Source organism: Papaver somniferum, unplaced genomic scaffold (genome assembly GCF_003573695.1).
Source record: "Papaver somniferum cultivar HN1 unplaced genomic scaffold, ASM357369v1 unplaced-scaffold_123, whole genome shotgun sequence".
Classification (NCBI taxonomy): Eukaryota; Viridiplantae; Streptophyta; class Magnoliopsida; order Ranunculales; family Papaveraceae; genus Papaver; species Papaver somniferum.
The window spans coordinates 4180202-4252290 of record NW_020621381.1 but is presented as its reverse complement, the minus strand read 5'-3'; the positions used below and the strand labels follow the sequence as shown (position 1 = coordinate 4252290).

The window sequence follows — 72089 nt, the reverse complement described above, 5'->3', positions numbered from 1 at the left end:
CTTTCAAGGCTGGTGCACGAAGCGCCTTTACAAAGATTCTCCTTTTAAGTTCCTTACATCTAACCTCATCATGAAATAGAAAAAAAGATCTTAGTACATGTATGATATGGTAGCATAGGATAAACAGCAGTCATAACAAAAGTTTTTCCATATGTGTTGAAGACAACTTTCTTGGTCATGGGAGATTTCGAAGGCACCATGACTTTAGCTTCATAAAAATTACCTATCTGAGACTCAACTGCTACAACTCTCCCTAATTGCTCAAGAATCTCTCTAGATTTTCCTTATAAATAAGCACATGTGTAATGGTGATCTATACAGGCATTAAGGTTTTATCCCACACTAAATCAAACACAAATTCCAGATTACCCAATGGCTGAATAGCAAATAACTGACCAAAAAGCATACTGCTAAGTCTAAATTCACCTTTTTCTTGAACATAATCACAAAGATATTAAGATTCTCTACCATTCCTTGGATATAAGGTTTGTCTAGTTTGAAATCAGCAGAGGGGATAGTCCAAATCCTATTAAAATGATGTTTAACAGAGGTTTTATGATAATTCCTATAATCATCACATAATAACCCAACAAGCCTAAATGGAAATTCTTCAACAAATTCATCTAAGTCTAGAACTCTCACATGCTCAGCAGAGAAATCTATAGTAAAACATCAAGAAAGAAGTATGAAGAAAGGAAGAACTCAGATAGAATTGAGGCACTATCACATAAAAGAGAAAATATAATAACTGAAATAGCGGCTACAAAGAATAACTGATGAGACTATAAACAAGATTTTCTCTTAAACCAAGAATAAATCCAACTACATACTCAAACTGATAAAACTGACAAGGCACTAAACCACACTCAACAGACAGACATTTCATCAGTTATAGACTATGACTCCCCAGGCTTAATAGAAAAGAATGCCAAGTGTAGAAAAACATCCGAGGAAGTTCCACTAAATTATAAGATATTATAACTCAAAATATTAAAAAATTGCTGATTAACAAATCCATATAAATCTTCACAAGGAACAGAATAAATATAGTATCAATATCTCTCAAATTAGAACCAATGAATTATAATAATACCCAACTCTTAGAATTCTTCAACTAGGCTAAACAAAAACAGAGACAAATGTAAGTTCTAATCAATAAACCATCTCCAAATTAGAGAACCTTTAATATTTTCTTTAACATAACCCAATTCAACACTTAATCAAAAGAACCCAAATTAACACTTAAACATAAGAATCAAGATATATAATAGTTGTTAATAAATAAATCCAATCCCTACATTAGTAGAAGCTCATGATGCTAAGGTAGCATTCCCAAATATCAACTCCAGAAGAACACAACCAAGAGACAAGAGACCAATTAATTAATGAAATTGTACCCCAAAAAACACATAAAATCAATTGTACTCTTAAATCTAATCCTACAATCTCATGATGATAATAGATACTCAGACTCTATGTTGCTTCCTTCAGTTGCCCATGACCAAATCTGAAAAAACAAGGAGGGAAACAAATTAGAGAGATAAGATAGATAAAGAAAGAAAAATTACTTCAAGAAAGAACTCAGAAGGTGATTGTAATCATGACAAACACAGAATAATCGATTTCAGAGAAAACAAATTGAGAAACCCTAGAGCAGATTAGACCATTCAAAATTAGGTTTTTGCAAAATCAGGTTAAAAAACACAATCAAATAATAACATGAAAAACTAAAAAACCTAATTAAACTAGTGCTAGAAAATATTTAGAATAGAAAGAACATATTAAAAGTGTTATATATCAAGAAGAGAACACATGATTGGATCAAAGAAGTGGAAGAAAAAATTCAGCTTGACTAAGTCAACGTCGCCCGACTTATCTCCTTGACCTTCGTTCTCTAAAAAAATAGAACAACTTCACTTTTTCTAAATCAACAACTTAGCTATACATTATTCTGGTGATGAATCCAAAAATTATTAGAGCAAATTATATGTTATTTTTCTTTGATATTTTTGTAGTTTCACATAAAAAATAAAGCTGAAAAAATTATACATGGACTGATCAAAAAAATAAAATAAGTATTGCACATGGATGATTCTGTTACATGGTGGTACACAATAATTAATTATCTTATGTCTTTGAAATAGCTAAATGTGTTATTAATAGTTTCAAATCAACTTAACCAAAGGAAACCCATACATATGCAAAATCAATTCGAGCTGGAAACACTTTAACATTTCAGATTTATAAAAAATAAATAAAGACTAAAATGGCTTTTTTTCGTATCATTCTTATAACTCAAAATTTCCTGCAATCATCCGGACCTTAACTTGACTTTTTTCCCCATCATTCTATCTTAAGCTCAACCATCATTTGAGTGCTTATACTGTTGGGGTATATATTTAAAAACATAGTTTTGTAATAATATGCCAAAGTTAGAGAGATAGTATGGTGGCATTATTTTGAGCTCCCACACTATAGGCATGGGTTCAATTCCCACCCCACACAATTTCACTAGGGTATATACTATTTATACTATATATTATATTACATTAGTCCGGGAGCGGGGCCTTGGGGGTCTTGGGAGGTCTGCTGATCCAGAAACAATTTTTTTGCTGTTTTTAACTTAAATTTTCAAAACGTATTAAGATAATTATATCATGATTAATTACAGTTAATGTTGAAATTTTAATACGGCCGTTTTTTGCTGTTACAAAGAAATTTAATTGGCATTTAATCGAAGATTAATTTTCCATTAATTCCATTGATTCTTTTTGATTATAAAAAAAAAAAAAAAACTGGTTTCTGGAAGAGGAAATATAGAACGTTATTTTTATTTCGTCAAGTTTTCTGAGCAAGTGTTGTTGAAAGAGTTATTATTGATTCGATTTCTCAGTGCAGAGAAATCGAAAGAGATAAGTTGTTTTATCCCATAGGGTTTCGACAAAAAACTGACTGCTAGCACAATCAAGAGGCAGAGTCGCGAAACACCTTAAAGATAGCGACCTAGTACGCGACTCAGCGGTTTCTTTGTGTAATTTGATTATAGTGCTTTGTTTCCAACAATTTTAAGGTGTACGTTTCTGCTATGGAGAATGAAAAGAAGCGCGTTGATGATACCAACAAGCCTTTCAAATTTGAAGGGTTGCATTTCAGAAGATGGAAGCTGAAGATGTTCTTTTATCTCAAACTGATGAAGCTGCATATGATTGTGTCGAGTGTTCATCCTGGAACCCTGGAACCTGCTGCTGATAAGACTGCTGCTGTTGCTGCTGGCGGTGGTGCTGCTACAGATCCACCTCCTACCGGTGGTGTTGAAGAAGTTGTTTCTCAAACTCCCGAGGAAAAACAAAAGGCCATCGACAAATGGATCGATAATGACTTTGATTGCAAAAACTACATTCTTAATGCATTATCTGACGATTTATATGAGTATTATTCAACTTTTGAAACTGCTAAAGATGTATGGGATGCATTACAGAAAAAATATGACACCGAGGAAGCGGGTTCAAAGAAATATGCTGTGAGCCGGTATGTGAGATACCAAATGGTGGATGATAGATCAATTGTTGCACAGGCTCATGAACTTCAAAAAATTTACCACGAAATTGTGGCCGAAGGTATGAAAACTGATGAACAATTTCAAGTTTCTGTAATGATTGACAAGTTACCACCTAGCTGGAAAGATTTTCGTAATACTTTGCGTCACAAGACTAAAGAATTTTCTCTTGAAAGTTTGATTGTTAAGCTCAGGGTTGAGGAAGAAGCTCGGAAACAAGATAAGAAGGAAGAGATTCTCATTGTTTCTAACAATAAGACTCATCCGAATTTAAAACCTAAGAAAAGGGATATGAAACCTAACCCGAACCAGAAGAAAGGAGGAAGGCCTAATCAAAACAAGAACCAACACCCATCGAAAAATGGACAGAATTCCAATTCTGAATTTCTTTGTTATATCTGTAATAAACCAAACCACATGGCTAGGAATTGCAGATTTAACAAGGAAAAGAATAACGCACAAGCTAATGCTGTGGGTGACGTTATAATTGCCATGGTCTCTGATCCAGAGTTCTACATGGTTGGTGGATCTGATGGGTGGTGGATAGACAGTGGTGCTTCGCGTCATTGTTGTTTTGATAGGTCCATGTTTAAGACTTATGCTGAAACCAAGGACAAGAAAGTGTTATTGGGAGACTCCCACAGCACTATGGTGAAAGGTTCTGGTACGGTAGAGTTGAAGTTTACTTCTGGGAAGACACTCATGCTGAAAGATGTCCTTCACACTCCAGAAATGAGAAAGAACCTTGTTTCCGGCTATCTTCTCAACAAGGCTGGGTTGTATCAAACTATTGGGTCTGATATTTACACTATAACTAAGAATAAGAATTTTGTAGGAAAGGGTTATGCTACTGATGGAATGTTTAAGCTTAATGTTGATGCTATGAATAAAATTGATTCTTCTGCTTATATGGTTTGCAATTTTAATGTTTGGCATGGAAGGCTTTGTCATGTGGGTAAAAAGTTAGTAAATAACATGAGTAAGTTAGGTGTCCTCCCTGAATTTTCTGAAAATGATTTTGAAAAATGTGAATACTGTAGTCAAGCAAAAATAACCAAGACTTCACATAAATCTGTTGTAAGAGAATCGAAACCACTAGACTTAATACATTCTGATTTGTGTGAATATGAAGGTATCCTAACTAGAAATGGCAAGAGGTATATCATGACGTTCATTGATGATTGTTCTAATTATACTTATGTTTATTTGTTGAGCCATAAGAACGAAGCTATTGAAAAGTTTAAGATTTTTATTGCTGAAATTGAAAATCAATTTGGTAGGAAAATTAAGAGATTTCGTAGTGATAGAGGCACTGAATATGATTCTTCTCCTTTTACTGAAATTTATCAAACTAATGGCATTATACATGAAAGAACTGCACCATATAATCCTCAAATGAATGGGAAAGCTGAAAGAAAGAATCGTACTCTTACTGAATTGACTGTTGCTTGTTTGCTTAGCTCTGGTGCTGCTTCTCATTGGTGGGGTGAATGTTTGCTGACTGTTTGCCATGTTTTGAACCGCATTCCTAATAATAAAACCATGATATCTCCTTATGAACTTTGGAGAAATAGAAAACCTAATGTCTCTTATTTTAGAGTTTGGGGTTGCTTAGCTTTTGTTAGAAAACCTGATCCTAAAAGACATAAGTTAGAAAGTAGAGCTTATGAATGTGTTTTTATTGGTTATGCTCAAAACAGTAAAGCTTATAGGTTCTTTGATATTAATAATAAGGTTATTATTGAATCTATTGATGTTGATTTCTTTGAAGAGAGATTTCCTTTTAAATCTAGAAATAGTGGGGGTAATAGTGGGGGTTCTTTATCTAGTGTTTTACCTAGTGCTGATTCTGAACATAGATTAGAAGAACCTAGAAGTGCAGAAACTAGGATCACTGAAGTTGAACCTAGAAGAAGTAAAAGAGCTAGGACTGACACAAGAGATCCTGATTTTGAATTTTATGCCGTAGAGGAAGAACCTTCTAATTTACAAGAGGCGTTCAGTTCTGCAGAGTCTAGTTTCTGGCAAGAAGCTGTAGATAATGAATGGGATTCTCATATGTCTAATGGAACTTGGCGTATAGTAGATTTACCTCCTGGTTGTAAGCCTATAGGTTGTAAATGGGTTTTGAAAAGGAAACTAAAACCTGATGGAACAATAGAGAAGCACAAAGCTAGACTGGTTGCTAAAGGATTTAGGCAACGAGAGAACGTAGACTTCTTTGATACTTATTCTCCTGTTACTAGATTAACATCTATACGTGTTTTGATTGCTGTTGCCGCTGCTCATAATCTTGTTATTCACCAAATGGATGTTAAAACTGCCTTTTTGAATGGTGAACTAGAAGAGGAAATTTATATGGAACAACCTGAAGGTTTTGTAATTCCTGGACAAGAACAGAAAGTATGTAAGCTAGAAAAATCCCTTTATGGTTTAAAACAAGCTCCTAAACAGTGGCATGAGAAATTTGATAATTTAATGATTTCACATAACTTCAGAATAAACGAGGGTGACAAATGCATCTATTATAAATTTGAGAATGATGTGTGTGTGATTGTTTGCTTGTATGTGGATGATTTGCTGATATTTGGTTCCAATTTATCTGTTGTCAATGAAACTAAAGGTATGCTTAGTTCGAATTTTGACATGAAAGATTTGGGTGAAGCTAGTGTAATCTTGGGAATCAAAATAACTAGAACTAGTAGTGGTATTTGTTTGGATCAATCTCACTACATTGAAAAAATTCTGAGAAAGTATGAATATTTTGATTGTAAGCCTGCTTGTACTCCGTTTGATCCTAATGTGAAATTGTTTAAGAACACTGGAGAAAGTGTTAGACAATCTGAATATGCTAGTATAATTGGAAGTCTGCGTTATGCAACTGATTGTACAAGACCAGACATTGCATATGCAGTGGGAGTTCTGTGCAGGTTTACCAGTAATCCTAGTTTGGAACACTGGGATGCTATTGAGAGGGTTATGCGGTATCTGAAAAGAACCACAAACCTAGGATTACACTATAAGAGGCATCCCGCAGTCCTTGAAGGATTTAGCGATGCTAATTGGAATACTCTTTCAGATGATTCCAAGGCCACCAGTGGATATGTTTTTACTATTGCTGGGGGCGCTGTATCTTGGAGATCAAAGAAACAGACAATTATAGCCCAATCTACGATGGAGGCTGAATTGATGGCACTAGCAGCAGCTAGTGAAGAAGCAGGATGGCTGAAGAGTCTGTTATCAGACATTCCAGTATGGGAAAAACCGATACCAGCCACTTTGATCCACTGCGATAGTACCGCGGCTATCGGAGTAGTAGAGAATTGTTATAATAACAGTAAGAATCGACAGATACGTCGAAAGCACGACACAGTTAAAGAATTTCTCACAACTGGTGTTGTTAGAGTAGATCATGTAAGGTCTGAAGGAAATATAGCTGATACTTTGACGAAAGGATTAGCAAGAGAAAAGGTATGGAATATCTCTAAAAGTATGGGACTTTTGCCCGTGAGAAGTTGAGTCATTTGTAATGGATACCCAACCTAGAAATAGGTTCAAAGGGACTAGACGAAGTTACAAATAATATGATAGAGTCATGCATTCCCATAGCATGATATCCTGAAGTGGGAAACAGGTTGAGTGTTTAAACTCTTAATGATGTCTATAGCTCTTAAGTTAAGAGTGGGATATACAGGAGTATCCTTGATAGACTCACCTATACGAATGTGAAGGTGTGGCCGCCTTCTATGAGAACTTGGGCATTTCTCTAGATCGTTCGTTAAGAAAGGGATAAGCACATGGCCCTAATGTGCAAAATTAAGAACTTTACTCTAAGATATAGTTGTGTGTGTTGTATAATCTATTATCAGTTAGAGTTCAAGACGAGAGTCACTCTAGTTACCTGATACTTAGAAAGTTCAACACTATGTAGAGGTTCAAGTCGAAAGGCACCTTTGCTTATGCACAACTGTATAGCACTTGCTCAATGTTTTAAAATATAAGTGGGGGATTGTTGGGGTATATATTTAAAAACATAGTTTTGTAATAATATGCCAAAGTTAGAGAGATAGTATGGTGGCATTGTTTTGAGCTCCCACACTATAGGCATGGGTTCAATTCCCACCCCACACAATTTCACTAGGGTATATACTATTTATACTATATTATATACATTAGTCCGGGAGCGGGGCCTTGGGGGTCTTGGGAGGTCTGCTGATCCAGAAACAATTTTTTTTGCTGTTTTTAACTTAAATTTTCAAAACGTATTAAGATAATTATCATGATTAATTACAGTTAATGTTGAAATTTTAATACGGCCGTTTTTTGCTGTTACAAAGAAATTTAATTGGCATTTAATCGAAAATTAATTTTCCATTAATTCCATTGATTCTTTTTGATTATAAAAAAAAAAAAAAACTGGTTTCTGGAAGAGGAAATATAGAACGTTATTTTTATTTCGTCAAGTTTTCTGAGCAAGTGTTGTTGAAAGAGTTATTATTGATTCGATTTCTCAGTGCAGAGAAATCGAAAGAGATAAGCTGTTTTATCCCATAGGGTTTCGACAAAAAACTGACTGCTAGCACAATCAAGAGGCAGAGTCGCGAAACACCTTAAAGATAGCGACCTAGTACGCGACTCAGCGGTTTCTTTGTGTAATTTGATTATAGTGCTTTGTTTCCAACATATACTACCATCATATGTAACTCCATCGTAGTGGATGCAAGTTGTTGTGATGCTTGTCGGTGGTATTAGCTTCATGTTAAAAGGGTTCAAAGTGATTTGGTAGTTGACATACGTATGCAATATTTGTACCAACCCTTCAGTCGCGTTCGCCTGGTCTAGACTTCCTAAAAATGATCTCGTCCCTGCCTGGAAAAAAACATTTAAACTGTGAGAAATTATATAACTGATCAACATATATGTATACATATAAATACTCTCACCGGAAAAAGAGGAATCTACCAATATAAAGACGTGCATCAGAAAATCTATATTCTAACAGTGAGAATTTACATATCTGAACAACATATACACACACATAGTGATTTGAGTAAAAGATGAAGAGGTGTGAATATAGGGACGTTTATTAAAAAATATGCAACATATAGCTTTGGACAAAACTAATATTGCACCTACTTTATAGCAAATCTAGTTAGATACATTTGGCATTTGAATTTGCAGCAGCAATAATACATCAGAAATCTATAAAGGGGGAGTTACTGAAGAAAAAATAGTAGCTACTCCATAATCACGCAAAGCTAACATATAAATTAATCTACAAGGATAGTCCATTATAATTTAAGTACTTAATAATCATGGATGAAATGGTTTTGACCTGAACTCAAGGAACTGATACTAATACTTCACAAATTAAAAGTTGCATGAAAGAGCTTTACTTGTCACCCGTGTAAAGTCATTAAAGATCGAGAAGGAAAATGCGATATTCAAACACCAAAACAAAAGTAGACATTTGTTGATGGGGAAAAACGATTTGCTGGTTTTCTAGGGAACGAAGAGACGATCGAGAGATCGAAGACTCCTCAACCGAGAAAACTTCCTAACCTCAAACAGATACACTGCACGGGAGTGCTTTTAAGTTCGAGAGATCAATCTGTAAGACTCCGGCCTAAACCAAGTCAATGGTCATTCCAGAGTCAATTCGGTCACAAAGAGGGAAGAGGGTTGATCAGTAGGAGGGAAGCTATGAAGTGTGTGAGACTAATGGTAATCTTTGAATGTGTTGTGGGTTTCTGCAAATGATGAATAAGTTTGAGTTATTGAAATAGTGTTGGTCACATGATTCTTGGTTAGACGATGGATTGTTTGTTCAATATCTCGTAGATTTCCTGTGTGTTTTTCGTACTTGTTCAATCATGGACTCAGAGACTTATTTATATTGTCGGAAAGTGTAAACACATTGATCTCCAGTAAGTGTGACGGTTGCTCGAGTGAAAGAGTGGGAAAGTGGGAAATCGTGGTTTCACCAATTCCTCGTACGTGATAGGGTTGGTTAATTGTCCACCCACTACTTTGCTAACTCCCTCAACTTCTTGCACGACTTACTCACATTTCTCATCGTGGATGAACACACGTGTTGTAGGCCGCCATACCAAAACCCTAATGGATATCCCCCATGTAAAGTGATTGATGTCTCACGAATGTGGATTTGACTAGTCAGTCGTTTGATTTGATTAGATGATGGGTCTAAGTTTTGTTTAGTGGATCATGATAGTAGAATGCTCTATGACTCATGGATCGAGCGTCTGCTAGGTCGAACGAATGTGATAGTGTGAATAAATATTACACCAGCAATTGATCGATAAATTACTGAATATTAATATATGAATCGAGTGTCTGAGTAAGTATTGCTCACTTGATCAATTACTGAATATTGATAGCTGAATCAAGATTTGAGAAATTGAGCGAGTATTGCTCGTTCAGTGGATTACTGAATATTGATAGTTGGATCAATATTCATGCAATTGAGCAAGTATTGCTCATTCGATGGATTATTGGTAGTGTGACCAAAAAATAATTAATTAAAATATTGGCAGGGCCGAATATTATATAATTAATTTAGATGTTGATTGTTGGATCAATCATAAAATTATTAGTATTTGAACTGCTCAGAATTGTGATTCAGGGAGCGTTTGTTCGGAACCCTAATTTTTCGATCAATTGTTTGTCAATTTATGAATTACTGAAAATAGTCTATTGAGTAAAGAGGGACCGACCACATGGGATAATGGACGAGCATGTGGTTCCCAAGTGCTCGAGTGATCGTGCTCCGGGTCCTTCATTGACCGGCTGGTGAAAGAATGATCAAATGCTAGTGTTGATCATTTATTAGAATAGTGCTCGAGCGAGCGTTAGGAAGTAAAACCTAATTGTGTAGAGATGAGGGACTGACCAAGAGGGCATGGACCGGCCCTTGGTGGTCGTGGGACCAGTTGCCAGTCGTTTGAGCGAGTCCCAAGTTGGTTGGAGAGAGTTTGGACCCAATATGAGCTATTGCTAGCAAATTAGGTCAAAATTGTGAGAATGTGTGGGACCGGATCCTTGCAAGCTTAGGGCCGTCCTTGGTCGGTCAAGGAAGCATGCCCGTGTCACCATGGTGTCCGTGTCTCAGTCCTGAGAGTTTTGGTATTTTCTAGCGATTGTTCGAGAAATATTTTGAATATTCAGAAGAGTTTGATCTTGACTGAAACTCTCGATTTTGCTCGAATGAGCAAGAAGAACTTTGCTCATGCGACTGATGATTTGAGAATATTAAAATAATAATATTTTAATTTTAACGTGGGAAGCCTGTGGTCGGTCGACCATTTGACCTTTTGGCTTTTCCATGGTTTGAGCAATATTTGAGAAAATATTGAAAAACTAGGTTTTTCGGTCAAACGATGGAGTTCCATGAGATGATGTAAATAATAATATGAGAAAATAAGGAATTTTAAGGTGTGGGACCGTCCACGGCTAGGGAATGGCCGGCCGTGAGATGAAGGAATCTCTGTGAGATGAGAGAGGAAATAAAAAATATTAGTGAAAATAAAATAAGGGAGGGACCGGCCACGGCATGACCGGCCGGCAGGCCGGTGGGCCTGGCCCCATGCCTTTACTTGTTTTATTAATTATTGTTTTATTTCCATGGGTCGCTCGTTCGTCCATACTTTGATAGTTCGTTCGTGTGTTTGGGTGCTCATTTGTGCATTATTTTTCGAGTACACACGCACCATTTTCTCAGGACTTACTCGATGACGGTCAGACGCCCAGTTGTTGAGTATTTATTACTAATTTATGAAATTTAGTGTAGAATGATTCATGAAACTGAGTAATATGAATATTTATTTATTATCTACCCATAGGATCAGCCATGGATTCGGAATAATAAAATTATCTATTACCATTCCATGGGATCGGCCGTGGATTCGACCATGGAATCGGAGTAATGAGATAAAATATATTATCTTCTAGGAATTCAATGGTGAATGTCACGGTAGAATTAATCTATTGTAGAATCGAGATATGAGATAGTTGAAGCATCATACTCGTTCTGAAAGGTGCATAGTCAGGGAACAACGTACATCGTTATTGACGTCCTGAAAGCCTTTTGCCCTCTCAACAAACAATTATGTATGGAGAGACGCCTGAATTTATAAACAGTATCTCTACATAGTCAAGGAACAGCGAATGAGTGTCTCCGATGTCCTGATGGCGTTTTTCCCTCTCAACAAACAATTATGTATGGAGGACCGCCCAATCGTTCTTCTATGTAGAGGCAGGTCTCTCTATGTATTCAGGGAACAACAAGTGTCGCCGATGTCCTGAAGGCGTTTTGCCCTCTCAACAAACAATTATGTTTGGAGGACCGCCCAATTTTTCTTCTACATAGAGAGGAACGATGAAATGCGTAGCATCGAACGTTCAGCAAGTGGGAGGCCGATGCATGTCATGAGTGCAATCAAATTAAATCACTTATTTCCACACAATTAACTGGTAATATAATGGAAGTAAGGATCGTTCCCACGAAGAGCAGGGAGTTTAGTTGTCAAAAAGGTCACAAATGGGGGGTCTTGGTGTTTAGATTTTAAAGTAAATAAACAAAGCAATTGAAAGATTAAGTTGTAAGAAATAGAGGGAGAGTTGATCGAGGAATCCTTCTTCGTTACTAAACCGTCATCAAGTTATCATATCAATCCATTAATCCTTAGTACAGATTATCACCAACCGTAGAAAAGCATTTAGATCAGGGCTATCCCCTAAATCCCTTAAGTCACTGGACACAGAAGTTCTCGACTACTCGATTCTATTCAACTGAACCACCAAGTAGTAGATCACTCAAGGTGTAATATAATTGAATGCTTTAAGCTTTATGAATTTATAGGTTAATCACTAGTTAGGCTCTTATATCAAGGTCCACTCTTTAGTGTTGTTTATACACACAATTACTCCACAGAATCCCTCTGCAAGGTCTTGTGTTCTCTACTTGTGTGTGAATTATTCGACGATTACTTATCTCCTAACTCAACACTAGCATTACATTAAATCAATAAATCAATCCAGTTGGCCACCTTAACAGTCTACCAGTTAATCAGAAACATTCATAATCGTATAAACAAGCGATAATCATATGAGAAGAACTTCAAAATAGATTAATATAATAACTCAAATCTTGTCTAGAACTTATAATTCATCCTCAATCAATTATGGGTTCAGCTACTCATGGATGTAAGAGCATCCATGTTAAACATATAAAAAAATTAAAGAGATGTCATTACGATTGATGATAACCTTTCTGAAACCCTAGCTCTGTTGTTGTTCTTTCTCTCCAAGCTTGAAAATTTGTGTAAAAGATCCCTTCTTAATGTTTAGAAGGTCCTCTTATATAGTTTTCAAGAGATCTAGGTATTAGAATCCTTCCGGGACCAAGTTTCCTTGATTTGGAAGTCAAAATACGCTGAAAGGGACACAATAGGCTTTTCTTAGTCGGCATTGTCAAATTCCCCAATGCAATACCGAAAGTTGGTGTCTAAAATACACCTTCTCTTCCCGAAATACGTCTACTTTTGGTATTGTTTTATCAATGCCGAAAGTGAGGGTCTAAAATACATCATATCTGCTCAAAATATGGTTACTTTTGGTATTGATTTATCAATCCCGAAAGTGGTGCTGTAGATTGCCAGTTTTTGTCTCAACTGTTTTGGCCGTAAGTTCTTCGTCCGAACTCGGAATGACCTCATTCTTTCACGTTCTCTTCATAATTGAATTCTCTTCAATATGGTGATAAGAAATACCGAATTTGGATGAGTAGAACTTGGTCTTCTAGTCCTTCTTATGTTTTCGACCTTTTTTGCCCCTTTTCGTCGCACCCTTTTCCACTTCTTTCGGCTTTAGACGCTTGGATCTTTGAGAACCTCACTTTATAGCTCTTTTGCATCCTTTTCCATTGATTTTGAAAGATTCACCTAAATAAACAAATAAAATGGAAAACAAAAGTAATACAAGGATAATATGCAAGAAATATAACTAAAACAAGCATGGAATTAACACTAAAATCATGTGAATTATGCACTTATCCAATTCCCCCGCACTTATATTTTGCTAGTCCTCGAGCAAACTACCTAAAGTACAACAACTCCATGTCTTCAAGTATACGGATGAACTTAGCAAATAAAACATGCCTTTAAACCCCTAGGTGTCCCTAGTGGACGAGTTATAGTCTCGTGAGGGATTACGAGAGGTATACCCACAAAACCTACTCCAACTTCAAAGCGTTCCAGCGCCCCAAGCAGGGCCGACTTTGAAGGGTGGCAAGGTGTGCTCTCGCACAAGGCATCCCAAAAGAAATTAAATTTTTAAGTTATCAATTGAAGGCCCAACTTTCTTGATCTTCTCTAATTTGTATGGGCTGAAATATAGAAACATTCTCAAGCCCAAAATCTTTAAACTTATGTTTACTTCCCTCCATATTAAGTAGTTACCAAAGTGTAAATTAAGGGAAATTCCAAACATTAAAAACCTTAGAATTCAACCTTCCTCCTTACTTGTTGGTAGTTTTAACTATAAATTGAGAACTTAGGGAAGTTCATAATTCATTAAGAGGATTGTGAAGGGAACAATATTACTACATATCATTTTGTAGGTAGGGATGTGAAGAATCGCTATCTAAACCATTAAGCTCACATTTTGAACAGAATTTGTTCTCCGTATTTTCATCAAGCTAAACATGTAATATTACAATGCGATTACGAAATGTTTGGCACTAAATTAGGTAATTACTACCTTTTGATACCTATATCGTACTCATACGCGCGCTGAAACGGTCATACCAGCTAAAAATGACATTCTAGACACGAAGGAAAAACTATATTATTTATATGTATCTTTCAAAAATTAGAAACAAAAGGCGGTTCAAGAATTTTCGCACAAGGTCATCTTAATGTCAGAGACGGCCCGGGTCCCAAGCATCCAAAGAGCTATGAGGACATAGAGTTTCTGCATGCTAGTAATAAGAAGTTAAAAATACCAAAGAACATATTCTCATTCTCAAATGTTGAGTGAGAAATAACCACACCATAATGAGAGAATGCGTGTTTGAGATCGATCAATAAGCATTTCGCCTCGACTTCTGCCTCACTTAAAAGGATTTTATGATAATTGTACTCAATAAGACGGCTTTTTTATGGGTCTCACATGTGTGCAGGTAGGAATGAAGAGAGAATCCTACACACGTTGAATGGTGGGAAGGAATCCTTTCGAATTATTTCTGGAGACCCCACAAGATCGTGGGAAATAAAATATTTTCTGATGATCTCTAAGAAAGGAAATATAAAAATAGAGGATGAGAGTACTTACCACCTTCACATCTGATTGCAATGATGATAACACCACTCTCACAGCATCCAATATAAACGTAGTCTTCAGCTCGTCTTCTTCATCTTCTCGGTTTCGTCTTCGGTCTTCAACGGTTGATTATAAACTCTTGAACTTCGTATAACTTCGACAATTTATAACTCTTTTCTCAAATTCCTTGTTTCTTGAAACTTCTTTATAGAATTTTCTTACCCATGGCCTTATCGAACAAATAACAACCTAAATGCAAATTTTTTTATTTTTTTTGAGAAGATTGCAACTAAAATAATGAAAATAAAATATTAACAAAGCCATGAAAGAAGTACTTTACCACTTGAATCTTCACAACTTGTATTGTCTTCGTATCATAAACTTCAATAACTTTCATCTTTTGATTTTCTTCGCTCTTGTACTTAAATCTTCAATTTTGATATAGAATTTCGCCCCTTATGTGTAAGTCTTCAACATGTATATAAAAATATGCTTATTGTATGTTTCTTTACTTGGATATGGAATTTTGATCTTCCTTGTATTGTTGCTTGTAAACCTCAAACGTCTTCAACTTTCCTTGTAGATTTTGATGTCGCTCTGCTTGTTGATGATGATGGTGTTTCTATGGACCTGTTGTTGGCGAGAGAGAGAATGGTGCTAACTGCAAATCAAACTACAAGAAGGTGGTTTTCATCTATAGATGTCACCCTCATGATTGACAAAATTAGCACTCAAGAGATCAAATAGTAGTGCTTCTATTGGTGGGAAGTTGGGTAGCTCACCATTCTACCAGGAATTGATGTACGGTGACACACACTCAAAAGAAATCTCTTTAGTCAGCCACAAAGAAATCTGGTCTGGTGCCTCAGTTGATATGAAAATAGGTAGTCTCCACTAATGATTGATCAGCAACTATAATAATGCATCTCTCCCTTCTCCTAATTTGCATCACCGGCATGATTAAATCCACTATTTAACACTCTAACAAGCAAGAAAACCAACGTAGTTCCCTAACACTTCCAAGTTCAGTTATGTCGGTCAGAATTCTCAATGTAAACATACCTAGAAGTATGCTAGTGACTCTAAAATATCTACAAGTTGGAGGTTTTATGCAAAAATTTTGCAAAACTCTATATGTAAAATATCCAAACACTCTCCCACACTTAAACTTTACATTGTCCTCAATGTAATTGACTCGTCATAAGTAAAGTCAAGGTGGGAAATAAAAATATGATATGAAAAGCTAAGAAAAATAAAATAAAAAAGATAGAGATACAAAACCGATGGGTTGCCTCCCATTTAGCGCTTAGTTTTTCGTCCTCAGACCGACTTGGAATTATCCAAACTACTCCTCTAGAGGGAGTAAATCACGAAATCCTATCACATCCATATCTACATACGCAATGCTTTCGTAATAAGGTTTCAATCTGTGGCCGCTGACCTTCGAAGTTATCCCATCTCGGAGACTAGTTATATCAACTGCACCATGAGGATAAATATTAGTAATAACATATGGTCCAATCCATTTGGACCTTAGCTTACCAGGAAATAGTTTAAGACGAGAATAAAATAAAAGAACCTTTTGCCCCACAACAAAATTCTTTCGAGAAATCATCTTGTCATGGAAAATCTTAGTCTTTTCTTTGTAAATCCGGGAACTCTCATAAGCATCATTACATATATCCTCAAGCCCATTAAGTTGTAGCTTTATTTGCTTCCCCGCATTATCATAATCCATGTTGCACATCTTTATCGCCCAATAAGCCTTGTGCTTAAGTTAACCCGGAAGATGACAAGCTTTTCCATAAACCAACTGATATGGAGACATACCAATCGGTGTTTTGTATTTCGTTTTATACGCCCAAAGTGCATCGTTGAGTCTATAACTCCAATATTTCCGTGTTGTGTTAACGGTTTTCTCCAAGATGGATTTGATCTCACGATTTGAAATTTCAGCTTGCCCACTAGTTTGTGGGTGATACGGCATACCGATTTTGTGATTTATGTTGTACTTCTTGAGAAGAGCATGGAAGGATTTCTTGAAGTGCGAGCCTCCATCACTGATAACCGCTCTTGGTGTACCATGTCTAGAGAAAATATATTCTTTCACAAACTCACAAAAAACTTGAGAATCATTAGTAGGGGTGGATTTAGCTTCCACCCATTTTGAAACATAATCCACAACAAAAAGTATATAAAATTTTCCATTCGAATTGACAAAAGGGCCCATAAAATCAATTCCCCACACATCGAAATTTTCTACAGCAAAAGTCGGTGTGAGTGGCATTTGATTTCGAGCGCCTAGATTACCCGTTCGTTGACATCTATCACAAGATTTACAAAAAATATATGCATTATCAAATAAGGTGGGCCAATAAAATCCACTCTCGAGAACTTTGAGAGTGGTACGTTTAGAACCAAAATGACCACCACATGCATAAGTATGGCAAAAAGTAAGGATGGATTGAAATTCAGAGTTAGGTACGCACCTGCGGATTATTTGATCGGAACCATATTTCCATAAGTAGGGCTCATACCACACATACTTCTTGGCTATCTTCTTAAGCTTAAGCTTTTGAAAATTAGACATTGTACTAGGTACTTGCCTTGTAACCAAGTAATTCACTATATCAGCGTACCAAGGTGTTGAATCTTCGACCGATAAAAGTTGTTCGTCTGGAAAACGATCTTGTAAAGGAAGTTCTTCTTTGGAAACAATAATTCTACTAACATGATCCGCAACAGTATTCTCAACACCTCATTTATCTTTGATTTCATAGTCAAATTCTTGCAACAACAAAATCCACCGTATAAGTCTTGGCTTAGATTCTTTCTTCTTCATTAGTACCCAAGTGCTGCGTGATCGGAATTTACAGTCACTTTTGTACCCACCAAATACGATCTAAATTTCTCCAGTGCAAACACTATAGCCAACAATTCTTTCTCGGTGGTAGAATAGTTGATTTATGCATCATTTAGGGTCCTAGATGCATAATAAATCACATGGGACAGCTTTTCCACTCATTGACCCAAAACAGCTCCAACTGCGTAGTCACTTGCATAACACATCAATTCAAATGGAAAACTCCAATCCGGTGACTTGATGATCGGCGCAGTTGTCAACAATTCTTTCAACGTGTTAAAGGCTTCTTTGCACTCGTTGGTGAAGTCAAAAGCAACCTCTTTTTGCAAAAATTTGCACATCGGCATTGAGATTTTAGAGAAATCTTTGATAAGCCGCCTGTAAAAACCTGCATGACCAAGAAACGAGCGAATCTCCCTCACCGAAGTGGGGTATTGTGAGTTCCTTATTAGGTTTATCTTTGCTTTGTTGACTTCGACCCCTCGAGAGGACACGATGACCTAACACTATACAATGGTTTACCAGAAAGTGACATTTCTCCCAATTTAAAACAAGATTAGTGTCTATGCATCTTTTTAGCACATTCAAGATTTTGTAAACAAATATCAAATGAATTGTCATAAACACTAAAGTCGTCCATAAATACCTCAATGTTGTTTTCCACGTAATCAGAAAATATATTAACCATACATCTCTGAAAAGTGGCAGGCGCATTGCAAAGACCAAACGGCATCCGTCTATAGGCGAATGTACCAAAAGGACAAGTAAAAGTGGTCTTCTCTTGATCTTCTGGTGCAATAACAATCTGATTGTACCCCGAATAATCGTCCAAAAAGCAATAATGTGAATATCCCGCTAACCTCTCTAGCATTTGACCAATGAAAGGCAAAGGAAAGTGATCCTTCTAGTTGCGGCATTAAGCTTTTTGTAGTCTATGCACACTCTCCATCATGTTTGAACTCTTATAGGAACAAGTTCATCATCTTGATTTCTAACAACAGTGACACCCAGTTTCTTAGGCATCACTTGTACCGGACTAACCCATTTGCTGTCAGAAATTGGGTAAATTACCCCCACACTTAGTAATTTGAGGATCTTTTTTTTTACGACCTCCATCATTGGGGGGTTTAGCCTATGCTGAGCATCACGTACCGGCTTGCTATTATCTTCCATAAGGATTCTATGCATGCACATTGATGGACTAATGCCTTTGATGTCAGCAATAGTCCAACCAATGGCCGTTTTGTGCTCTTTCAGAACCCAAAGTAGACGTTCTTCTTGTATATCAGTGAGGTTCTTTGCAATAATCACCGGAAGCTCCTCTTTATCACCTAAGTAGGCATAATTTAAGTGATCGGGACAAGGATTCAATTCCAGCTTAGGTGCCTGCACAATAGAAGGTAAAGGAACCTCATTAGTTACGGGTAAAGAAATATAAGAGATATTACCCGTTTTAGATTCTTGTAATGTTGTTAAAGCACCACACATTCCACTATCTCTTTAACTAAATCGACATCCAAGTTCGGCTGCCCATAAACGTCCAAATCAATGCTATTTCGCAACACAACTCCAAGTTCATCTTCATTGCTTAAATCAAATATTTTTTGTGCTAACAAATTAATAACATCAATAGAAAAAGTGGAGTGCACATCACTAGGATAACACATGGCCTCAAATATGTTGAAGCGAATGAATTCTTTATCAAATTCCACACTGAGTATACCATTGTCCACATCAATCTTCGTCTTTGATGTTTTCATAAACGGTCTCCCAAGAAGTAACGAAGTAGGTGAACAATTATCTCCATTTTTCATATCCACAATGTAAAAATCAACCGAAAAGATTAACTGATTCACTTGAACTATCACGTCCTCCACGACTCCTTTCAGATATATATTGGACTTGTTTGCCAATTAAATAGTAATCTTTGCCTCTTTTAAAGGTCCAAGATTCAAAGAATCATAAACATAAACTGACATAACACTTATGGATGCTCCCAAATCAAGCAAAGCACGCTCATATCGTCGGTTACCAATGGTAACGGGTACCGTGAAACTTCCAGGATCTTCACACTTTGTAGGAATCTTCTTTAGTAACATAGTTGTAGCACTTTTGCCAACCTGAGTAATTTCATTAGCAATCAACCTATCCTTACTTGTGCACAAATCCTTCAAAACTTGGCATACCTGGGTACGGTTCTGATGGATTCAATAAATGGAATGTTGATTTGTATCTTGCTGAAGATGTCCATGATCTCCTTATCTTGATCTTGCTTCTTCGACTTGGAAAAATGACTAGGGAAAGGAGGTGGTAGGGTAAAAGTGGGAACTGTGTCCTTAGGTTGGCCGTTTGAGGTTGGCTTTTCTTTTGGGACGATTTCCTCCTCTACTTCCTTTTCGATGTCGTTACTAAACTTTTTTTGTTGATGTGGCTCTTCAGTTTGTCTCCCACTTCTTAGAGTTACTGCATTAACGTGCTCTCTTGGGTTCACAAAAGGTTGTGATGGAAACTTATTTGAAGATTGCGCTTTCATTTGATTCATATTTGTCGCCATTTGCCCCATCTGAGTTTGTAAATCTCTAATGGCGTTATCAGTTTTTAACTGACTCTGTTCGGCATTCTGTATGAATTGATCAGTTTTCTGTTGACCTTGTTTGATTATGGAGATGAGTGCTTCAAACTTGGATTCATCATTCTGAGGTTGTTGTTATTGAAAACCACCTTGCCGCCCATACAGATTAGGGATTGTTGCTTGCTTGTTGGCATAACTGAAATTAGGGTGATCTTTCCAACCAGGATTATAAGTATTAGAATAGGGATCATACCTTTTCCTATGATTAGGAAATATAGCATTTACCTCGGCATCCTCTTCATATGAAGGAGCAACTGCAGATGCTATACGTTGTACCATTTGTTTTTCCATATTACTCATTCGTTGCTCCATATATGAAGAATCTCCCATCTCGCTAACTCTTCTAACTGTTGAAGAATCTCGAGTGTAAAATTGTTGAATGTTTGCAGCCATGGTTTCAATCAAACTAGTAGCTTCCTCGATAGTTTTATTAGTCAATGCACCACTGTTAGCCGCATCAATCAAGTGTCTCTCATGCGGTAGTAACCCCTCATAGAAGTGTGTAATGATAAGTTGTGGTGGTATATGATAATGTGGGCAACTCGCCAACAATCTCTTGTACCTCTCCCAGTATTCGTACAAAGATTCTCCAGTAATCTGCACAATTCCACCGATCTCCTTACGAATAGCTGCATCTTTAGAAGAAGGAAAATACTTCTATAAAAATAGCTTTTTCATTCCAATCCATGAGTTAATACTTCCGGAAGGGAGATAATATAACCATAATTCTGTTTGGTCCGTTAATGAAAACGAAAAAGCTTGTAGAAAAGCTGTATCATCATTATCATCGCTCTTTTTCATACTTATGTTAGATATCTCAACGTCTTCCTCTCCGGAGGTGGAGGTGGATTGTTTGGACCGCCTACCATTGTTGATGTAGAAGGTTCTTCTTGCAACTTTGGACGTGCTTGTAGTACTGTTCCTTTTCGAGTTTGAATTCCACACCTCGGTTAATCCCAATCCTTCGATGCCAGAGATTAAGTACCTAAAATAAAAATCTAGAAAAAAAATTTAAAAAATAAAAAGAAATCAAAAAAAAAAATCAAAAAAAAATCAAAAAGAAACAACTAAAGCTACCGACCGTTCCGCGGCAGCGGCGCCAAAATTTGATGCGTATCGTGAGTGCAATCAAATTAAATCACTTATTTCCATACAATTAACTGGTAATATAATGGAAGCAAGGATCGTTCCCACGAAGAGCACGGATTTTAGTTGTCAAAAAGGTCACAAATGGGGGGTTTTGGTTTTTAGATTTCAAAGTAAATAAACAAAGCAATTGAAAAATTAAGTTGTAAGCAATAGAGCGAGAGTTGATCGAGGAATCCTTCTTAGTTACTAAACCGTCATCAAGTTATTATATCAATTTATTCATCCTTAGTACAGATTATCACCAACCGTAGAAAAGAAGCTAGATCAGTGTTATCCCCTAAATCCCTTAAGTCACTGGACACGGAAGTTCTCGACTACCAGATTCTATTCAACTGAACTGCCAAGTAGTATATCACTCAAGGTGTAATATAATTGAATGCTTTAAGCTTTATGAATTTATAGGTTGATCCTACTATTTAGACTCTTAGATCAAGGTCCACTTTTTAGTGTTGTTTATACAAACAATTGCTCCATAGAATCCCTCTGCAAGGTCTTGTGTTCTCTACTTGTGTACGAATTATTTGACAATTACTTATCTCCTAACTCAATATTAGCATTAGATTAAATCAATAAATCAATTCAGTTGGCCACCTAAACAGTCTACCAATTAATCATAAACATTCATAATCGTATAAACAAGCGATAATCATATGAGAAGAACTTCAAAATAGATTAATATAATAACTCAAATCTTGTCTAGAACTTAGAATTCATTCTCAATCAATTATGGGTTTAGATACTCATGGATGTATAAGAATCCATGTTAAACATATAAGAAAAGTAAAGAGATATCGTTATGATTGATGAGAACCGCTCTGAAACCCTAGCTCCGTTGTTTTTATTTCTCTCCAAGCTTGCAAAGTTGTGTAAAAGGTCCCTTCTTAATGTTTAGAAGGTCCTCTTATATATTTTTCAATTTAGGTATTAGAATCCATCCGGGACCAAGTTTCCTTGATTTGGAAGTCAAAATACGTCGAAAGGGACCCAAGAGGCTTGTCTCGGTCGGCATTGTCGAATTCCCCAATGCAATACCGAAAGTTGGTGTCTAAAATACACCTTCTCTGCCGAAATACGTCTACTTCCGGTATTGCTTTATCAACGCCGAAAGTGAGGGTCTAAATTACATCATCTCTTCCCTAAATAAGATTGCTTTCGGTATTTCTTTATCAATGCCGAAAGTGGTGTTGTATATTTCCATTTTTCGTCTCAACTGTTTTGGCCGTAACTTCATCGTCCGAATTCGGAATGACCTCATTCTTTCGCCGTTATCTTCATAATTGAATTATCTTAAAGATGGTGATAAGAAATCCCCAATTTGGATGAGTAGAACTTGGTCTTCTAGTCCTTCTTATGTTTTCGACCTTCTTTGCTCCTTTTTGTCGCACCTTTTTCCACTTCTTTCGGCTTTAGACGCTTGGATATTTGAGAACTTCACTTTATACCTCTTTTGCAGACTTTTCCGTTGACTTTGAATGATTCACCTAAAGAAACAAATAAAATGGAAAACAATAGTAATACAAGGATAATATGAAAGAAATCTAACTAAAACAAGCATGGAATTAACACTAAAATCATGTGAATTATGCACTTATCAGAGGCCTTTCGAGAAACATATTCATCGTGACTCTGAGAGGTACTAGATTAGAGATCGTGAAAACGGTTCACAGATCGTAAAATACGAATCGTCACATGCGTTCCTGAAGCCAGGTCATAAACATGCAGTATCATGATTTTACTATTTTAGCCCTTGCTGAAAATCCACCATCAACATTAAGTCCCCTGCTTAGTGAGGGACAGTCATGTTCCGCGGTAAGCATTAGATGGTGATTTTCCAGTTAAATGAGATAAGTAGTCGGACTTAGTCGTACAAAGGCATTTTCAGAATCCCTGATTTGCTCCAATGATGTCATGTACGAGAAAACCATAGGTAAGGAACCTGGCATGTGATAGAGTGTCGTCCCGTGGTCACGGGGAGACGAGGCACTGCTGATTTGGATGGTCAGACGTTCAGTTTTGGTCGATTTACCGTTTTCGGGATAAGGCCCAAAAAATAAATCCTTGTTTTATGAACAGACGTTCTTTCGTTAGTTTAAGAAACAAATAATGATCCCTAGCATAAGAGAGATTATTTTTTATTTTATTTTATTTTTTAAAAAATTTTTGTGAGATTTCACAAAATGGAATAAACTATCGTTTCAAAGGTGGATGCTCGTACGAGAAAAAAAAAATTTTTTTTTTAATAGACGTGCGTCTGTTAGTAATAAAAATTTTGTTTATGAGCTTTCATGATTTTTTTTTATTTTCGATATGTGAGCTTTCATAAAATTTTGAAAATATACTCGTTTCAAAGACAGATGCTCGCGCGAGGGAGCAAAATATATATATTTTTTCAAATTTACGTGAGTTTCACGTTAAAATATATTTTGTAAAATCAATGTTTTGATTTCGAACAACTGTTGAAATAAGAAAATTATACATGGTGAAATAATGTATGTTTGTGAGTTTTCAAAATTATAGAATGGACGTTTGTCCAATTTTAAAAAATCAGTGAATGTTCACACAGCAAAAATTTATGCAAAATCAAATTTTTATTTTTAGCAATTGTCAGAGGTAAACAATTTTTGATAAAATGTTGCTTGTTTGGATTCTATGATATGATAGTGTATGCACAAAAACCAATGAGTGTTCTCCTAGTGGAGTCGCTCACAGGGTTAAAATTATGTGAATTGTTCACATGACAGGAGTTTCGTGAATTGTTCACAGTTTTATGAAAATCATGTTATGATTTCAAATAATGAATTTTTATTCGTCTCTATAGGTCTGAAGAGACGAACGAATTATAGGGATTTTGCATCGTAATCACTACATCTAGTGAAATTGTAAACATGTGAGAGTCAGAAAGTTACCATTTTAATGCATATTGTGACCTGTTTGTTTTGACTCCGCATTTTTGGTAGCAGATAATGGCAGCTTCTGGTGATGACTATGTCTCTGACTCTTCCGGGAAATGTTCGAAAAACATCAATCCACAGATGAAGAATTCAGCGGACGCTCGTATGGAAGCAAGTCAAACTTTTAGAAATGCTAGAAATGGTATATCTCTTGCTCATCTGAAGATGAAAAGCTTGCAGCTTATCGGTAGAAAAGACAGTGAGCACATCAAGCAAGACTAGAAGCTAAGGATGAGGTTCGACCTAATGGTGATTCAGATGCTGAGGAAGTTGAATCTTTCTGGAAACCTTCTGAATGTAGAGTTAAGGCATATCTACCGGGTATGAGAGTTGATCGGTTCACCAAGGCGGACTCTGAGGGAGAGCTTGAAGAGAATTCCATGGAGGATGACGATCGTGAATCCGATGATGAATCTGATGACTCTATGATTAGTCTTACTCGCAATCCTTCTGAATATTGATTTTTTTTATTTCCCGTTGAAGTAGAGATTGTTGTGATCGTTTGATCAATTTAATTTCATGTGTAGAAATTATAATTCCTCACGGGCCCTTTCGACTGCGAGCACGAATGAGCGTCTTTAATTAGGGTATGGTTGGCCATATCTACATAGCCATATTATCAGTCCCCAGATGGCTTAGAACCCTTCAAGTAAGTGTTCCTCATGTACTCTCTTCATAGAAGTACGAAATTGCTGATTTGTGAATGAATGATTGTGAATCCATACGAATATATGAGAAATTTTTCCGAAATACGTCACCAAAAAAATCCAGACTTCAGTCTTCCAGTAAAATCGCTGTAGAATCTTCGTCCGATGTCCGATTTTTGCGATCTACCCATGATTTTTTATGCCCAGGAAATTTCCAAGCTTTAGCGTAGAATCTCTTTGAGTTTTGAGCATGTTTAGGGCCCGAAATAGGCGAAACAGTAAACTTCCAGGAGACTTCTAGAAATTTTTCAACCGGCATGTAACCCAATGTTTTGTCCACATATCTTTGATCGTCTATCCAATCGCTACGAATTTTGGATATGTTGTAGAGGACATCCATACAAAGAGAATAACGCATGACTCATATTTATATTCCTTACCAATTTCTCCCAGCTCGTTGCTTTGTACAGGGCAGTGTAAAATCACTCCAGACGGGCTTGCTGTAAAACGTCTTTTTTGTGTCTTTAGACCATTTTCTTGTGTCTTGAACGCTCGATGAAATATTTAAATGCCATTGATTAATTTCAACCTTAACCCCTTGGTTGATTCATGACCCTGGTGCTTGCAGTACCATTTTTTTCTGTCAGTCGTAGAAGAATCACTTCTGAAACCCTGGTCACGTGACCATAAGTGAGGTTGCTCTCAAGAGGGGCGATGTAATGACCATGGTTGCATGTCCCTATAGTAGCATTCCTTTCACGATGAATGACTATCACAGGAGAGTTTGATGCCACGGGTCTTGGACTGTGAGTCTGATGGTCATGATCAGTGGACCGTCAGTCCCCAGTATTTTGTTAAATCTTTCCCTTTCGTTTTTCCTTCTTCTGGAAAGACCTAGATAGAGGGCCCAGGTACAAAAAACTTGATGTAAAGACCTAGGTGGTCGAAGTTGTAGGTACCTTTATGAAGGACTTGGTGAAAATACCTGGTGGACATCGATCGACTGTGGAGGTAATGAATCCCGTCTAAGAATTGTTGCTTGCGCGTTGTATGTTGTGGAAGTTGTAGGAACCTCATACGACGTCGGAATTCGGTGCTTGACCCCAACTTTTGAAGCTAAGAGAATGAGTCATTTTATGAGAAAAGAATAACTAAATTTGGAGTTGCATAGGTCAGACAATGAAGCGTGCACATTTGTAATTTGTAATCTCGTACAAAACTTGTAGATTTCATAGACCTGACGGTAAAGACCATATCTTTCAGCTCGTATGTCCAATTGATGTGCCCTTTTGGTATGTTGTAGCAGAGACATAGACGAACATCTTTAGTTGAGGAAGAATTGTCCCATTACTCACTCATTGGTATTTTTTTGTAAACCCATGGCATGAAGTATGTTGTATCTCATTTGTAGAGGCAATTAGAACATCTTGTAGAAGACTTTGTCTTGTGCCCGTCTGTCGTGCAAGCTTTGGGAAGACTTTCATGTGAACATGTAATCATGTCTACACATCTTGAATCATTAGGGATTGGAGAAGTACGATCCATTGAGTAACGCTTCGGAGAATGGATAGTTGATGAAGCCAGATGTTGCGCCTGAGACTAATGCTGAGATCACAATTGAATTTTCTCCAGAAATTCTTGTTGATGCTGAGACCATGAATGAAGTACCTCCATATATCCTTGTTGATGCTGATACTATGGTTGGAATTATTCCAGATACCGAAAAGGATAGTCTTTGCTCCTCCATCCAGTGAACCTTTGTATGCACGAACTAATTGGTGAGTTGAGAAATCCCTAGATGAAGGCGTACTAGGATTTCAACCCAAATCCTCTTGTATATAACTTCACTGTGAAGTGGCTTCGTTAGGGAATCGATGTTGTTGTGGCAGCTAACAGCGACAGTCTCCATTCTGGATGTGATTGGTGAAGATAGGAAATTCCTCAGTGATAGGTGTCTAAAACACCTATTTACTATGTAGTAGTTATGCTTTCTATGCTATGTTTTCTTATAAATTATGTATTTTACGCGTGTTTTTGAGTTTTATAGCTACTCTGGAGTCCCATGGAGGAAAAGAAGAAGAAATCACCCAAGTTGAGCAAAAGGGCAAAAATGTCATTTCAGGGGAGAACACTATCTGGAGTCCAGTCAATATTAAGGGACAACTCTTTTGGAGGAGCACTATAGACATGCCAGCTGGGGTTAAAGGGGTTGCCATCTGGGTGACCCTTATCTCAAGTGCTGGGGTGTATGAATCCTGCCCTAAAACTATAACCTAATAAGTCGAGAGAAATCAATCTTCTCAATCATTTCTTCAGCCACAAATAACCTGAAATTGAGAAGAAGGAAATAATTGATGCTGCTTTTATTGCCACAAGAGATTGAGAGATTGAAGAGGGTTTTGAGAGCAGATTCTGTGAGATAAGGAAGAGAAATTCATAGCTCATGAAGGGGAGAAATCAGAACGACTTGTTGCTGCAATCGATTATTGATGCCGTGTTCTTGAGGGATTCAGATGTTGATGGTGTGAATCAAAGAATGGGTTCACTGGAACGAGCCGAAATCGGTAGTTTCTGTGAATAATGGGTTGATTAGGAGACGATTTGATGAACAAGAGAAAGGGGATCTGAGAGTTGCTACTGTTGGTTGATTCAGAGAGGATGAAATTGAAATGGGTATGGACTGGAATATGACAGGGTTTGTTTGAGAAGATAAAGATGATGGTCATCTTGAAGTTCAGATCGAGAAGTGAAGAAATATGCTGCAGTCCAGCTCGAGAATGGAGTAGCATATGCAAAAGGGGTTTGAAATGGATCTATGATTTGAATTCATTACAAAAGAGATGGGTTCTGTTTCCGTTGATGAATCCGAGAGATGATAATGCTGCAAATGGAATTGATGGGGTTCTGGTGATGAAGACAGGGCGGAATTGATGCCGTTGTTGATTCGAGCAAGACATGGAGATGAAGAATGGTTCTGCTGTTGTTCGAAAGAGAAGAATTGTTAAGAAGCAAGGATGAATTGATGGGTTCTCGCTGCAATTGGGTTTTTGGTGGAACTGAATTTGAGAGATGCTGGCGCTGTTGGTGACGCTCAAGGGTTGGCTGAAATTGATGTTGCTGTGAGTTTGGAAACAAATAGAGAAGAAATGGGAGTTGTTGTACAGAGAATGATTCATGGGTGGAGGTCTGAAGTGTTGATGTTGTTGGTAGTGTTTTTGTGTTTGAATTGAAGAACAACAAGACTACAGGAATGAAATAAGAATTGCAGTGTGTGAAATCAAGACATGATAGATGCTGGTGATGCTGTGGAGAGATAAAATTGATTATATCAGAAGGGGTTGTGTTGGTGCTGCAGCAAATCTCAAGAACTGAGTAGCAGATGATTATGGGACTGTGCTATTACAGGGATGAATGAAATGTTGCTTGAGAACTAGATTAATGTTAGGATTATCACAGGAGAAGACCAAAAATAGGCCTGAATTTTGCCTGGAATCGCCCTGAAACAGAGGAAACTCTGTCTAAATCTTCCCTCTGATGAGTCGACTCAGAGATTCAGATGATTCGTAAATCCTAACTCAGCTGAGTAAGACCAGTTAGCCGAGTAAGATTATAACTCGGTGTCTGACTTCCCCTTTCTTTGACCTATTTGACTAACAGAAGACCGTTAGTTTGACAATTATCTCTAACAACACAATGACGGAATATTTCGTTAACAGACAGCATCTCAGGTAGCTTTCCGGTGCCGTATTCCGGTGGAACCAGTAAATTTCCGGCGACCCAATTTGTGAAGAATTTTTTAGAGGGAAAATTAGGCTAAGGCCAACCCATGGATAACCCAAAATATGAGGTCCTTAATTAAAAGAAGTTTAAATTTAGGCCCCATATTATTAAAAGACTTTAATACCCTCATGCATATTGTTAAGCCCATAATTAAATAAAATTTAAATTTAGGCCCCAAATTATTAAAATATTATGTGGTTTGGTTCCAACCACCTCCGAGCACCACGGCCACCGCCAACCACCTTAGACCGCCACCACCACCTCCGACCACCACCGCCAGCCACCACCGGCGGCGCCGCCGCTAACCACCGACCGTCACCACTGTCGACCACCACCAACATATGGATGTGTACATAGAACTTACACATGCATATGACATGTGTATCCAGAAGTTACACATTCGTATAAAATGTGTAATGCAAAGTTACACTTGTACAGTACTCTGTAGTTACACATGTGTATGCAGAAGTTACACATGCGCATGGCATGTGTATCTACAAATTAAACATTCATATGCATGTGTAACTTTTTATTACACATGCTATATGTAAGGTTATCTGCAAGTTGTTCACAATAAAATACATATATTACTTTAATTTTCATTTATAATAATTTGTCCGTTCATCAATTACTACAATCATAGAATTGGTTGTTTGAACACAATAAACGAATTAAAACATGAGATTCGGAAAGTGAAATCCTAGAAATAATCCACTATATCCTATAATAGAAATGTTTTCTTCCTTTTTTGTCTTTCTCGATTCCAATATATTTGCACATCTGCAAACAAGAATAAACATCCATAGAATTAGGTTGGATGGACAAAAAATAAAGAAGCAAAATTATAGAATAATTGCAAGGCAAAATTATAGAACAAAGATTACATAAAAGGCACATGATAACTTATCTTAGCATGTGTAATTAGGAGTTACACATGCATTCATCTAGTGTAACTTGAAATTACACATGTATCTATCTAGTGTAATTGACAATTACACATGCATATGAGTTGGATACCTAGCATGTGTAATTTTTTGGTTATAAGGTTTTTTCATTTTAGCATGTGTAACAAGGAGTTACGCAAGCATCTAACTTGTGTAACTTCTAGTTACACATGCATCTGTCTAGTGTAAGGAGAAGTTACACATGCGTATAGAAGTTACACATACATATGACCCGTGTACTCAGCAATTACTATATCTAATTGTGCATCTCTAACAAAAATTTCATCCGAGCATCAAACTAACATGATTCAAAGACCTCAGTGTTTATAATTCAAAGTTTTTATGTTTGGATACATCTAAACTAATGTGCGGATGCACGCATGTTTTTGTAATGCAAAGAAATGTCTAAGACTCTAATGTCTTACACCTAACTATGCATATAGAACAATCACTGTGAAACTCATCAAATAAACACGATGATGAAGACAAATTGTAAGAGAGATCAATACCTGAAAGAGCTTACTTCACATCTGAATTTCCTCTATTCCATTACCACTGTCTTAACTGCAGCTGCACCAGTACCTGTAATGTTAACTCCTAACATACATCTATCCGAGCATCATTAACTCAAACCCATCTGATTCTTCAACCAGTGCATACCTGAGCTATTCCCATTCATCCCATAGTTACCAGTTCATTCCAAACCAACGCCAAATCTGCATTTGTACCACTTTCACACTCCTACAGCTCTATGTGAACTTTCATACTCTGAAATCAACACCTACATAACTTGTAATTAGCAACAACAACCTGTTCATAACCATTCCCATGCTCAGTTCCATCCTCATACCACCTGCAATTCACTTAAGAACTGCATCTTCACCAGCTAAGCTTCAATGCCATCTACACCAACAAATCCCCTCTCTCACGTACAATAAAATCAAAATATCAAACAAACTGCACAAAAATAAATAAAGCAGTTCATCAAAAATTAGAACCCAACAATAAAATCAAAACATCAAACAAACTGCACAAAAATAAATAAAGCAGTTCATCAAAAATTAGAACCCAAAATTATACAGGTATGTGACTAGTGTAAATAAGAATTACACATGCTATATGCATGTGTAACTAGAAATTACACATTCATATGACTTATGTAACTAGGAGTTACACATCCATATATTAAGGGTTACAGAGCTAATCCAACGAAGAATAAGAAATACATGCTCTATAAACCTCATCTGAATGTTGTTTCCCAGCAACCGAAAATTGTTATACTAGTACTAGTTTAAAGCATATATAATGAACAGAAAATGCAGGCAGTCGATAGCGTTCTACAGATCACTATTCTAGATGACATCTTCCGCACTCCAAATAGAAAACGACACTAGTTCTAAACATAAATTACCTGCAATAATTAGAAGAAAAGAAGAAATGATAAACTATAAAGAATATTTGAATGTAGATAAACCATGTGTTAGGTGGCCACAAACCTGTTGAATCAAGGTGTCGTACAACACAATACGCTTGTTTTTGAAAAACCCATACATATAAGCCTGTTCAAAAGACAACAAATTAGAACAAGCACTTCCATACACATATCAGAAGAAGATATCAATAAAGTATCTGCCAATGAGATATGTATTTGGAGACAATACAAAAATAGTAAACACAAAATCTGAAAATGAGACACCACGAAGAAAGAATCTAGGTCTCAGACTCTCTCAGTAAGTAATTAGCATGGAACGCCCCAATTTTCATACTTAAACGTTTAAGTCTAACTTGGAGACACCAAAGAGACTTTATTGACTCAAAAACGACTTCGTGAATACCTATACATATTACTATTTACATTTCACAACTACTGCATACATAATGACATAAGTCTGCACATGCACATAGAACCGGATCCACCATTCTTCACAAAACAAAAAAAAAGTGTTTTATAGGGCACATAAAAGACAACATAAGTCACAAAATACTTTTACTTCACAACTCATCTACTTGGAATTACTCACTCAAGCCAAACGTAGTATTCACTTTCCTCTTCTTTTCCTTCGTTTTTCACTGCAGTTGTTCCACCTGTTACTAAGAAGAAACAGAACAATAAGCAAAGCCCAATGGGAATTTACTTCCATACAATTGGAGAATTTCAGATGGCAAATAAACACAGAAGGAACATATCAAGACACGTATAACAGAATGATATTCAATCACTGCCTCATTTAAACAGGCCATCCTCATGAAGAGCCCACCCAAGCCATGAGTCTGATATTATTGCAACATAACAAAACAATCAAGTGGAGTATGCGTAGAAATGGATCTCCTAAATAACGTGTGTGTGTATATATATATATATATATATATATATTATCGAAACGAAGAGCGTCCGCCCTACTAAGTAATATCATAATGGAAGAGCATCTGCCTTACTAAGTAATATCATAACGAAAGACCATCCGCCCTACTTAACTTAGCAAAAATCTATGCGGATAAACACAGACACTCCTTGCGGAATTCCCAAACCTTGCATACTACACGGCACCCATCGATTCAAACAATATTCACGCTTAGCAACAATTCCATTCAATAACTCTCACGTAACAGTACCAAAAATAAGCAATTGCGTACAAACGACACACTACCTGAATTTCTGTCTAAATTCCCACCTTGTTCTCGAAATGAAATCTTATGCCAGTTAGTCCACGTCTTAAATTTCCAACCCCTTAATCCTATATAAAAGCTATAAAAAAACAGTACTATAAGTTATCATAATTAACCAACTCTAAACAATCATTTTCTATTTTGATAACAACTTCCTGTCTAAGTACCATTTTCAAAATGGAATTCTCGTCTAAAATTCCACCATTCTTCTAATTCTATCTAAATTTAATTCATAGCACATACCCACAATTCTTCCTCTTAATTGGAGTAACCAATTCAATCCATTCCTAGATATAGTTATACACTTAATTAGCTGTACTAATCTGAATTCATAAGTTTCAAATATATGATAAGAGATGCAAGTATATATTAACAAGACTCACCTTAGATCATGTTTAATTTCACATTCCTCTTAATTTTCTTCTCCCTTTATCAATTTTCAGTACAGATATATAAAATCCTATCTTATATTTTCACCTCAAGAGGCAGATGTGAATTTTTCTTTATGTTATCTGTTTTCTCAGTTATGTAAAGCGAAAATAGAATTTCTCCCCTAACATCCATGTTTCCCTTCTTTTCTTTCCTTGCTTCCCTAGTTTACCCCTAGTGTTGTCACAGGTGTTCTCTTAAGAAAGAAACACTACACATTTCAAACCCATTATAGAAATACACACACACCAAATAACATAATCAAATATCTAAACTGTTCGTTAGTTGTTGTCAAAGTCGAAATGAATGACGACGATTTCATTTCTGCTGTGGTTGAAGATCTTCTTAATTTCATTGTTGAACCTGCACAACAATATGGATTAAAAGTTAAATCGACTTTCAATTCGAAACCCTAGAAAATTTGTAGACAATTTTTTTTGAAAATTTCAATCTCAAAAGAGAGCTAAAGATGAAATAACTATATAGCTATGTTCTGATCATGTTTTGAATACAGATTCCTAGATGAAATCAGATCGATTAGGTTTTCAACAGTAAACAAAAAAAAAATTCTTCTGATTTCGATTTGGAAATCAAAAAATTAGAAGTTTAAATCGAATGAAAAGATGAAAATATATAGAACTTATCTTTGTCATCATGATTTGATAATTAAATCTTCATTTCCAGTTGTTGTTGACGATCTTCATTCACTTTTCTTCACCGATATGCACTGAAATCGCAAGAACAAGAGTTGTTGACGATATTATTATGTGTGAGAACTTGATTTTGGGAGAGAAATCTTGTTTCAGATCTGAAAATGAAGAATTTGACGAGAACACAATATCTGCAGGAGAAAAAATCGTCCAGAGAAGAGAGAGACAAAATCTGAAAATGAAAGTATCTTCTGATATTCCTCTTGTATAAATACTAAAGGGTATTTTTTGGTATTATTAAAATTCGTATAATTAATTATGGATCAGATCCGAAGAAAATTTGATTTTTTGGGCCTAGCAATACCATTTTCCTACAGTATGGAGTTGACAATGAATGATCCATTTAACAGGGCTTTTATATGTTGAACCCATATAGTAGGGTGGTTATAGTATTTTTCACTTTTTTAGACTCATCTAGACTCATGGGTTTGAAGAATTGGGTTTGGATTTGGAAAGAGAAGATGGAAGATTTGGAGAATTGGACTTAAAATTGGAATTAGGCTCAAATTGGGAAAGTGGTGTTATTATGGAATGAGGATTCTTTTCCTACAAGATTTGGAGAGCATTGAAGCCTATAAATAGAGAAGTTCTCTACTACACTTCTACACCTCTACACACACAACACTTCTCTTTTCTTTATTCTTTGTGTGAACTCCTTAGCATGAGTAGATAATTTATTGATTGAGGATGAATTCCTAGTTCTTAACATGTTTTGAGTTTTGTTTTAAATCTACTTTGAAGTTTTCACATGATTATCGTTTCTTTTTACTAATAGGAATGTTTATACATTCATGGTTGATTGATAGGTCATTTAGGATGCATACTAAATTGATTTGTTAATTGATCTAAAGCTAGTGAAAGTTAGGGGATAAGTAATCGTTTCTTGACTCTTTACACAAGTAGCAAACACGAGACCTTGCAGAGGGATTCCGTAGAGAAATTGTGTGTGGAAACAACGTTAGCAAGTAGACCTTGAGCTAAAAGTCTAACTACTAATATCAACCTAATAAATTCATAAATCTTAATGCGTTTAACTAAATTATATCTTGAGTGATCTACTACTAGGTGGTTTGGTGAATAGAATCCGGTAGTCGAGAACTTCTGTATCCGGTGATACTAGGGATTTAGCACTGAGATAATTGCTTTACCTACGGTTGGTGATAATCTGTGACTAATAACATGTGGATGAAAAACATAACTTGAATCATTGTTTTGCAACGAAGAATGACTCCTTGATCTAATCTCTCTTATTGATTTCAACTTTATCTTTTTAATTGTTTTGTTTATTCTTTTACTTTATAAAATCTAAAACCCCCATTTTTTGTGACATTATAAGACAACTAAACCTCTTGATCCTCGTGGGAACGATCTTTACTATCGCTATATTACTTGTTAATTAGTGAGAAAAATATTAATAAATTTGTTGTGGTTACGACACGCATCACTCAGTAGTGCAGGGGATTGTGATGTATAGATATTCCGTTGATGATGTTCATGGAATCACAACAGGTTGCAATGACTTGTTATGTCTTGAATCTTGTCCTAAGACCAAGTCCCCAGTGCATGTTGAAGGAGTTCATGCCGTCGATGGATAAATGATGTTGCATCTGCTCCAGAAGTCTTATCATGTGATAGTAAAAACTTATCTATTGATCATGTTGGTGTTGAATCAGCGTGTCATCGTCGAGATATTTATGCTGAAGCCATAGGTGCAAATAAAAAGGTGTACTCTTTGATTGGGAGTACAATTTGAAGACTTCTTATATGCTTGACCGTGAAGCGTCATATCCGTTAAGTTTCGAATATCTTAGGCTTGATCGTCTCATCCCCAAGTATCTTTTGTTGATTCAGCATTTTTTTTGTTGCTGTAGTGGGATTCAACACTTGTGCGGACATCAGAGCTTTCTGATTTTGTGGCACACAAAGATACTCCTGCAAGGTTATGGAGAAACGCCCAAAGTGTTCTTTTCTATGCTTGGACATCATCTCAGTAATGAATGTCTCAGCGTGATGCTCGATTCATAGAAGTGTCAGATTCAACCAGTCGGTAAAATTTTAACGTGGTGAAGCTACCATTCATAACATCTTCAAATAGCAGAGTTGCTGGCAGAATTGAGTCCTCAGGCTAGGATAGCATGTGAGGAAATAAATGACATAGACATGGGAGAAATGAGACTTGCCTGAGTGCAGAACCTCTTGATGAATATCTACGCATCTTTCGCAGTCTCTTGCTTCAACCTCGCCAAAGTTCGAAATTCCTCCAAGTGCTCTGATGATGAAATGTCAGCCAAATCCTTTGGATCAAAACTTTCTTCGTTGGAGAAATGTGCAACTAAGGGTGCTTTATCAGTAGCCATCTTTTCATCATGGATCCATGCTCGTCTGAGGATCATGTCATATCTTGGATGTTACTTGAGTACGTAAAACTTGCTTTCAGTCCAGGTTAAGCCTATTCTCATCTTGAGATGATGTAGCCATGAGCATCTTCGATCGTTCCTTCATTGTCTCTGATTGAGAAGTGAGGATGATCAGCTTCTTGTCGAGTGATGCATGTGGATCTGAGGGTTTTCAAATGGATGATACTGACAGCAGTGCCAAGATCGACCTCGCTTGAGTTCATTTCGTTTGAGGTGGACTGTGTGGAGAAGTCCCCAGTCGTATATCTCTTTGTCTGTGGATGGAGGCTCTAGAAGTATTTTCGGAATGAACTTCCTGACAAGATGTGATTCAGTGCTGTGAGCATATCTCTCCTTTTTGCTTTTGACAGATAAAGCAATTCGCAGATGTGCTCGATTAATGACTGAACTGCTTCTTTGACTGGTTGTTCAGAGATAGTGAAGATTTTGATTGGGAGAGAGTCCCTGCACTCCTTCAGTCCCCAGTTAAAGTTATTGGGACTCGTCATTCTCTTTGAAGAGGTGCTTCAAAATATTGCAGTCACATGATGGATGATTGATGAACCTATAGAGGCGACAGTACCTAGTATTCTCCATTTCTTCTTCGGTTGGCTCTCTCCTAATGGACGACAATTTGATTGTATCATCTTGAACCCATACCTCCAGTAACTCGATCACTTCTTCAATGACAAGAGGGAAGTTTGAGTCTGTTTGATCATTTCCCAGTTCGTTGAGTGGGTTTGAGGTTTGTGCATTTTCAGGAGTGGTTATCCTTTCTTTGCGCCTTCGGAGGAGCCTTGGATGTCGCATGTTTGAGAAGAAGCTTTCTTTTTTCTCCTTGAACAACGACGTTCATGGAAAGTTGGAGGTTGTACTGTTTGTTGATTAGGCGTCTAACACTTCCTTAAGCTTCTCGCGGTTCCTCGACTTTGTAGCTCTGGTTCTTTCCAGTAAGGCCGGAGTAGTGGTTGCTGATTGCTTGGATGCCTCATGGAGTTCTGAGAAAGTCTGGAACTGGAGATTTTCCAACAAGGCTCTGTATATTGGGATTATTCTGTTGTTTTCATGTTCTCCTAGTGCCTCCATGAAGCGACAGATGTGTTCTCGAGCGTTCCGTGTTCTGTTGTACAGTGTGGACGTTGGGGAAGTGTAGCCCTTCGGGAGAGAAATTCTTTGCGTTGCAGCAGGATATGGAGATTGATGACGGTGAACGAATAATGCTTTGTATTTTCCTTGATCCTCCATGAAGCGTTCCATGTCCTCACGAGTGATGAAGCCTGCAGGTTTCTTTGTTGGTGGGTTATCTGCAGCCTTGTGGACTTCATCATCATCTACTACATGGGACGGAGTGACTTCAGGATCAGCAGCCGAAGATGTTTCTTTGGATTTTATATTCTCTTGAGTTTTCTCTGACATCTTGTCAGTGAGAGTTTTGAGATAATTGCGCAGCTCTTTCTGTGTTGCAGCCATGTCAATCTGATTTTTGGAAATAGTCTCTTGCACCTCCATGAGATCAGCTATGGTAGATGGATTTTCTATGATTTCTTCGGGAGACCGGACGAAGAGGGGATTGTCTCCAATGTTGGTTTGAGGAGGAGTGGTGTCAGCGCCGATGTAGGAAGCAGGAGTAGTTTTTAGAGTACCATCATTGTTGCTAGTGCTTGCGTTGTTTGTGTTAGGATTTGTAACTGAACCTGACCTAAGATCAACAATTTTGTGAAAGTTTGAAATTGCAACCGAGAAATTAATCTCCCACTGTGGTCGCTAATCTGTTGATGGGGAAAAACAATTTGCTGGTTTTCTATGGAACGAAGAGACGATCGAGCGATCGAAGACTCCTCAACCGAGCAAACTGCCTAACCTCAAACAGATGCACTGCACGGGAGTGATTTTAAATTCTAGAGATCAATCTGTAAGACTCCTGTCTAAACCAAGTCAATGGCCATTCCAGAGTCAATTCGGTCACAAAGAGGAAAGATGGTTGATCTGTAGGAGGGAAGCTGAGAAGTGTGTGAGATCAATGGTAATTTGTGAATGTGTTGTGGGTTTCTGCAAATGATGAATAAGTTTGAATGATTGAAAGAGTGTTGGTCACATGATTCTTGGTTAGACGATAGATTGTCTTTTCAATATCTCGTGGATTTTCTGTGTGTTTTTCGTACTTGTTCAATCATGGACTCAGAGACTTATTTATATTGCCGGAAAGTGTAAACACGTTGATCTCCAGTAAGTGTGACGGTTGCTCGAGTGAAAGAGTGGGAAAGTGGGAAATCGTGGTTTCACCAGTTCCTCGTACGTGAGAGGGTTGTTAATTGTGCACCCACTACTTTTCTAACTCCCTCAACTTCTTGCAAGACTTACTCACATTTATCATCATGGATGAATACACGTGTTGTAGGCCGCCAGACCAAAATCCTAATGGATATCCCCCATGTGACGTAATTGATGTCTCACGAACATGGATTTGACTAGTCAGTCGTTTGATTTGATTAGACGATGGGTCTAAGTTTTGTTTAGTGGAGAATGATAGTCTAATGCTCTATGACTCATGGATCGAGCGTCTGCTAGGTCGAATGAATGTGATAGTCTGATTAAATATTAGTCCAGCAATTGATCGATAAATTACTGAATATTAATATATGAATCGAGCGTCTGAGCAAGTATTTCTCACTCGATGAATTACTGAAGCTGATCAATATTTGAGCAATTGATCGAGTATTGCTCGTTCAGTGAATTACTGAATATTGATAGTTGGATCAATATTCAAGCAATTGAGCAAGTATTGCTCATTCGATGGATTATTCGTAGTGTGACCAAATAATAATTAATTAAAATATTGGAAGAGCCGAATATTGTATAATTAATTTAGATGTTGGATGTTGTATCAATCATAAAATTATTAGTGTTTGAACTGCTCAGAATTGTGATTCAGCGAGCGTTTGTTCGAAACCCTAATTTTTCGATCAAGTGTTCGTCAGTTGATGAATTACTGAAAATAGGATATTGAGCAAAGAGGGACCGACCACATGGGATAATGGAGGACCATGTGGTGCCCAAGTACTCGAGTGAGCGTGCTTCGGGTCCTTCGTTGGCCGGCTGGTGAAAGAATGATCAAATGCTAGTGTTGATCATTTATTAGAATAGTGCTCGAGCAAGCGTTAGGCAGTAAAACCTAATTGTGTAGAGATGAGGGACCGTCCAAGAGGGTGTGGACCGGCCCTTGGTGGTCATGGGACCAGTTTTCAGTCGTTTGAGCGAGTCCCAAGTTGGTTGGAGAGAGTTTGGACCCAATATGAGCTATTGCTAGCAAATTAGGTCAAAATTGTGAGAATGTGTGGGACCGGATCCTTGCAAGCTTAGGGACGGCCTTGGTCGGTCAAGGAAGCATGCCCGTGTCACCACGGTGTCCGTGTCTCAGTCCTGAGAGTTTTGGTATTTTCTAGCGATTGTTCGAGAAATATTTTGAATATTCAGAAGAGTTTGATCTTGACTGAAACTCTCGATTTTGCTCGAATGAGCAAGAAGAACTTTGCTCATGCGACTGATGATTTGAGAATATTAAAATAATAATATTTTAATTTTAACGTGGGAAGCCTGTGGTCGGTCGACCATTTGACCTTTTGGCTTTTCCATGGTTTGAGCAATATTTGAGAAAATATTGAAAAACTAGGGTTTTCGGTCAAACGATGGAGTTCCATGAGATGATGTAAATAATAATATGAGAAAATAAGGAATTTTAAGGTCTGGGACCGTCCACGGCTAGGGAATGGCCGGACGGCTAGGTGGCCCGGTCCCGTGACACCTTTTCCCTATTTTTGTTCGATGAAAGCATGGAAACCCAAGAGTTTCTCACAAACGAGGGAGTTTTCTCAAGTGAGGGAAAATCTGTGAGATGAGGGAATCTCTGTGAGATGAGAGAGGAAATAAAAAATATTAGTGAAAATAAAATAAGGGAGGGACCGGCCATGGCATGACCGGCCGGTGGGCCTGGCCCCATGCCTTTCCTTATTTTATTAATTATTGTTTTATTTCCATGGGTCGCTCGCTTCGTCCATACTTTGATAGTTCGTTCGTGTGTTTGGGTGCTCGTTTGTGCATTATTTTTCGAGTACACACCCACCATTTTCTCAGGACTTACTCGATGACGGTCAGACGCCCAGTTGTTGAGTATTTATTACTAATTTATGAAATTCAGTGGAGAATGATTCATGAAACTGAGTAAGAAAGATGAATAGTTATTTATTATCAACCCATAGGATCAGTCGTGGATTCGACTATGGATTCAGAATAATAAAATTATCTATTACCATTCCATGGGATCGGTCGTGGATTCGACCATGGAATCAGAGTAATGAGATAAAATATATTATCTTCTAGGAATTCAATGGTGAATGTCACGGTAGAATTAATCTGTTGTAGAATCGAGATATGAGATAGTTGAAGCATCATACTCGTTCTGAAAGGTGCATAGTCAGGGACAACGTGCAGCGTTATTAACGTCCTGAAGGCGTTTTGCCCTCTCAACAAACAATTATGTATGGAGAGCTGCCTGAATCGGTACACGGTCTCTCTACATAGTCAGGGAACAGCGAATGAGTGTCGCCGACGTCCTGAAGGCATTTTTCCCTCTCAACAAACAATTATGTATGGAGGACCACCCAATCGTTCTTCAATGTAGAGGCAGGTCTCTATATGTAGTCAGGGAACAACAAGTGTCGTCGACGTCCTGAATGCATTTTTCCCTCTCAACAAACAATTATGTATGGAGGACTGCCCAATCTTTCTTCTACACAGAGAGGCACGATCAAATGCGTAGCATCGAACGCTCAGCAAGTGTGACGCCTTTCGAGAAACATATTCATCGTGACTCTGAGAGGTACTCGATCAGAGATCATGAAAACAGTTCACAGATCGTAAACCATGAATCGTCACATGCGTTCCTGAAGCCGAGTCAGAAACATGCAGTATCATGATTTTACGATTTTAGCCCTTGCTGAAACTCCACCATCAACAACATTCGTACTAAGAAAAGGAAAAAACTAGATTCAAACAACTGAAACAAAGTACTTGTTGATGGAGCTTCATAACATTTGCCCAAATTATAAATTTTACAAATTGTTAGTCTGCCATGCCATAACCTCACAGTATATCAAACACGAGGATCTGAATCACGATTTACATGTCTGCACAAATTAAAAGTTTCAAATAAACATAATAGACACCCAACAAACAAAATACTAAGGAAGATTGTGATCATGGAAGAAGGAGGACGTAATAGATTTCCCAATAAATGTTTGTGTTCGTCAATCCCAGTGCATCAACTGCGTTATATGTGCATCAAACTGTCTCGGGTTCAACTGGTTATATGTGCATCAAACTGCCTTAGGTTCAACTGGTTATATAAAAGACACAGATACTAGCTAGAGCTCCAACTAAATGCAATTGAGCGAGCAGATTAGAAAAATAAAAAACGAACCAATTAAATGCAATGGAAGTCATATGTTTTAAAAAAAAAAATGTAAGCCTTCTATCAGAACTTACAGAGGGGACATGGCAAGACCCACTGAGAGATGGCAAATTCGTCTCTGCGCGAACAACCAAGAGTTCTACACGGAATTTAGGGGATCCTCATGGAGAAGCTCTAACAGTATGAGCGGGTGTAACAGTTTCATTTGCACAACCGAAGCCGTAGATTGATCTTCCCAAAGTTTCTGTAATGGAAATAACAAAGCCAAGATGAACTAACTGGGGAGAATACATTCACACCTATGAATCCAATGAAAGAAAAATAAAGAAAAATAAGATACTGATAAAGAAACATATATACCCCAAAAATCAAAACTCAACTTGTTGCAGATATTAAATAAAGGAACGTAAAAACTTTGATGTCAATCCATTTCTGCACTTCTACTTCTAAAAAAAATAACTCATCTTGTGATGAAATCAAATCAATTGGTAAAATATAATCGGAAAATATAAAATTGGATAACAAACCCAAATCAAATAATCTATAAAGAGAGAAAGGTCGTATGATTTTGTTTCTCTCTCTCCTACTAATGAATGAATATATTAAGATTACTAGAGGACTAATACATTGAAGAAAATGATTAAAAAAATACATTTGCAGTCTAAATTAGGTGCCTAAGGTGGAGCGTCAATTATGATTGCAAGAGAAATTCTCGATCACTTTAATTGTATGCCTGCTTTTTTGTTGAACTGTATGGCAGCTTTTTACCCTGAAGGATTAATGACATAAATAATGAATACCATAGAAAATATAAGATTTTTGTATGGGTTCATTCATTCTATCATCTATCCAACGGTAATAGAGAAACAAATTCAAAATGACACAAACACAAATACCCTTGTTCATAAAATACGGTATGAAAGGGAAAAATAAAAATAAATTTGGAAATCAGTATATTATGCATACCTGGGATTTGCGAAGAAGAGAAAATATTTCCATTCCCTTTTCGCGCCCCACATGTCTTTGTTCTTTGGATGTACAATCCACAAACTGAGTTTGAATATTTTATAGAGACGTTTCATTTTATCGATGAGAAGGAAACGACTTGCAATAACCAATAATGAATGAGATTAGGTTTATGAGAAGGTTGAATTACCGATAGTCCTAGATTTATCTTTTGGAGAGAGATGAGGAGGTGAATCGATTGATCTGCAAAGGGAAAAATGAGTAACAAAGAAGTTAGGTTTGGCAGAGGAATCTCTAATAATTCAAACCGGTCTACCAGTTACATCATCTTCCTATAAATCAACAATAGTTAATGTTAATTAGGTTAGCAAACAATTATGAAAATCCACACCCCTAAATGCTAGTTCAAAGAAGTAGGGGGGATATCCGGACATCACAGTCCATCAAACCATTACAAAAAACACATGCGTAGACACACTAACTTTTCAAATCCTTGATTAGGTAAATCATATTCATAATAAACCCCAATAAAAATCTATTAGGTAAATCATATTCATATTAAACCCCAATAAAAATCTAAAGTTATTCTTAAAATTAAAATCAAAGTAAATTCCATAAAATAATTACCTCCAGATTCTAATATACCATCTTTTCCTCCTGGATGCTCTTCCGAAAAATTGGACACATTATAAACATACTTTAATTAGTAAAAAGCATTAAAAAGCATTGGCATAACCAAGGGTTGAGATTCTAATCCAAGAATTATAAGGACAATTGCTGATAGATAGACTCACTTTTACGTTGAGAGAATTAGCTACATAAAAAAGGTAAAGAATCAGATATCAGTGTTTTTTTTTTGGTTAGTGCTATGAGAAACTTTGAGTCTGCAACAACCAAGAGTTTCATCGAAAAATAATTATTCACTTAAAAATCCGAGCAAATAGATATTTTAAACTGCACCAAGTACAAAAATCAACTGATTAACCATAAATTTCGTAACGGTATATGTTGATACATGAAAAATAATACACCTTAACGGGTCTGGGGTGCCCATAAGAGGGAAGATAAGCGTAGTATGAGATATGGGGACTTGGGGACTAAGCCCAAGTCCAATAAGAAAATACTCATGAGGTAAGAAGGACAAGGAAGGGATTAACAAATAAGGAGGAGGGTATATTAAGGAATGACATTAGAAGTAATTAAAGAGGTTTAGGACATGTGACATAATGCCATAAAGGGGAGACTTTTAGGAAAGTCTATATAAGGATGGATAAGTACAATGGAAAGGCAACACTCTCTCTTACCACTACTAGTAAAGTGAGGTCACTTGGTGAGACTAGGACGGGTAGAACCAAAAACTAAAATCACCCCTCAACAGTATCAACTAAACAAATTGCATACTACTAAATTTAAGAGTATATGTACCAAAATTTTGAAAATAACTTCCAATCTAGAATCCCAATCTTCATACGCACTTTCGTATAAATCGAACATCGGAATATAATCCCAAACTAGTATTTGCAGGGAAGAAGAACGTGGCCTAAAAGAAGAGATGCCAAGAAATCCAAACAGATTCGGTTCCTCCTCCGGTGGGATTTTCCATCGTTCAATAAAAACAAAGAATATAGAAGAATATTGTTTCATGAACAATAACCGATTGAGATAATACCTATGTTTCTGGTAAGATAAAGATTAGAGAATACTAAGGGGCGAATGCAATGAAAAGGAGTTGAGATTAGAGAACACTTTCGTTTCAAGCGAGAGAGGAGTTAATTTGGGAAAAACTAATAAGAATTAATGCGGAGCAAGGAAGAGTTGGAAGGTAAATGGGAGTGATCAACCACAGCCGTAGATTTGTCTCTTGCAAGAACAAATCTGGACCGCCACTTACACAGGCAAACTTATCCAAACTGTGGTTTATATTGTTGACAAACTACCATTTGGATAATGATAATTCTTGTCTACGATTTTTAATGAAATATGTTCCGTTTATTAGTAGATAGGTTTGCTATTTTACATGAGTAAATTAGATATATTTGTGATTGAACACAAATAACATACCTTCACCTGATTCTCGGTTCCTTAACACCTTCACATCTTTGATAACATTTTATTATTTTGCTGTAATTTCACAAATTTCTGAACATAATGAATTTGATTAGTTATTCTTGATATTAGTTAGTAGTAGTGTTTTCACACTCCTCGTGGGAACAACCTGTACTTGCTATTGTATACTAGTTAGACACTGTGCACTTGTAGTATATTTATTGTAGGTTTCTGAGCCTACCAGTATCCCAAACAGCAAAGGAACGAATTTGTTTGGTAACCACTCTATTCAATTTTTAGTAAAAAATATGTTTGAGTTGTTGATAAAGGCTCTCCCGTTTAATCGAATAAACTTCTTGTCGGGTATGATCAATCGAAATCCAAAAGTTCATATCTAAATTCACATCTATCAAATTGTAGAAAACTACCAAATGATAGTTGTCAATCAATACGACTATATGATCAAATCTATCAAAGATAAATCTAATCTTAGTTGGATCCCATCCGAAGTGCACAAATTCACAAGATACAAAAACTAATAAGAAAATCTTCTTCGTTTTCAAATCTTCAATTTCCTTCTCAATAACCTGCACAATACAAACTTGAATCCTCTTGTGATCAATCACACATAGATCGGAGTCTGTTAACAATGGGTTATCACAAGATGTCTTTAGATCTACAAATAGTTCTAAAGATCACGTCGATACTTTGATCTAGTTTGAGTGACCCTTATGTCAAAAGAGAAGTTTCTCAAGAATAATCAAATTAGGTGTAATCAAAGTTTCAACAACCATTAGTCAATCAAATCAATAGTCGAAAACTAAAATAAGAATGCAATTATCTAGTTTCCCACCAACGGTACTCGTAGAGATTTTTGATCCCACAAAAGTCTTTAAACGAGCGGTCATAAGAGATTTCGCCTAGTTAGGGTACTTTCCTCTCTGGATAGACGGCTCCACCAGAAACAACACGAAAGAAGTTTTCCTGGCTCTTAAGATAGTTTTCAAGAAATGCAAAGAAAACCAAGGAAATTCCAAAACCGAAAATATCTTCAAGATATTCATTAAAGTACCTAATTTCAGTTTTCCTATTTTCAGTTAAATGTCAAGCAATATTTACGAAATATCTCTTAGAAAATTTCTATTATTAGTTTAGGACATTAACTAGTAAACCTTTTCCAGAGGATTTACATTACACCAAATTTAGTGATTAGAAACGGTAACTGGCAGTTGCAAAGCGGGTTCGTAACAGCTTACAACCGTTGCAAATTTTCGGTCGCAACAGTTTATAACTGTTGCAACGTTGAAAAGTCGCAACTGTTCATAAGAATCATAACAGTTGCGACAATAGATGGTTGCAAATTTTTCTACAGTTGCGAATTTTTTTGCAACATAAAAAATAGTGGTTAAATCAAGTCAAAAATTGGTTTTCACCAGGTCAATATCCGTTTTGACCGGCAACAGTTCACCTGTAACAAGAAATTCAATCGAAATTCTTCGGTTCTTCTTATGGAAAACAATCAAAACATACAACCATAATATTCTAAAGACATAAATGTATTGAACAAAGGAATCTTTCAACCAGAAGAAACAGAGAATAACTTAGGTAATACATGATCATTTCATACATTATTTTCTAAAAAATATCCTTAAACTTAGGAAATTCATGAAATCTGACACTAAAGAGTTATTCTGTATACCTCTGAAAAAGAATGATAAGTAACAAAAAAAAAAAAATACATACACTAGTGAACATTGAGTTACTTTTCCTTGTTCAGTCTTGGACCTTGGATCACTGCTTTTAACATCAAAAAGAAAGCATTTTGTTCTTCAGTAGACATACAAAGTTTTTATTTTGGATGATAGCAAACATATATGGGTTTCCTCTTCAGTTTCTAAAGAATGATAAATTATTAACCATAAAGCAACCCCGACATATCTTAGGGCATGAAAAAACAAACCAAAAGGCAGTGGTCACTCCTAAGCAAAGTTGAAAAATGTATCTGATTAATAAGATGGATAATGAACTCTTTTATTTAAGTAGCATGTGCACCACTGGTTGCTTGATATATGCTAACAACTGTTCACACTACCTAGCATACACAAGCACAACACAAAAAAGAGGTTAGTAAGATGTGATGTTAAAACTAAGAGTATTCATTGTGACCAAAATGTATGTCTTTCAGGTTCGTAGAATCACATACAAACAACATAATTAATAGTAATAAATTGAAGATAAGAAATAGAATGCCACCTTGGCATGGCGGTGTTGCTTCCATTAATGATAAGACCTTCAACCTACATACAAAGAAAGATATTACGAATACCAGTCTATCACCGGTCCAACTTAAGTGTAATATTTTTCTCTATTTCTTTCCCTTTTCTTATATAGGTAAATACAAAATCCAAAATCTTAATTACCTAAAAGACCTTGTAATTGTCTAGTGACAAATGGACTGTTGTATGCATTCTTCATGCATCCCCGTGGAAATCTTAAGGCAAATCACATTATCCTATGCATAATTTAGGCCAATACTTCACATATCCAAGTGTAAGCAATAAATGTACAGTTTGAGGGAGTTTAACCTAACAGGTTAACTGCCACAAGATATAAGTTAAACTAACCTGCTGAATGTGCTTAAGCTCCTGTTGGTAGTCATCTTCTGTGTATTAAACTTCTCAAACTGAGCCCGTTTATCAGTTGCATGCAAATATCCCAGCAACTATGTTTATAATCTATATAAAATGCAATAGAAATGAAGGGAACTGGTTACCGAAATTCCCAGGGTTGACATGAATCTCGTCAAAATATTTTGCAACTCGCAGTGCAATAGGAGGAGCAATATGAATGTTCCCAGCAAAGGAATGTTATAACTTCATAAACAAAAACCACTGTAACATAAGGATAGGCATATGTGAGTGTAGCATATGGTGAGGGTCAGTATATTCAAATACAACTTATTAGTTTTTAACAGCGACAAGATCTACAAGTAAGAAAATGAAAACACACACATTCCTTGGCTACAAAAGTTATCCTCGTAAAAGTGGTGCCAAAAACCTGGTGGTATAACATGCATGGTCAGACGCTGAAGTACTTATAATACTACATGCTAGTATTCTTTTTGTTTTTCCGTCAAGAAGCTTGAGGATGCTAGGGAATTTCAAATGTGACTGTTTGAGATAATTTGTATTGAAACAATATCTTTTCACACACGCTCAAAAATGTTCCACAACTATCAGATACATGTAGCTTCTGATCAGTTTGTAAAGGAAACCATATTTTGAATGAAATCATTGTTCCATGCGATAATAGATTCACAACTTTTCTTAGGTATCAATATTTATTCTAATATAATTTAACAAAATTGGAATGGAAATCAACTCACAATGCGAATATCAGCAGCAATATATTTGGAGTAATCCGGTACTGGCATCATCTTCCTCCAGACGCTTAAGAGCTCTGGCATTGTTTTCCGATCACACTCAATAATAAGCCTATCTATGACATCCTCCAAGTCTCTTTCATAACTATGACTACCACTTTGTTTGGCTTCTTCACATCTTTGAAGGACTTAAGGAAACCCGTGGGTAACAAACCAAAACTCTAAACTCTAGATCAATCACGATAATTAAGAAGTTGATAGCGAAGGTATAGACAATAAGCACAAAATAAAATATCAATTTATCAATTTATATAAATATAAATATTTGAATATTTCAAGGCATATAAACATGAAAATTATGCCTAATGTAAAATATACAAAATAGTTGTAGTAATGAGATATTTAGTGGAGCTGACGTATGGAGAGAGAACATGTGAGGTAGAGTAATTTTTTGCGATTTTATTGGGTAGGGCATGTTTATTTGAAGGCATATAAACATGAAAATTATGAATGTTCCCACCAAAGGAATGTTATAACTTCATAAACAAAAACCACTGTAACATAAGGATATGCATATGTGAGTGTAGCATATGGTGAGGGTCAGTATATTCAGATACAACTTATTAGTTTTTAACAGTGACAAGATCTACAAGTAAGAAAATGAAAACACACACATTCCTTGGCTGCAAAAGTTATCCTCGTAAAAGTGGTGCCAAAAACCTGGTGGTATAACATGCCTGGTCAGAAACTGAAGTACTTATAATACTACATGCTAGTATTCTTTTTATTTCCGTCAAGAAGCTAGAGGATGCTAGGGAATTTCAAATGTGACTGTTTGAGCTAATTTGGATTGAAACAATATCCTTTCGCACACGCTCAAAAATATTCCACAACTATCAGATACATGTAGCTTCTGATCAGTTTGTAAAGGAAACCGTATTTTGAATGAAATCATTGTTCCATGCGATAATAGATTCACAACTTTTCTTAGGTATCAATATTTATTCTAATATAATTTAACAAAATTGGAATGGAAATCAGCTCACAATGCGAATATCAGCAGCAATATATTTGGAGTAATCCAGTACTGGCATCATCTTCCTCTAGACGCTTAAGAGCTCTGGTATCATTTTCCGATCACACTCAATAATAATCCTATCTATGACATCCTCCAAGTCTCTTTCATAACTATGACTACTACTTTCTTTGGCTTCTTCACATCTTTGAAGGACTTAAGGAAACCCGTGGGTAACAAACCAAAACTCTAAACTCTAGGTCAATCACGATAATTAAGAAGTTGATAGTGAAGGTATAGACAGTAAGCACAAAGTAAAATATCAATTTATCAATTTATATAAATATCAATATTTGAATATTTGAAGGCATATAAACATGAAAATTATGTCTAATGTAAAATACACAAAATAGTTATAGTAATGAGATATTTACTGGAGCTGGCGTACGGAGAGAAAATCTGTGAGGTGGAGCAATTTTTTGCGATTTTATTGGGTAGGGTGGTGCGACGGTTTGGCTTCATTTTTTCTTTTGTTCTCTTCATTCTCTGCCTCCACTCTGCGGCGGAATCGGGACGCCGCAACCTGTTTTTTCTCCTCTGTCGTCTTCCTCCCATGACACAGAGGGTTCTCTTAAGAGGGGATCTAGAAATCCTTCAATTACTATGAATAGTTCTGATGGTACTAGGGTTCTTCCTGCATGTTTTGGTCCTGTTGGTGGATCTGTACCAAGGTTTGACTCTATCAATTGGTCAGAATTTTACTCTGGTGAATGTAGTGCTAATAAGGATAAGAAAAATATGTTTAAAAATCCAGTATTATTGATGGGAAGATGCCGGCTTCATTTTCCCTTGCTGATTTTGCTATTGATATCAAAAACTGTGAAGATGTGGTCATTGGGGCTTTTGTAGGTAAGCGATTATACTTTATGCAAGTTAGAATATTGTAAATCGACTGGTGAGAAATCTTTTGTATTTGATTTTTATTTGGAGGAGGATAGGACTCCTATTCTTGAGCAAGGGTCGATCTATACTGCTCAACGGTTTTTTATTATTAGACCTTGGCATACGGATCTTGAGAAGGAATTAGAAGACCTCATGACGATTCCTATTTGGTTGAATCTGAGGAAAGTTTCTATTTATACGTGGAATGCTACTAGTTTAGGGAATATAACTAGCTGTGTTGGTACTCCTATCATGTTGAACAATCAAACTTTGAATAGAACTAGATGATTTATGCTCGTATTTTTGCAGAGCTTGGTACAAATTGTGAGTTTCCTAGTACAATTCCTGTGTACATGGATAACAAGTTAGCTTTTGAAGTTTCGGTTGAGTATCCTTGGAGACCCCCCATGTGTACTCATTTTCATGCTTTTAATCATTCTGCTATTCAATGTAAAGCCTCAGTACAACCTCAAGGGGAGAAGGTACCTCAAGTTAATAAGAAAGACCTAATAAGAATGGTTGGGTTGTGAAGTCTTCTAAAAGGAATAGAGATACAAAGGAAAATGAAGGCACTTCTAGTGGAGGTGATGATATTGAAATTGATTCAGTGATTAGTCAGATGGAGGTGGTGGAACATCAAGTGCAAGCTAAAATTAAGGATAATATTCAGATGGTTGGTATTTCTTCTTCTGAGCCTTTATTACAGACTACTAGTAAGTTTGATGTGCTAGTTGAACAAGATTTAAATATTATGGAAGTGGATGGTAAGAAATTTGGATAATTATGGTAGTGATCCTGTGAATGGAGTTAGAGCCCACTTTATTAAAAATTCTAGTGGTTATGATTCTTTGAAGTTAGGTGTTACTGCTAAGGGTCTAGATTTTAAAAAGTTTGGTAGGGTTAAAAAAAACGAACCTTACACGACCCCATAATGTTTAAAATAGCAATGTGGGATATTAGAGGTCTAAATGATCCTCTTAAGCAAGATGAAGTTAGTTCTTTTATTAGAAATAATGATATTGCAATAATGGGAGTTGTTGAGAAATCTTTGGCAGGACATTAATGCTTTTTCTCAAATAAACTCCAAACCATGGGTGGTTCTTGGGGAATTTAATTCTATTTTATATCGAGCTGATATTAGACCTGGTCATTACCAAGACTTCAGTGTTTTCTTGCAGGATGCTCAATTGATGGATCTTCCTTATTCTGGGTGTTTCTATACTTGGTTCAATAAATAGGGAGAAAACAGAATTGGTTCTAAGCTGGATAGGGTTTTGGTTAATATGGAATGGGTGGATCAGTTTGTGGAATCTAAGGCTGAATTTCTTAATCCAGGTATATCTAATCATTCCTCCAGTGTTATTGTAATTTTAGAGAAGAGGAAACATGGCCCTCCTCCTTTTAGTTTCTTTAATTTAAGGAACCTGATTTTCTTAATTTGGTGAGACGTGCTTGGTATGACAAAGTCAGAGGTAACCTTATGTTTCTTCATTACTAAGATGAAAAGTGTTAAAGCCAGTATTCTTGCTTGGGAGAAAATTAGATTCAAGAATTTATCTTAACAAGTTTTTGAGGCTAAACAAGAATTGCAATCTATTCAAGATCAGGTGCAGGCTGCTCCTTTATATACTCAGTTGGATAGAAAAGAGAAAGTAGTTGTGCAGAAATTTGCAAAAGTGGCTAGGTATGAAGAGTCCATGAAGCAACAGAAATCTAGAGTTCAATGGATAAAACTTGGAGACTCTAATACTTCATATTTTCATAAATCTATAACAGAGAGAAGGTCTAGAAACAACATTCTGACTCTGACTTCTCAAGATAAAACTTTGTTAAATGATGATACTGATATTTCTTTGGATTGCATAAAGTTTTTCTCTGATTTGTATATGAAGAGGGAACTAAAATTACTGATGGTCATCTTATTGATATACTCAAATTTGATAAGTTAGTTAGTGAGAGGGACTGTGAAAAGCTAATTCAACCTGTGACCAGAGATTAAATGGTGGAGGCTTTCTCTTATATTGGGTCTAGTAAAGCCCTTGGACCCGATGGGTTCACCAGTCACTTCTTCAAGGTTTGTTGATCTGTTATATGGGATGATTTTGTTGCTGCTGTGAAGAATGTTTTTGTTAAATCCAAGATTATAAGGGAGATCAACAGTACTTTTCTAACTTTTGTTGCCAAAAAAGAATACCCAAATGGTTTGGTGGATTAAAGGCTTATTGCTTGTTGCACTGTGATATATAAGTGCATTACCAAGATTATTGCAATGAGAATGAAGACTGTTTTGAGAAACTTGATTCATCCTAACCAATCAACTTTTATTAGTTGTAGATCTATCCAAGACAATATTATGGTTGCTCATGAAATAGTTAGAAACTATCACAGAGATACTGGAACTCATAGATGTACTCTAAAGATTGGTTTAAAGCAAGCTTATGACATTGTGGGATGGAATGACATTCTTATCACTTTACATAAAATGGGTTTCCTTGAGATTTTCATCATTTTAAGATTTGTATCACATCCCCTAAGTACTCTGTTATTATTAATAGTTCACCTTATGGGTACTTTTGAGCTACTAGAGGCTTGAGACAAGGGTGCCCACTGTCTCCTTATTTGTTTGTTATGGTTATGGAGTTGCTGAGCTTAATCTTTCAACATCAAGTGGCTCTTAAAATTTTTGTTTTACACCCTAGATGCAAGATAACTAGCCTTACTCATCTCTGCTTTGCAGATGATGTTTTGGTTTTGTTCAAGGGTACTAAAGCAGCAACTGAGACTTTAAAGTATTGTATTGATACCTTCTCTGCTTGCACAGGTTTAGAGATTAGTAAAGTGAATACTTTTATGTTCACTTCAGCTATTGATAGTGATTGCTTATCTGATATTATCAGTATCTTGGAATGTGCTCAGGAAAATTTTCCAATCGGATATTTGGGTGTTCATCTTCTCTCAACCAAGTTATCTTACATGGATTGTCAACCTTTGATAACCAGAGTTACTTCTGGAGTTAAGTCTTGGAAATCTAGGGATTTGACCTATGCTGGTGTAGTATGGTGAAAACTGGTTCTACTGAAAATAGTAATTTGGTGTGTCGATGAGAAACGAATCTAAACCTTATTCAAATATACTGCACATGAGTATTTTAGATTCGAGAGATCAATTTGTACAATTCTGGCCTAAACCAAGAAATGGTTGTTCTAGTCTTGCTTCAGTCACAAAATGAAGGAGAAGGGTTGATCTTAGGGAGGGAAGCAGAGAAGGTGTTGAGATCAGAATGATGAACTCTGTAAGGTGTATTTGTTTTATGACTTGTATCAGAATGCATAACCTGCTTACAGAATGCAAGTTGTAAGTTCTAGGTTTTTTTTGAGTACTTGTGTTAATTTTAAAAATTATTGTCGGTTGAAATAGATTGAAAAATCTATTCATACAAGTCATAGTCGAACACACACTGATCTCATAGGAAGTGGAAGTAGTTGAGTGGTGGAGAAGTGGGTATCGTGTAAAAATAGTGAAAATCACGTACCTACTATGAGGGGAAGACTGGTCGGTTTTACACCCACTACTTCTCTACTGCCGCCTTTCATGACACTTTCTCATAACGGGCGTGTTGCACGCCGCACGTTGTAAACCGCCAAACCAATACCCTGATGATCATCCCCCAGTTTGTGACATGTTTGATGTCTCGAGTATCTTTTTAGAAAATATGAAGCAACTTACATGAGGAATGAACAAGTCCTACATGGTAGTTGCTGAGTGGATCTTGCTTGCAAGATCTAATTATTTCGACCGATCACGCACAAGATAGGCAGTGGGTAGTCATATATGGCAAGTCAAGTCCTCTGCTCTCTTAAGTATGTCTACGTCTTTCACTACACCAAATTTAGTGGTTCGCAACGGTATGTGGTAGTTGCAAAATGGGATCGCAACATTTAACTCTATTACGAGAGTCGATGTTGCAATATTTCGCAACAGCTGATAAACAGTTTCAAACAGTTTCAAACTATTCTGATCAGTTGCGAAATTGGAGTTTCGCAACAGATCATTACAGTTGCGATTTTTTTGTAACAAAAAAAAATAGTGGTATTTATCTGGTCAAAACCAGGCATTACTGCCTTCACAACCCAGGTCAACCAACACCAAATAAAAAAAATATAGTAACAAAATCAGGTTTTGACCTGCAACATTTCCTGTAATGAAATCAGGTATCCCATGTTCATTTGGAAGTCGAACTAATTCAATAAAACCATGACCTACCATGATGAATTCCATCTATATACACAGAAAGTAAGACGACAAAAAAATCATATGAAGGATTGTCATTTGGATATATCTATAAAATCAATCTTACATTAAGGTAATTTTACAAAATGATTTTAAAGAAAAAAGAACTCTCACATTGAAATCCAAATACATAAAGCCTGTTCAGTTAAGAGGATGGTTCACCAGATATCTACAAAATAGTAGTTCGATAGTATGTCAGAACTCACAATTAATCCCATATAAAAGTGAACCAGAATTTCGCAAATTTCAAATTCATTTTTATCTTCAGGGTTTGCCTTAATATAAAATGAATTAAGAAAAATCTTAAACAAGTCAAGTCTTACCGACGATGTTGCTGTGGTATTAGAACATGCTTTGCAGCACTGGAATCTGCTGTTGCTGTTGTGGTACTAGGAATTCATTGTTGTTTGCTGTAATATAAGTTGTTGTTGCTGCAGTTGTTAAAGAGACTAACTTCTAACTGATTAGTTAGATCCTACCCTACAAAGGAGTAGTGGTTAAAAAGGCTAACCATGTGCGCCAATTTCAACATGAACCTAAGAACCAATATAACCACAACCACTAAGCACACAAAGTGGATTATCATTAACTTAGATATAGGGAGAAGCCCCACAAGGAAATGAATCATCTCTTATAGAATCTTCTAGAAGATCATCTATCAAGCCTCCTGAAACCATCAACATACTCAATAACAACCTGTATGTTCAATAATTTCATTAGTTTTGGCAAAGTTTGCAATGAGAGCACGATCAAAATATTGTCCATGAGTGCACGAAGTTGCCACTCACCTTGAAAGTCATCATGTTAAATAATGATATCTTTCCACCGGTTGCGGACACTACATATGAATCACTTTTTGAGAGAGCTATGCATTAAACTGCTTCTTCAAGGTTGACACCTGAGATATCATTGGCCATAAGAAGACCTTTGTTTGGTTGCCAGTGTTGTGGAAGAATACTGATGGTTGCCTACAAACCTCATTTGATTCAGAAAACTTTATTCAAAAACCTCAATCTCCTAAATACTTGAAAGTACAAACTGGAAAGAAATACAGAATAGTATGCAGAGAATTACCTTGCCACTTGGATTTCTGTTTACTTTTTGCACCACTTCCTATTTATGGCATGCACAACATAATAAGATTTCTTTGTAAGTTATACCTTTTAATCTGTGGAGACCCCTATCATACCTAAAAAACGGTATTTGGAGTTAGGAGGAAACCAACATTATTAAAGGCTACCTTCACAATATAGCAGATTAACTAAAATAAGAATTTTTTGGCTCGCATCCACTAATTTCTACATGACATTCATATATTCATAGGGGCTCTAGCACCTTCGGACATTATTAATAGATCACTCACTTAATAAACAGACAAAATTGTGTTCTGAAATGCTGTAGATCACCATTAATGCTCCTAAAAGCCCTACCACAACCGTCGGAAACACCACTAAAGCCACAACTATTAGAGGGTATTGAGGAGATCCACAGCAAAAAGACCCCCGAAAGCACAATTGTTATATTTATGTTAACAAAAGAAAGACCACAACCACTAAAATTCGAAAATGACACCAACTTATCTGTATATGCTGCATGAATCTGACATGGAGTGCCCACGCTAGTTGTAAGTGTCCATTTCAAGACTCTGCGCCACATCAGCAGCATAGACATCATGATATCATTAACCTGCAACACTAACGTCAAAACATTAAATGCATCAGTAACATGCTGTACAAAAATGAGGGAAGTAAAATCGATGATATAGTAAAGGAAAAGAAACAAGATACATGGCATTTTAAGTTACATAAATCTAATACAGACATGCAAGAAAATATTGGGTATATATTTTTCATCAATAGAATCTAAATACTGCACCATAACTTTTGTATATTGATATATGGTCATACGTTCCGAAAAATGAGGCCGTTCCGAAAAACTTTTAACATATGTTCCGGCAGCGACAACGGCAACACCAACTGGAGGATGCTTAATCTCATGCTTGGACCAGTTTCCCCGATGTGAGCTGCAGATTCCCACCACATGGTTGTGCTTGAGGTGGTAAGTAAGAAAACAACTTTTTTTTTTCCTACCTCTGTTTAGGGCCTGGCATGCTACTCAAGTTAACACACATCCTCACGAGAAGCAATACCCATGGTTGATATTGCATTACCAGCTGCAGCAACAACAGTAAATCAGCAGGGGATGTCTGCGATGCCGGCACAACTGACTGAACTGCCGATAGTTGGGTAACCTCGGATCTTTACATATCCAAATCGTCCAGTATGCTTTGCTGGTCTGCTTTCTTCAGGCCCTGAACATTGAACACAATTTTTTTTGGTCAGCAGAAACATTTTTTTTGCAATCTTGAACAAAGTGGGTGGTCTTTGTATTCCCATACCTACTGAAAATTATAAAAAACAAAAATTTCAAAGAAATGAAGATGCCAATAACATTTGATGAAGCCGTTCTACAATGAATTAAATATCATAACATGAGAGACGAATGTATAGCTGATACTACTTGTATAACATTTTGGGACCCAGTCCAGTCTCCCGCTATTTATATAAATGCTTAAATAGTTTTTCTATGGCTTCTAGTTCACACTACCTAACCAAATATTTGATTACTAAAGTCTACGTTTAGATGTTCAACGTACCCTTAAATTAGCTATCAATTATTTTCGACTAAGAAGCTACCGGATTCTTTACAGATTTATGCTCATTTCATTTAACTTTTGTTGTCATAGAATTCAATCTCTTGTTTGAACTAACTAAGAAATTGCTATCTTAATGTACAAGGAATACATTTCTTAGCGACTTCCATTTAGACTAATTTGGGAATGCAAGACCAGCTGAACATTTTTTTTAGTTAGAAGACATGTGGTGAAATCAACTTGGCAGATAAAAACATGAACACAGAAACATGTAGATAGTTACGGATGAAGGCGATTTCAAGCTCAAATAAGCATAAGTTAAGAGCAATTTCAATATTTCATTAATCACCTTAAGCTCAAACATTCTTTGAATACTCAAGACAATCCCTCCCCCCTCTCTCTATGAAACCATGCATGTTCTTAGGATTAGGAAGATATGCAATTTAGCTGGTAACCAAGGATCAAAAGCAAATTAACTAAGGATTAGAAAGATATGCAATTTAGAACACATGTCAAACAAAGTAGAAATAATGAACAACTATAAAGACCTTACTGTAAAATCCCCTGATTGTAAACCTTAAATTCAACCGGTAAAAAATCCCCAAATCCAAAATCCAACCCAAATTTCATAATCAATTGCCTAATCTAAAATCGAGTAACCCCAAATTGAAAAATCCTAGTTTAAAATAGAGAAAAAAAACACCAAATAAGAAAAAAAATTGAACATCTATGCCAATGAAGAAAATAAACAGAGTTAGGGTTATTGTTCCGTAAAATATACCTTTTAGAAGTTTCAGAAGTCTTCTTCTTGTTCATTGATTTTTCATCTGTAGAAAGAGTAAAAAAAACCATTTTCAGAAATCTTCTATAAGCCCTAATTTGAGAAATTGAAATCAGAGAAAGTAATAGTGTTTGTATACCTTATAATTTGTTTCTCATCAAGTTGTTGAAGTGGTTCATTCAAAACCCTTTTCAACACCAACCAAACTGAAGAAAAAAAAGATAAATTTATCCATTATCAGAAACCCTAAAACCTAAAACCCAAATCTAAGTATCAAAACTGAAGTTCAATAAAACCCATACGTAAGTCTTTTCATTATAGCAAGCAAACCTCGCGAAATAGAGAAATCTTTCTTAGAACCTTAGATTTATTCATATATAAGAGAAATCTTAAATTACAGGTCTAAGAATTTCATTTATGATGAATCTGTTTGAAGAAGAAGAAGAGGAAGCAAAACCTAATACTAATTCATAAGCGACTTATTATGATTGGGAAAAAATAACAATTGAATCATAGAGAGTGAGGAAGAGAAGAAGAGAACCAGAGGAGGAAGAGAGGAAGAGAAGAGAGTGAGAGGTAGAGAGGATAAGAAGTGATCTCGATAATGATAAAGCCCGAGTCAGTTTTGAAGCTGACTCCAAGAATCTGAATGGGCTGAAACCGAGTCAGATTGAAAGGGTGGGCATCACACACACGAATCGCACGCATACAACTTCATTCTGTTGCGAATCGCAACTGAATCAAAGAATTGCGAGTTTCGTAACTGTAATGAACTGTTGCGAAATTTTTGCAACTAAAATTCGCAACTCAAATTCGCAACAGGGGATAAGCTGTTGCGACTTCGAGTTGCTAATCCCTGAATTTGGTGTAGTGCTTGGACATCTTGGAATGACAATGATAGCGGGCCTGCGTATCTCTAAATTCAGCATCTTTGAGATGAGTAGTGTTGAGCAGTCCCCAGCCACATTCTTTTGTCTTTATCATCTTCTCATCATGCCTTTAAGGAGTAAGGAAGTTCTCTTATGCGAACGAATTAATTAATGGGTTGTGCAAATATGATGAAGCTCCTGACATGGATAGATTCAATGTGTACCCCTTCAGTCCCCAGGTGAAATATCCTCAAGTAATTCAATTACTTCTTCCATGGGAGAGGAAATTCTGAAAGCGTCTCTCTTGTTGATGTTTTTGACATCGATCAAGAGCCAGATATGGTGTACCTTGGACGTGGTTTTCTCATTGCGGCAGTCGCACCTGTGATACTGGAGTAAGAGCTGGTGGTGGGGATGTACGCGCAGGTTGCATCTCTGAAATGGTGGTTTTCCTCTTGCTCCTTCAGTGAAACTGCTTATAGAAGGTCGAAGCTTGTATTGCTCGTTGATGAGATGTACGCTTCCACGAGTCTCATGAGTCTTGGTGGATCTGGTTATTTTTAGCAAAGCAGGTGTTGTTGTAGACGAGCGCTTTGCGGCTTCATAGGGTTCAGAGATCTGGAAACGTAGGCTCTCCAACAAAGCGCGATAGATAGGGACCATGCCATTAATGCATAACTCTACCAATTGTTGTTCAGTCACATTTAGATCATGACAATCTAGTGCCTGGATTATGAATCTCTTGACATAATCATTTGGATGCTCATTTTTTCTCTGAAACATCCTTCCCAGGTCCGATAAAGTTTTTTTCTCAGACAAAAAAAAATAATCTTATAGAAAGCGTTAACTATCTCACACCAATTGGTTATGTTATTTCGTGCAATGTTGTTGTACCAAGTGTATGCTCTCCCAGTGAGTGATTTTGAAAATTCTTTCAGGCGGATGACGTGGTTATATTCATGTTCTCCTAGCGATTCCATAAAACGAGAGATGTATTCACGAGCGTTACCAGTATCGTCATAAAGGGAAAACTGAGGAGAGGAATATCATCTTGGAAAAGGAACTCTTTGCACATCAGGAGGGTTAGGAGGTTGATGCTGATGAATGATGGCAGGGTTCTCCTTTCCTAGAATTTGGATGAGTCGTTCTAGATCCTCACGTGTGATGAAATTTGATTGTTGATTCCTTTCTGATGGACGTTTAGAAGCAACACGAGCTTCTTCATCAATAAAGGAGCGCCCTATTAAAGTGCTTGTGCCAGGATTCATGAAATTTTTCCTTGCCTACTCCTTTGAGGTTGGCGTGATTCTGGTGGTAGCCGCTCTGTTAGTGTCTTGAGAAAACTGAGTACCTCCTTATGAGTTGTAGCCATGTCTGTCTGAGCTTTAGCAAGGACTTCCTGTATTTCTAATAAATCGACGATGGTGGTTGGTTCCCTCGGGTTCCTCCAGCCTCCTGACTTGACGGAGGCGTTGTAGTAGCTCTGGCGGTGATTGGAGGTGTCGCGCTCGAATAAATATTGGGAAGAGTAGCAGCGGCTCTGTCTCTGGTGATAGGAGGCGTCACGCCAGATGAGGTGTTACCAGCGCCTATTGTGTTTGTGGTAGAAGATGTAACACCATGGGATGTGTTGATAGCGTCGGTAGGTGGTACATTGGTGTCAGCAGTAGGAAGAGTGGCACCAGGAGTATTGTCTGTGCCAATAGCGTCAGGATTTGTTACTGATCCCAACCTAAGATCCAAAATTTAGATTGATTAAGTTGAAGTGAAAATTGAGAAATTGATTTTGCAACCGAGATATCAATCTCCCACTATAGTCGCCAATTTGTAGTAGGGTGAAAACTGGTTCTGCTGAAAATACTAAATTGGGTGTGTCGATGAGAAACGAATCTAAACCCTAAAAAAATGTACTGCACAGGAGTACTTTAGATTCGAGAGATCAATCTGTACAATTCTGGCCTAAACCAAGAAATGGTCGTCCCAGTCTTGCTTCGGTCACAAAATAGAGGAGAAGGGTTGATCTTAGGGAGAGAAGCAGAAAAGGTGTTGAAATCAGAATGATGAACTCTGTAAGGTGTAGTTGTTTTATGACTTGTATCAGAATGCAGAACCTGCTTGCAGAATGTAAGCTGTAAGTTCTAAGTGTTTTCTGAGTACTTGCATTAATTGTAAAAAAAATTGTTGGTTGAAAAAGATTGAAAATCTATTTATACAAGTCATAGTCGAACACACATTGATCTCATAGGAAGTGGAAGTAATTGAGTAGTGGAGAAGTGGGGATCGTGTAAAAATGGTGAAAACCACGTTCCTACTGTAAGGGGAAGACTGGTCGGTTTTACACCCACTACTTCTCTACTACCGCCTTTCCTGATGCTTTCTCATAATGGGCGTGTTGCACGCCGCACGTTGTAAACCACCAGACCAATACCCTGATGAACATCCCCCAGTTTGTGACATGTTTGATGTCTCTAGTATTTTTGTAGAAAATATGTAGCAAGTTACATGAGGAATTGAATAAGTCCTACATGGTAGTTGCTGAGTGGGTCTTGCTTGCAAGACCTAATTATTTCGACCAATCACGCACAAGCTAGGCGGCGAGTAGTCATATATGGCAAGTCAAGTCGTGAGACTTGCCGTAAAAAGTATCATACGATACTTTTAGGTTAAATAATAAAATTATTTGTGAAATCGATATTTATAAAATATCGTTCGTAATCGATGCATATAAAACATCGCTTTTAAGCAAGCAGCTCAATATAATCGATCCATATGAAGCATTGTTGTATAGAGCCTGTTTTAATTAGTCGCGGAATTCACAATCTTGAAAGGAGCGTGACCGGCCATCTTTGTGCAGATGCCAAAAGCTGTCTGTGTAGGTTAGATATAAGGTGGTCGGCCCTCATAGGAGAAGGATGGATGGTAGCCATTATGACATCCCATTGGTCGACCCAAATTAGATCTAAACCGGTTAAATCGGCTAGCCAAGTTGGCTGGTTGAGATGATTTGAGGAAGTTGTTGATTATCGTTGAATGTATTTAAGATTTGTCAGCAGCGTGACTAGCCTACTTTGGCCAATGATTCAGAGCGGAACACGTAGTCTAGAATTGATGTGATTGGTCAAGGCCAAAGACGGGTCGCCGGTGAGCATTATAGAACCTCATTGGTCGCCCAAACTTGAATCTAATTTAGTCAATTCGGTCGGCCGAGTTGGATGGTCGTGATTGATTTAAGACTGGCATGGGCGGTCTTTCCCTAAGTAAGAATCTTTTCGAGCCGCCCGACTATCTTACTTTGTCTAGCAATTGCGAGTGCCGCCTTCGCGCTAGGAGGGTTCTGATTGGCTGAAATAACAGAGGGCTCGTCGGTGATCATCGTGAAGCTTGTTTGGTCGCACCAGGAGGAGTCCAAGCTTGCTGAATCGTCCGGCTAAGTCGTACGGCCGTGATCGTTTTAAGACTGCCACAGACAGTCTGGGTTCAATTTCTTATATAAACAAGCCGCTCGACTAGCCTACTTTGGCTAGCAATTGCGGATGGTGCCTGCATGCTAGGAGCGACGTGATTGGTTGAAATAATAGGTGGGCAGACGGTTGTCATAACAACGCGTTGTTTGTCGAGCTTGTAAGATCTAGGGTTAGGTAATGGAGCTTGCCAAGTCATGTGGTCGTGATTAGTTTGCGACTGATTTGGACGGTCAAGCAGAAAAGGGACTGGTTGTTTCAGTAGTTGATTACTGGAGGCTTAGTTAAGACTGCTAGCTTTTACGATCCGCTGAAAGAAAAATAAGCTACTTTAAAAGGTAATAAGGATCTATTAAGCACGTCGACCAGCCAACTTCCATCTTTAATTAAAAGTGTGGCTTGCGACTTTGAAGCGATTTGATTGGTCAGTGGGAAAGAGAGGCCGGAAGGCAGCGATATGGGGTATGGCCGGTCGGTGATGGGAGGCATCAGCTAGGAAAAACCGACCGGCCAAGTGTGATAGGAGCCTATTTCTTATGCTTTTCTTTACTATTTCTCTTATATTTTTGTATATTATGTTTCTTTTGCATTTTATAGGTACTTTGGAGTCACGTGACAAGAAACAAAGGAAATAAAAGCTTAATTCGTAGCTTGGCGACCTCGGAGTCGAAGGAATCGTTAGCAAGAATGGAAGGCTTAAAAGTGTGGAACCAACATTACTGAAGCACCCGTGGTTAGTTTATCAAGGCTGCCACTGTAATGCTTTTGAAGATTGTTAAAGACAGATTTCACAAATCAAAGAACCAGTTCGAGCAAAGATTATTCACAGTTCAGTCCATCAGTCTTGCCTCGTTCTCACTGCTACCAAGTCCTCCACACCGGCAAGCTTAGTCTGATCAGTTCTGGGATCAGTCAGACCATATTTCAAAGCTCATAATAACGCAAATATGATGATATATTTCAGTCAGGAAGAGTTTGCACTGGTCTGGGTTTTGCGGTGTCTAAAAACCAGGGAAGGATCGATGTTTGCTGCCATTGAAAATAAGAGTGAGTGGCGAAGATTCAGGAATGACTAGAGTCAGTGCAGGTTTAGGAGAGATGAGTTGATCTCAGACTCGCAAATGCAAACAATAACTTAAGCTCAAGGCTGGAAAACGGAGATGATGTTACTGCCATTGATAGTGGGCAGTGAATGATGAAGATTAATGTGTGTTTTTGAGGTCTGAATGTATTAGGAATGAATGGGTTTGTGTATGGAATTGAATTTTACAGGGAAGGAGTTGATTTGTGTAGCTTCCAAGGTGCAGCAGCTATACGTCCCTCATCAGTTTGCAAGACGCGTACAACTGTTCGACAGAATGCCTGAACCACGGGTCATATATTGCAGCATCAGTTCACTCTTCTGTTTGCTGCCGGCTATCCATGGGCTTGAGGGTTATTTTCCAAGGGTTAAGTCGCTTCGCAGAGTCAAGAAGGAAGGAATACTACTCCATCTTTTTGGTTCTTATACGAGTTTTCTTGGCTTGAAATTCAGCCGAAACTAGTGAGCTTTTGCCACATAGGTCCAGTAAATGGGTTACTCTTGGCTCGTGTTTATAAGGGTTTGTGACTGAAGTTTTAGCCGAGAGACAACTGGACTGCAGTCGTCGATTGCAATGGGTCAAGGATGAACGGAAGAGATTGAAGAGGTACTTTAGAATTTTATATGGACAGATTGAGGCCGAGAGAATACAGGGAAACAACTGAAGATTGCTGCCATCGATATTGAGATACACGGCTGTGGATTGATACTGATTTTTAGAAGTCTGAATGGTTTAGGAATATGTGTGTCTACCTGATACGAAATTGCAGGAACTAGGAGCAAGAAAAGAAGTTATAAAAAGAAGACCTAAACCTACAGCAAGAGATCTTCATACACCTTCACCACTGCCGCAACGCTAGTTTCATCGAGCTTTGCTCGCTGAACAACCACCATCACCATCATTCATTCACCTGCATATACCATTACCACCTGCACTTCATAGACCACCTGCACCTTCATCCAGTCCACCACTTTTGCATCTCCATTACATCTGCATAACCATCAGTTCTCAGTCATCTGCATCACATACATACTTGCATCTCCACCAGTGCATACACTACCACCTGCCATCATCACCTGCACACACCCATACCACCATCAGTTCATTCATCACAACATAACCAACAGCAGCTGCAGTCCACCATTTCACCACTATCAGCACTTCCACAATCCATCACCAGTTCCTTCACGCCGCAACAGACTACCAGGCAACTGTATCAACAGCAAGTGATCACTTCCAGTCGCAACTTCATCCACTATTATCGCATCCAGGCCATCACCACCACTACATCACTTCACGAGCTGGACACTTTGTGTCATTGGTTTGAATTGCCTTTTAGTTTTGTTTGCAGTTTACTGTTTTTCTGTGTATACCATGAACTCCAGTAGCTAAGCATCTTGATTAGGGACAATTTTGATGTACGAAACATGAACGCGAATTGATATTTAAACTGTTTTGTTTTGTCGCAATTATCTCGTTATTGTTCATTCTCCACTGTGCTAATAGTGGTTATGAGTTATTCGTGAATCGTTTAAGTTGCAAATTAAATTGGTTTATGGATGATTCTATTGCTAATTCGAGAATTCTTCGACCCGTAATTGTCTAGATATTCCGAGTACAAGTAGCGTTATATGAATATTGACGATGGGATTTTGTTAAATTTTCATATGTATTGAATGACACTAGTAGATGAATCGAGCTTTTGTGTTTGTCACTAGGAATATCCTATCTCACGGAACTTAAAGCATTTATTTAAGTCACACCTAGAGAGCGTACTTCTAGGAAACTTGGCAAGTAGAATCTGGTAGTCGAGAGCTTCCGTGTCCGGTGAAATTAGGAGATAATAACGGAATAGTTGAGCGTACCAACTATTCTAGGGTTATTAGTAATTGGTGATTGCAGAAACATAGCTATATTGATGAGATTCATGTTTCATGGCTGAGAAAGAGTCCTTGATCATTTTCATCCTCATCGTTTGCATTTATTTGTTTTGCATTGTTCAGAAATTGAATTGACAATTTTAGCTCAACTCTCCCTTAGGAACGAACCTGCTTGTCTGTATACTACTAGTTAGTGTAAGAGAAGTAAGGAATTTATTTTTGCGAGTTCGACACTTCGTCAAAATTGGCGCCGCTACCGGGGAGCAGTCGGTAGTTTGAGTTGTTATTTAATTTTCTGTTTTTGCATTTAGTTTCATTCTTTGCATTTACTAATTTATCTTTTTAGTATTTTATTTTCAGGTGCTATAATCATTCGTTTTGCGTGTGCGCAATTGGGAATAAGAGGTAAGTCTCTAAACGAGTTGTGTACATAATTTTTCAGATGTATCCTTTTGGGAACAACATATATGGTTCACAAGACCACACATATTATGGTAATAATTCTGATTTTCAATCTCACTCTTACGATAACTTCCAACCATATGTGGGATACAATAAAAACCAATCTTTTAGGCTATGATGACTATTCCACAAGTCCTCGTGATTATTCTCATACATCGCAGCAACCTTTTGGTGGTTATGTAAGTGGACTATCACAAGGATGGGGGGATTGTTATACTTCTCATACGTTCCGATCTAGTTTCTTGCAGATGCCTAATGAATTCAAAGATTTGCGACGTACATGGAACCAGATTAACTCAACTCCCAAAGTGTCGAGTTTCGTACCAAGTGAAACATATGATAGTGTATTTATACCCGTTCCAGATTTTACTTATGATCTTTCACCCATTCAACGGGAAGATACGTGGTCTAGAGAACCTATTGTGAGTAGTAGCGGAAAACATGTTAACATAAAGAAACTCTTTAGACAATATGAGCAGTTGGAAGAAGAGGGAGCAACAGAAGAGACTCTTCAAGAAATTTCTAGGGCCATACATATGGAGGTTAACCGCCGTGTGGATAATGGAGAAGAGCCCCAAGAAGAAGATTCCGAGGATGATGAACCTTTGAAAAATATTGATAATGATGGTGCTACTAGTTCAACTCATAATTATAATGATCATTCTCTTATTCAAAAGGAAGAAGTTGAGTCTAGAAACACTACAATTATTGATGGCAAGACTTATGTTGTGTATGAGAGCGATGATGATTATGACTTCTTTGTGCACCCTACTGCAAATTCAGAGATAGTCGATCCTTTGAATGAGAAGTCAACTTCTGATGAAGAACGTAAGTATTACGATAATTTTCTTATGGAAGATTCTGATTTCTTTTCCGATGAGGAGGACTTGGTTATAGAAGAAAACAATGAATGTCTTAACAAGAGTTCGAGTGAGAATGATGATACTTGTGATGTGAGAATGGAAGTGACCAGCAGTACCGAGGATCCCGTAATACAAGAGATTTCGCAAGGTTTGTCTAGCCCTTCATATGAGCCTCTATCTAATGATGATCCTCCCAAACTTGAAGTAGTTTCTCATAGAACTGGTAATCCATCTTTTAGGAAGATACCTCATTTGGGGCTGGAATTATGTGCTTCAAAAGTTTATTTTATTTTCTTGCTTCTAAATATACACCATATGTGTTTGAGTCTAACACCATGCAGGTTTGCCAAGAGGAACGAATAGAAGTGCCTTCCACTTATGTTTTGTATACACTTCCGAATGTAGAAAAGATTAAATGTGGGGGTGAATCTCGTGGGATGATAGTTTCACTTCTCCCACCATTTTCTAACATTCTTGTGAAGCTTTTTCTATATACGCAGATTGTTTTGTGGGTGGATCCTCAAATTTTCAGATTGTTGATATATGGGGAGTCTATTTTGAATGTTTCTCGTATGCGTCAATCAGGTGAACAATTCCAATTTTTACTTCCTTGTCTTTTTCAAGTACTCCTCTTATTCTTTTTGCAATGGTTTGAAACATTGGGGACAATGTTTGATTTAAGTGTGGGGGTAGGGTATAATAAGAACAAAAATTGACGTATATAAAACTCCAACTTTTAGAGATTTTTGAATAATTTAGAATAAACACTAGACTTTCTAAGTAGATGGATTTTTTTATTGACGATGAGGTATATTTCAATTGAGTCGGATTAGATGCAAACTAAATAGCTTGTTTAGTGTTTATCCTCTATTTTTCCGAAATAACTCTGAGTTGGAGTATCACTTTGTGTAATTTGTATATAATTTGTAGAGTTTGATTCTTTTAGAAAAAAATAAAAAAAATTGAAAAATAAAAAATTTGCATGATAAACTCCGAAATCTAGAAACTTGTGCCTTCAAGATGACACTAAATAATATAAGTGGATGGAAACTTCTTGGTTTTAGGAGTTGAGGAACCCATTAACTAAAAAGACAGAGCTCAAGTGTTAGAAATAACATGATAGTTGTTACCATATCTCAGAATATCACCATATCACCTTCTGTTTTTATTTTTGCAAACTTTTTGTTTCTCTAAGTAATTTGGTGTTTCGACCAATCGGTGTATATATGAAAAAAATGACACTTGGATAGCAATATGTGTGTGTTCTCATTGTCTCTGTTTCCTAAACAAGCGTGGAATGCAGGACCCACGAGAATTACCATATAATCTGCTGACAAGAAGCATGCGCTTGGATCCAAAATATTTATTCATGTTGTCGATTCAAAAAGAAAAAAAAAGAATTAAAAAAGAATAAAAAACAATAAACAAAAAAAAAGTTATTATTGTTCAATTAATAAATTGACCGTTGCTTCCCTTGTATTTGCCAGCCGAGTTGATTTAGAATTAGGATTATCGACCACTGGTTCCCTTGTATATGCCAGCTGAGTTGATATTAGAATTCAGACCAGTATCTTAATCCGATAGGATTTTTGGGTTATTCTCGGCAGTGACCTTCAGACATATATGAGAAACACCGTTCACTTAGTCAACTTAGTTTCATTTCGCTTCCCTCCCTAAGACCAACCCTTCTCCTGCACTTTGTGACCGAAACAAGCCTGGAACGGCCATTTCTTGGTTTAGGCCAATATTGTATAGATTGATCTCTCGAATCAAAAGTACTCCCGTGCAGTACATTGTTTAGGGTTTAGACTCGTTTCTCATCCACACACACGAATTTACTAAACCCAGCAGAAACCGTTTTCACCCTCAAACATTAGGTCTTTCAAGCAAGACCCGCTCAACAACTACCATGGAGGACTTGTTCCATTCCTCTATATTCATCTTCTTAATATATTCATGTGTGATTGTGGTTAGTTAGATTCCGAGTATTGTGGTTTGTTCGACTTTCTGAGTAGAGCTTTGTTTACTTATATATGAATTGGATTTGCATCTGGGTACTTCCTCATGTAATCATTTTGAATTCGTTCTTACATTCTTAACAGGTAGCTGGAATTTGGAGTAAAAGGTTTTGTAGGTACACCTCTTGTAAACCTTCACGAGACTATAACTCATCCACTAAGGACACCTAGGGGTTTAAAGGCTTGTTACATTCGCTAAAAGTAACCGTAACCTCGACAACGTGGAGTTGTTGTATTTTAGTTTTGTTTTGTTTGCTCGAGGACTAGCAAAGATCAAGTGTGGGGGAATTTGATAGGAGCCTATAATACATCATTTGAATGTCAATTTCTCATGTTTTTCTTTACTATTTCTCTTGTATTTTTGTATATTGTGTTTGTTTTGCATTTTATAGGTACTTTGGAGTCATACGACAAGAAACAAAGGAAATAAAAGCTTAATTCGTAGCTTGGCGACCTCAGAATCGAAGGAATCGCTAGCAAAAATGGAAGGCTTAAAAGTGTGGAACCAACATTACTGAAGCACCCGTGGTTATTTATCAAGGCTGCCACTGTAATGCTTTTGAAGATTGTAAAAGACAGATTTCACAAATCAAAGAACCAGGTCGAGCAAAGATTATTCACAGTTCAGTCCATCAGTCTTTCCTCGTTCTCACTGCTACCAAGTCCTCCACACCGGAAAGCTTAGTCTGATCAGTTCTGGGATCAGTCAGACCATATTTCAAAGCTCATAACAACGCAAATAGAATGATATATTTCAGTCAGGAAGAGTTTGCACTGGTCTGGGTTTTGCGGTGTCTAAAAACCAGGGAAGGATCGATGTTTGCTGCCATTGAAAATAAGAGTGAGTGGCGAAGATTCAGGAATGACTAGAGTCAGTGCAGGTTTAGGAGAGATGAGTTGATCTCAGACTCGCAAATGCAAACAATAACTTAAGCTCAAGGCTGGAAAACGGAGATGATGTTACTGCCATTGATAGTGGGCAGTGAATGATGAAGATTAATGTGTGTTTTTGAGGTCTGAATGTATTAGGAATGAATGGGTTTATGTATGGAATTTAATTTTACAGGAAGGAGTTGATTTGTGTAGTGTTAGGGTACAGACACTAAATTCGTCATAAGCCCATGGGTAGAACTCAACTCGAAAACTGGTTGACTAGATGAGGGAACCCATTGACTTATAAACTATCAGTTAAGCCCCATTTAACCAATGTGGGACTAGGATCCCAACATCCCACCATGCTTCCAGACCCAACGTCCTCGTTGGACCACTCTATCAATACTGACCCGAAGGTAACCCTTTCTCTTATGGCGGCTTCACTCCCCTATCAGTATTCAATACGGGTGACAACTACGCCCATACATAGGTGCCCCAACACTTTAATCTATCCTATAGGTCACCCATTCCGTGGAGCGGGCATGGATCGTGGTGGTTGGCTCTGATACCAAATGTTAGGGTGCCGACACTAAACTCGTCATAAGCCCATGGGTAGAACTCAACTCGAAAGCCGGTTGACTATATGAAGGAACCCATTGACTTATAAACTACCAGTTAAGCCCCATCTAACCAATGTGGGACTAGGATCCCAACATGTACCTTCCAAGGTGCAGCAGTTATACGTCCCTCATCAGTTTGCAAGACGCGTACAATTGTTCGACAGAATGCCTGAACCACAGGTCATATATTGCAGCATCAGTTCACTCTTCTGTTTGCTGCCGAGTAGCCATGGGATTGAGTATTATTTTCCAAGGGTCAAGTCACTTCACAGAGTCAAGAAAGAAGAAATACTACTCCATTTTGTCGGGTCAAGTAGAGACTTTTATAGTTTTCTCCCTAAACTAAAAATCACCATCAACGTTAAGTCCCCTGCTTAGCATGTAATAGTGACATTGTTGCGGGGTAAGCACTAGATGGTGACAGACGAAAATAAAATTAATAGGACGAAGTATATAGATATTAACAGGAAGAGAGCAGTCGGCTTGGGCCTTCTTTAGCAGCACTGGTGAGGCAGCTATCAATCCACAAGAAGGGAGGCGGGAGCAAGCCTGAAAAAGCGGGGGTACATCAACCACGCCCAATATTTCGCTTAGCAATCTGTATGGACAAACTCCAATATACTTTCTAAAGTATCAACTAGGCAGTCAGACTCAATCTAGATAAAAAGTATATCAAAGAGTTTATATCTCAATCTCTCGATTTGATATATACTCAAGCAACTAGAAATCTGCGAGTCTTTATCAAATACTAGAGAGATAACTTGGATGGTACCAAAGACAAATATCCAGGTGTCAATCAATTTAAATCAACAACCAAAAGGTCGGATATTCTAATTGATTGAACAATGCACAACCTGTGATATTTCAATTATATAACAAAATATAATGCGGAAAATAAATAACACAGATATCAGAATTTTGTTAACGAGGAAACCGCAAATGCAGAAAAACCTCGGGACCTAGTCCAGATTGAACACACACTGCATTAAGCCGTTGGTATGGACTGTAGTTGAACCCCAAACAATCTCACACTGATCCAAGGTACAATTATGCTCTTACGTCTCTAATCCCAGCAGGATACTACTGTTGATGGTGGTTTTTAGCTTAGGGTTAAAATCGTAAAACCGTACAACTGACATGACGTCACTATGACCATTAGCACATTTATTGAATCGATCAGCATTCCTATGTAAGAATTACCGGGGTACCTTTTTTTTATGTGTCATGTTCCACGGCAGAACCCTTAACATTGACCGACATCATCTATGCCAAACCCTATTTCTCATGCTACCGCGCCAAGGCATGCCAACCATGACAGCCGCACCATTGTGCCAATGGCAAACCATCCCAGCCACATCTCCGCGCCAAGGCATGACAACCATTCCAGCTGCACTACTGTGCCAATGGCAAACCATGCCAGCCACATCTCCGCGCCAAGGCATGCCAACCATGTCAGCCGCACCACTATGCCAATGGCAAACCATGCCAGCCAATCTCCGCGCAAGGGCATGCCAACCATGCCAGCCACATCTCCACGCCAAGGCATGCCAACCATGCCAGCCGCACCACTGTGCCAATGGCAAACCATTCCAGCCACATCTCCGCGCCAAGGCATGCCAACCATGCCAACCATATCTCCATGCCAGCCGCACCACTGTGCCAATGACAAACCATGCCAGCCACATCTCCGTGATAAGGCATGCCAACCATGCTAGCCGCAACATGCGCCAATGGCATGCCAAACCCTTGTCCCCACCATGCCAAGCCAACCGCACCTTGCCTTAGCCGCAACCATGCTAGCCGCACCATGCGCCAATGGCATGCCAAACCCTTGGCCCCACCATGCTAATCCAATCGCGCCTTGCCTTGGCCCCAACCATGCTAGATGCACCATGCGCCAATGGCATGCCAAACCCTTGGTCCCGCCATGCCAATCCAACCGCACCTTGCCTTGGCCCCACCATTCCAAGTCGTCCGTACCAAACCCTTGGCCCAACTATGCCAAGCCATCCGCACCATTGGACTTGGCCCCACCATGCCGGCCTTCCCCATGCGGATACCAAAACGAAGGCGTGCGACGATCAATGACTTCCATCCTGGATGCAAATCCTAGCCGTCCAAGGTCGTCAAACAACGCATGGTAACCTTTGTCCCAAAACCCTAGTTTTGGCCACGCCAAACCGCGCCAAGGCATGCCATGCCACATGTGCCAATGGTATGCCAACCACCTTGCCGCGCCATACCACGCCGGCTTTCCCTATGCGGCTACCAAAACGAAGGCGTGCGACGATCAACGACCACCCTTCCATCCTAGATGCAAATCATAGCCGTCCAAGGTCGCCAAACAACGCATGGTAA

At 37.4% G+C, this 72089-nt stretch overlaps 3 long non-coding RNA genes across 8 annotated transcripts; all 3 read right to left on the bottom strand.

The window, feature by feature from the left end:
• Nucleotides 1-29479: 29479 nt before the first annotated feature.
• LOC113330972 lies at nucleotides 29480-33230 on the bottom strand. 4 transcript variants are annotated; one of them, XR_003350607.1, is made up of 6 exons: nucleotides 32910-33230; nucleotides 31881-31944; nucleotides 31356-31418; nucleotides 30520-30816; nucleotides 30369-30429; nucleotides 29480-29695 (listed from the first exon to the last, which is right to left on the bottom strand). It is a non-coding gene; the product is annotated as an uncharacterized LOC113330972 (long non-coding RNA). The 4 variants fall into 4 exon arrangements; XR_003350608.1 differs by adding an exon at nucleotides 32508-32605 and having other exon boundaries at nucleotides 29483-29695; nucleotides 30369-30816; XR_003350606.1 differs by having other exon boundaries at nucleotides 29483-29695; nucleotides 30369-30816; nucleotides 31881-31950.
• Nucleotides 33231-41121: 7891 nt separating this feature from the next.
• On the bottom strand, nucleotides 41122-43144 carry LOC113330980. 2 transcript variants are annotated; one of them, XR_003350616.1, is made up of 3 exons: nucleotides 43122-43144; nucleotides 42495-42737; nucleotides 41122-41772 (listed from the first exon to the last, which is right to left on the bottom strand). It is a non-coding gene; the product is annotated as an uncharacterized LOC113330980 (long non-coding RNA). The 2 variants fall into 2 exon arrangements; XR_003350615.1 differs by lacking the exon at nucleotides 43122-43144 and adding an exon at nucleotides 42181-42297 and having other exon boundaries at nucleotides 42495-42821.
• Nucleotides 43145-54199: 11055 nt separating this feature from the next.
• On the bottom strand, nucleotides 54200-58113 carry LOC113331089. 2 transcript variants are annotated; one of them, XR_003350697.1, is made up of 8 exons: nucleotides 57906-58113; nucleotides 57743-57809; nucleotides 57604-57649; nucleotides 56077-56480; nucleotides 55244-55863; nucleotides 54958-55137; nucleotides 54493-54865; nucleotides 54200-54338 (listed from the first exon to the last, which is right to left on the bottom strand). It is a non-coding gene; the product is annotated as an uncharacterized LOC113331089 (long non-coding RNA). The 2 variants fall into 2 exon arrangements; XR_003350696.1 differs by having other exon boundaries at nucleotides 55244-56480.
• Nucleotides 58114-72089: the final 13976 nt, after the last annotated feature.